Genomic DNA, 72089 nt, shown 5'->3' with positions numbered 1-72089 from the left:
AGTGCATACAAGAGCATGGTCCCCAAGTGACCACTATGGTCGAGCACATATCCTCTTCACCAAAGTCCCATGGGGGGAAAGGGGTAAACCTCAACATTTAACTCAGAGAACTATGCATTTAAAAGACAACACTACCTATTCAAATTGTCCTGCAGCACATTAAAATAATACAGTAATTGTATAAAGAAGAGACAATCCAACAGTCCACAAATAGGAAATAAAAATACCTAAGTGTTCCAGTGGCTATATCAAATATCGTATGCAAAAATATTGAGTTATTGTCAAGATAAAGAGAAGGAAGAGAACATTGTAGCCTACCTTACTTCACAAGCTCTGAGCAGCAGCGTACTTTGAGCCCCTTCTGGCTTACTGGAGCTGGCAGTCTCGGTATGTTGTATAATGAGGGAGAGGTTAAAGTGAGGGGAGAAAATAATGTATTTTTACAAGGGAGAGCGAGAGAGAGGGGGGAGGGGGACAACTAGGCAGCCACTCTTCCCCACTGCAACAACATTTCCACCCCTTTCCGACTCCACCCCCTCGATTTCCTTCCATGCACTGAACATTGTTTCCCACCTCAAGGTATATAAAAAACAGCCTGCTGTGGCCGAGAAACTGCTGACTGAGGCATTCTCAGGGAAACAACATTCTATAACAAAGCAATAGAAAGAATTGCTAAACATAATAAAGATACATTTTACACACATCAGGAATAACCCTTGTACTAAGAATCTTTATTTACACAAGCTGGTGAATTGGGTGTGTGTCTGTGTCTGTGTGTTTGTGTGGGCGTACAGTGTCAAAAATGCTTATTTAATTGAATCCCGGCCTTAGTTAACACAGGAGTTAATCATTGGACAAATGTTGAAATTGCAGAGCTGCATTTATGTCGAAGATGAATCCACAATAGCATGTCATCTCATGGATACTTAGGGATTTTGGCAACTCTACTTCCCCAGAGTCAGATGAACTCATGGATTCCATTTTTATGTCTCTGTGTCCAGCATGAAGGAAGTTAGAGAGAGTTTCACGAGCCAATGCTAACTAGCATTAGCGCAATGACTGGAAGTCTATATAGTATCCCTTTAAAGATTGGCTTGCACTCTCGACAGTCCTAGCTAAATTCTTGCTTGAGAAATTCCTCTTTGCTCAGAAGCCATTTTTGTTCCTTTTTGACCATTTTAAATGAAAACTATCACAGTAAGTTACTTAAGTGTTACCCAGAAATGATTTGATATTGAGTTAAGGGCTTCATTGAACCTTTAAGAATTTTAGTGAGGGCAATTGATTGAGCTTGAGTGCTTTTTCAGTGACACAAAACACAAGTGTTAAGTATTTTTCTCAACTCTGATCTGATTTAATCAACCAAAATTACAACATTTCACAAAGGACATACACAGACACACAAATGCACAGATCAGAGTTCAGAAAAATACTAACACACTTGTGTGTCACTGAAAACAATCTCTCAAGATCAATCAATAGGCCCCACTAAAGGGTGTTTTCACACATAGAGTGCATTCGAAAGTATTCAGACCCCTTGACTTTTTCCCCGTTTTGTTACATTACAGCCTTATTCTAAAATGTATTACATTTGTTTTTTTCTTCATCAACCTACACACAATACCCAATAATGACAAAGCAAAAATAGGTTTTTAGAAATGTTTGCAAATTGATATAAAAAAACAATAACTGAAATGTCACATTTACGTAAGTATCCAGACCCTTTACTCAGTACTTTGTTGAAGTACCTTTGGCAGTGATGACAGCCTCGAATATTCTTGGGTATGAAGCTATAAGCTTGGCACACCTGTATTTGGGGAGTTTCTCCCATTCTTCTCTGCAGATCCTCTCAAGCACTGTCAGGTTGGATGGGCAGTGTCGCAGCACAGCTATTTTCAGGTCTCTCCAGAGATGTTCAATCGGGTTCAAGTCCGGGCTCTAGCTGGGCCACTCAAGGACATTCAGAGACTTGTCTCGAAACCACTCTTGCATTGTCTTGGCTGTGTGCTTAGGGTCGTTTTCCTGTTGGAAGGTGAACCTTCACCCTAGTCGGAGGTCCTGAGCTCTCTGGAGCAGGTTTTCATCAAAGATCTCTCTGTACTTTGCTCCGTTCATCTTTCCCTCGATCCTGACTAGTCTCCTAGTCCCTGATGCTGAAAAACATCCCCACAACATGTTGCTGCCACCACCATGCTTCACCGTAGGGATGGTGACAGGTTTCCTCCAGACGTGACGCTTGGCATTCAGGCCAAAGAGTTCAATCTTGGTTTCATCAAACCAGAGAATCTTGTTTCTCACGGTCTGAGAGTCCTTTAGGTGCCTTTTGGTAAACTCCAAGCGGGCTGTCACGTGCCTTTTACTGAGGAGTGGCTTCCGTCTGGCCACTCTAACATAAAGGCCTGATTGGTGGATTGCTGCAGAGATGGTTGTCCTTCTGGAAGGTTCTCCCATCTCCACAGAGGAACTCTGGAGCTCTGTCAGAGTGATCATTGGGTTCTTGGTTACCTCCCTGACCAAGGCCCTTCTCCCCTGATTTCTCAGTTTGGCCGGGCAGCCAGCTCTAGGAAGAGTCTTGGTGGTTGCAAACTTCTTCCATTTAAGAATGATGGTGGCCGCTGTGTTCTTTGGGACCTTCAATGTTGCAGAAATGTTTTGGTACCCTTCCACAGATCTGTGTCTCGACTCAATCCTATCTCGGAGCTCTATGGACATTTCCTTCGACTCCATGGCTTGATTTTTGCTCTGACATGCACTGTCAACTGTGGGACCCTATATAGACAGGTGTGTGCCTTTCCAAATCATGTCCAATCAATTGAATTTACCACGTGGGCTCCAATCAAGTTTTAGAAACATCTCAAGGATGATCAATGGAAACAAGATGCACCTGATCTGAATTTCGAGTCTCATAGCAAAGGGTCTGAATACTTATGTAAACAAGGAATTTCAGTTTTTTATATTTAATACATTTGCCAAAATTTCTAAAAACCTGTTTTCGCCTTGAAATTATGGGGTATTGTGTGTAGACTGAGGGAAAAAATGTATTTAATCAATTTTAGAATAAGGCTGTAACGGAAGAAAATTGGGAAAAGGGAAGGGGTCTGAATAATTTCCGAATGCACTGTAGCTCTCATCAATAGTTTGAATCAGAGTTGTATTCTATTTTATTTGGCCCGCTTAGTTTCACAATGTCACACGAACTAAAATGCCTAAACAAAATCACATGTCCATGCAAGTAATTTGTTTATTGGAGAAACATTTTCGCGTTTAATCCATCTATGACTTTCATGATGTCACGAATCCCACCGAAGGTGGCTCCCTGCCTGCTCGGGCGGCGCTCGGCGGTCGTCGTTGCCGGCCTACTAGCCGCCGCTGATCCCTTTTTCCTTTTCGTTTGGTATGTCTTATTGTTTGCACCTGTTCCTTATTTGTGTCTCTTGATTTATGGTTCTGTAAGCCTGTTTAGCCCGCCCAGGTTTGTGCGGGATTATTTTCGTCAGAGTGCTTTTTTGTTGGATGTGCTGGCGATCTGCCTGTGTTATTTTCTGTGCGAACTGTGGACCGGTTGTATAGGGGTTGGGCACGTCGTTATTTACGCCGGTTGTGTTGGCGTCGACCGTTGTCGTACAATAAGGAATAAACACATTTTTTCTTACCTCTGCTCTCTGCGCCTGACTCCTACCACCACTCCTAGCAATCGCTGACACATAAAGCATCACTTGTTCCAAACTTTATTTTTGTTTCGTTTTGGTCTTCGAATAACATGCGGGAGGAAACAGATCAATAGCCGCTCTAACTGCAACGTGAAAAGCCTATATTCAGTAGGCTATTCTATATACCCAGAATAGCCCACATCTCCTTTAATCTGCATTGGATGCGCTCATAAATACGCTGCTACTCACATAATGTTTCAGAAATATGAAGTTATGGTACTGTGTGCATTTCATCAAATGCTCACCGTCAAACAACGAATAATATTGCGTGCCTCTGGTTCTTTTCCTGTGTTTGGTCTGGACTGCGTTCTCACCTGCATGAACCACACCACGGTTCGAATGGAATTGGACCAAGACCAGTCTTTTTGAGCGAACCGTGGTGCGTTGTTTAGTACGCTCCCGAGTGCCCATAGTGTTCACACCAGTCCAAACTAACTAGACTAAGGGGGAAATGTGCCAGACTTAAGAAAAATCACTGCAAGCCAATTTGGTGCGAAAGCCCTTTAACTCACGTGCATGCTTAAGTGTCTCATTATGTAATATTGTGTGTGAACACTCAGTAATCTTGGTTAATTAAATCAGAGTTGAAAAAAATACAAATACTTGTGTTGTGTGTCACTGAAAAAGCATTCAATATCAATCAATTGCCTTCACTAAAATGTTACCCAATTGTGCCCAGTGGGAAGGGGGAAATGAAAACTAGCTGTTATTGGCAGAGAAGTTTGGAACTCTTTCTTATTGGTCTTTTAACTAATTTACTGCCCTGTGATGTAACCAGGCAGGCCAAAACTCCATCCTACCAAAATAGGCTGAAATTTCAGGTGGCCTTTTTAATCAGCTCTTACACTAAAAGGGCATTATTAACATTTTTCATAATTTCACAGTATTATTTCAACCTCATAGTGTGAAGATATATACTGAGTGTACAAAACATTAGGAACACCTTCCTAATATTGAGTTGCACCCCCTTTTGCCATTAGAACAGCCTCAATTAATTTGGGCATGGACTCTACAAGGTGTCGAAATCGTTCCACAGGGATGCTGGCCCATGTTGACTCAGTTATGTCAAGTTGGCTGGATGGCCTTTGGGTGGTGGACCATTCTTGATACAGACGAGAAACTGTTGAGCGTGAAAAACCCAGAAGCGTTGCAGATCTTGACACTCAAACCGGTGCACCTGGCACCTACTACCATACCCCGTTCAAAGGCACTTAAATATTTTGTCTTGCCCATTCACCCTCTGAATGGCACACATATACAATCCATGTCTCAGTTATCTCAAGGCTTGAAAATCCTTATTCAACCTGTCTCCTCCCCTTCAACTACACTGATTGAAGTGGATTTAACAAGTGACATCAATAAGGGATCATAGCTTTCACCTGGATTTACCTGGTCAGTCTATGTCATGGAAAGAGCAGGTGTTCTTAATGTTTATATGTGTATATAAATCAGCAGAAAATCCTGTTTTTGACTGCACTGGACTTATAACTAACTCAAAAGTGCAAGCCAATGTTTAACCATGAGATAACATGCTATTGTGGATTTACCTTCAACAACAACGCAGCTCTGCAATGATGTCAACATTTGTCCAATGATTAACACCTGTGCTAACTAAGGCCTGTGATTCAGTTAAAGAAGCATTGTCGACATTGTACTTGATTTCTAAAGGTAATTTACGTTTGAGCCGACATACGTAGAGTTTACCATGAATGTGATCCAAGAACATCAGGGAAATTCCCTTTAAAGACCCATTGTCGACAATACTCCTTTGATTGAATCCTAGATGAAATCAACATAATCGAACTCGACAAAATATGAATAATATATTCCATTTAGCAGACTCACTTTAGTGAAGTGAGTGCATACAAACTTTTTTTCACTCTTCGCTGGTTCAGGTCTTCTCGTTAGTGCATAAGAGGCCAGGCGGCCAGACATCCTTCCTGTTTCAGTGAGATTCATGTGCCATTAATAAGGAAGCTGCTTTCGTGACACCCCCTCGCTCTCCTTGCATAAGTGTTAATAGTCAAACGCTTAGTCAACCCTGAATCCACCTCTAACCTCCCAGTCCCCAAGTATCACGAGTGTGTGACAGCATGAGACAGGGGTGGCGCATTGAGAACCTATAGCAGATACGTATGTCTCCTCTCTAGTTGTTTTTCTGTGTCTTTGCGGACAATTTCTGATCACGTTTCTCTGAAGCTGTAAGAAAGACCTTTGTATTGAAACGCATCAGCTTTGAATAACAGGGCACCATGAATTGGAAAGAATAAATCTCGTCGTAGTCCATTTTTTGGGTGTTACTATCTTTTAACAGCTCCAGCATGTTAACCAGAATGGCATATGTTCATGCTGTGGGTTTGGCCCTTCTAGCTCTGGCAGGCTGGTGGTCCCTGTGTGCTGCTGATGTGGGGGACTTTGCCCCATGTCTGAACAACTTCTACAGGTCGTGGCCCCCCAAGGGTCTGTTGGGGACCCCCATCTGTCAGCGCTATGGGAACCAGTACCATTTCGCCTCGCTGTACAGCCGCCCACAACGCTCGCCAAGGTTCTCTGCCTACATGTTCAGCCCACCAGAAGGGAAGAGGCCCCCAGCAAACTGGAAGTTTGAGCCACAGGTAACAAATTACTCAAGGGGAAAGATAAGTATTTTAAAACTTGATATTAGATGTTTCCTTACCCTGAAAGTAGTCTATCACCATTAAGTATGTCAAACCAAATAATTGAGCAGATATCATTTGATTTGGCCATGACATTTTGGAAAATACACGGTTGCTCCTATCACTCCTATTGATTTTTAGCTAGCAGTGCCAAAACTTAGCTGATATTTGTAGTGGCTGTTAAAAGTTAAAGGGATACTCTAGTATTTTGGCAATGAGGCCCTTTATTTATTTCCCCAGAGTCAGATAAAAACGTGAATACCATTTGTATGTCTCTGTGTCCAGTATGAAGGAAGTTAAGAGGTAGTTTCGCAAACCAATGCTAACTAGCGTTAGAGCAATGACTGGAAGTATATGGGCATCTGCTACCATATCTGACTTCCAGTCACTGGGCTAGTTAGCATTGGCTCGCAAAACTACCTCTAACTTCCTTCATACTGGACACAGATACATAAAATGGTATCCACAAGTTCATCTGACTCTAGCAAAGTACATAAATGGCCTCATTGCCAAAATCCCAAGTATCTCTTTAAATTGTAAAATTCTGAACTTCCCCTTTGAAGGGACATTACACCCCATAATCAAACTTTGTTAGAGGTTTTCAGACTACAAAGTATTCTATTGACAAGATGAATCCACGTCCCAAGCCATCTGTTTTGTAGATCCAGCTATACTCTATAATCTTAAATGAATTGAACAGGTAAAAACCATATCATTTCCAGATTTTCTCATATTTACATTAGACTACTTTGGAGTTATAAAAACATCTGACAAAATTTGATTTTTGAGTGTAATATCCCTTTAATGAAATTGGAATTCAGGGGGTGATTAAACAGCCATCACAATCTATTGGTTTACGCATGACACTGAATTTTTTTAAATAAGAAATTGTTATGCTGTTTGTAAATAACAAGCATGACTGGAGTGTTCTGTACTAGATTAAAAAGAGGAAATGCTCATTTTAAAAAAACGAGAACAGACACATTTGTGGTTGGCACAGAGCCTCATCATCTGCACACAATTATGTTTCTCAGTTCACTGAAGCCAAAATGTACTGTGCCATGGTTTGTCTTGTTGGGAAAGCCCCCACTTACTGCAACATTCAACACAAGATAGCTTCTTCAAAAACTCCCATTTTCTAACCCTTAACGCCCTAGTTGACCCTCAACATTTCCCCTTTCCAGTTAGCCAACGCCACAGCGGATGGCAACATGACCCCCTTCCCACTAGGTGAGCTAGACCCGGATGTGGTGAACAGCCAGGCCGTCCAGCTGGACTATACCAACTCCTCCTACACTCGGGGGCATCTCAACCCCAGCCTTCACCACCAGACCCAGGAGGAACGCTCGTCCACCTTCACCCTGACCAACGTGGTCCCTCAGAAGGTTGGCTCCAACAACGGGCCCTGGGAGACACTGGAGAACAAGGTCAACCACACTCTGGGCTCCTACTGCCTCGGTGTGGCCTACGTTGTGACGGGGGTTATTCCCTATCTGGACAACGAGCACTGGATCAATGGTCATCGAGTGGCAGTGCCGGAGTACATGTGGTCAGCCTACTGCTGCCCTAAGTACAACAAGAGTCTACTTAACAAGGTTAATCTTAGCAAGTTTTTCCCCACGTATGCTGCTATTGGGCGCAATGACCCAAACAGCACAGAAGAGATTGTGCCTATTGACAAAAGCAGTCACAAATGGTTCTGGGGTTACGATGTAAGGCGTATGCCACTTGATACGTTGGAGATGTACCTGAAGGAGCGATTTGGGACCGTCATCAATGTGTTTTATGAACAATGCTCTGGGTTACAATGACCATATCTACCATATATCTAAGGTAGATAGATATAAGGGGGTGTATTGTAATGGATCATGTGTGCATAGATAGCAAAATTACATTTGTTTCAATTCATTTGGCACTAACATCACAAGTAGTATGTCCTCAATTTTAGCACACGTGCTCTTCAAATTGTCTAGATTGCTCAACAGTCTAGGTTAGAAGTAAATCATGGACATCAAAAATACGGTAACACTTTATATATAACAGTGTCAAAATAATGTAATACGCATGAAATGTGTCCCAAATGTCATAATAAAATGTCACTGAATGTCAAACTACAAGAGACTCATTTTGAAGCATTGGAAACAGTTATGACATACACTCAGTTGCCAGTTAATTAGGTACACCCATCTAGTATCAGATTGGATGCCCATTTGCCTCCAGAACAGCCTGAATTCTTCAGGGCATGGATTCTACAAGGTGTGGCGTTCAAATATTGCTCAATTGGTATCAAGGAACTACGTGTGCCAGGAAAACATTCCCCACACCATTACACCACTGTCACAAGCCTGTACCGTTGACACCAGGCAGGATGGGGCGATGGACTCATGCTGCTTACGCCAAATCCTAACTCTGCCATGAGCATGACGCAACCGGAACCGGGATTCGTAGGACCAGGCAATATTTTTCCACACCTCAATTGTCCAGGGTTGGTGATCGCGTGCCCACTAGAGCCGCTTCTTCTTGATTTTAGCTGATAGGAGTGGAACCCGGTGTGGTCATAAGATGCAATAGCCTATCCACTGACAACGACCGACAAGTTGTGCGTTCCGAGATGCTGTTCTGCACACCACTGTTGTACTGCGCCGTAGTTTCCCTGTTTGTGGCCCGCCTGTTAGCATGCACGATTCTTGCCATTCTCCTTCGACCTCTCTCATCAACGAGCTGTTTTTGCCCAAAGCACTTTTCGCTGACTGGATGTTTTTTGTTTGTCGCACCATTCTCAGTAAACCCTAGACACTGTCATGCGTGAAAAGCCCAGGAGGCCGTCTGTTTCTGAGATACTGGAACCGGCGGGCCTGGGACCGACAATATACCACACTCAAAGTCGCTTAGGTCACTCATTTTACCCATTCTAACGTTCAATCCAACAGTAACTGAGGTTGTGTGTACACTTGTCACTTACATTCGACTTCTGCGATCAGAATACGAAGATCGCATTGAAAAGACGGGTCTAGATGCACAAAAGTCGCATTGTGGTCTGATTGCGTTCAGATCTGGCTGAACACTTCAGGTGGTGGTCAGGGATGTATTGTGTGCGGATTTCTTCTCAGTCTGGACACAATCAGGTTACCGAAAGCGCATACAGTGGGCGACGTCATCAGCACTTATTCCACAAATCTCCAGAAAACGTGTGTTTTGGGACCGAGAGGCACCTTATCATTATACAGTTGGATGAAATACGTTCCTAGCGTGTGAGGAAGGTGTTTGCTGGCCTCATAAATACTAGCCAGCTATCTAATATTTAGAAAAAAAATAGTTTTGTTTGGCTAGAGTTATGCTAACCCGTTTTCAATCTCTTTAGTGTTGCTTGCTATTCCACTGTTTGTAGAATATATACTGGCATTTGAATATAGCGCTCAGCATCCTTAAGTTATTGGGTGTCAGTCAGAGTTTGTTCAACAGTGTATTTAGTGAATGTGCAAACTAAGGATGTTGATATAAGTCATGATATTTGGTAAAGTGTTGATTTCCAACGAGTGTATTTGATGGGTTTCATTTCTGTAGCTAGCTTGGCTGGCTAGTCAATTCGGTAGATACTGGCTGGCTACCGAGCTGAGACCAAAGAGATAAGAGAAAGTTTATCTGAGGCGCATATCTTCTGACAGTGACACAGTGCCCCCTCGTGGAATGACGCTGAACTTTACTAGAACTAGATATTTAACCCTGTTTAGAATGGGCAGTGGTGAGTTGGTAGAACAGACAAAATAAAAATGTAACTTATAGGTCATTTCCATGTAGGCTATGGAACTATTTGTGGAAAAAACTGCCCATTACTAAATTGGTGAAATTATTTCATTGATCTTTTATTTGTATTACTCTTTTTATTCACTTAGCAACAATACTTACTTTTTCTTTTTGATGTTGCATTGTCGAGAGGTTACCCTGCAAGTAAGCATTTCATTGAGCTGTGTACTCCATGTATATCATGTGTATATGATAAACACAGAAGGTTGGTGGCACCTTAATTGGGGAGGACGGGCTCGTGGTAATGGCTGGAACGGAATTAGTGGAATGGTATCAAATATGGTTTCCAGGTGTTTGATGCCATTCCATTTGCTCCATTCCAGACATTATTATGAGCCGTCCTCCCCGCATTAGCCTCCACTTATGACAAATGAAAAAACTTGAACGTAGAAGGGAAGGGGGAGGAAAGCCAGTAAGAGAGGGGAAAAGATGACTAACTTTGCGGTTAGATTGTAGGTGAACAAAACTGACTTGCCAGATCATTTCATGTTAATTTCTATACCATAAGCTGCCTCCAATATCATTTTAGAGAATTTGGCAGTATGTCCAACTGGCCTCACAACCGTAGACCACATGTATCATCAATCTACACACAATACCCCATAATGACAAAGCAAAAAACATTTTTTTTTTTAATGTATGCAAATGTATAAATATCACATTTAAATAAGTATTCAGACAGTTTACACAGTACTTTGTTGAAGCACCTTTGGCAGCGATTACAGCCTCGAATCTTCTTGGGTATGACGCTACAAGCTTGGCGCACCTGTATTTGGGGAGTTTCTCCCATTCTTCTCTGCAGATCCTCTCAAGCTCTGTCAGATTGGATGGGGAGCGTCACTGCATAGCTATTTTCAGGTCTCTCCAGAGATGTTTGATCGGGTTCAAGTCCGGGCTTTGGCTGGGCCACTCAAGGACATTCGGAAAGTATTCAGACACCTTCACTTTCCCACATTTTGTTAAGTTACAGCCTTATTCTAAAATTGATTAAATAAAATATGTTCATCAATCTACACACAATACCTCATACTGATAAAGTTAAAACAGATTTTTAGAAATGTTTGCACGTTCATAAAAAAAACAACAGAAATACCTTATTTATATAAGTATTCAGACCTTTTGCTATGAGATTCGAAGTTGAGCTCAGGTGCATCTTGAGATGTTTCTACAACTTAATTGGAGTCCACCTGTGGTAAATTCAATTGATTGGACATGATTTGAAAAGGCACACACCGTCTATAAAAGGTCCCACAGTTCACAATGCATGTAAGAGCTAAAACCAAGCCTTGATGTTTAAGGAATTGTCCGAAGAGCTCCGAGACAGGATTGTGTCGAGGCACAGATCTGGGGAAGGGTATAAAAAGTTCCTGCAGCATTGAAGGTCCCAAAGAACACAGTGGCCTCCATCCATCCATCATCATTCCTGTTTTGCATATTATTTTGGCATTAATATGCATCACATATCAGTTTGCAAACAATGTAAAAAAATATAGAATAAAAAATCATTGAGTTAAAAAGCCGCATACAAACATGGTCTCTTTTTTGCTTTCTTGAGTAAGGCAGCTCCAATATGCAGTGTTTCAGCCTAGCTGTCACGACTTCCGCCGAAGTCGGTCCCTCTCCTTGTTCGTTCAGCGGTCGACGTCACTGGCTTTCTAGCCACCGCCGATCCACTTTTCATTTTCCATTTGTTCTGTCTTTGTCTCACACACCTGGCTTCACTCAACTAATTACTTGTTTATTATTTAACCCTCTGTTCCCCATGTTGTGTTTGTGAGTGATTGTGATTTTGTAATTCGGTCCGTCTTTGTGGGCTCGTGATGTTACTTTGTATATTTGTTATTTTTGAGTAAAGTACGTTGATTACTGAATTCTGCTGTCCTGCGCCTGACTCTCTACACCAGCTACATACAGGACCCTTACACTAGCTCAGTGCTTTCTGTGGTGGTGGGGGTAGCCAGCAGAAAATACAGAATGTAGGGGTTGGTAATGTTCTCTTGTTGCGCCGTGATTGGCTCAGTGTTCTGTCAATCATGGGGACACTACGTCACCACCCAATCTAAGGGTAGAGCTTGGAAATTGAAGCCGCTTGGGTGCTGCCATTGAGTTACAATAGAAGTGCCCATCCAAGAAGGCTCAAGGTCATTGGCCACAGATAAAATTACATCAAATCACGTTATATCTACAGTAGCTTTGATTGGACAGATCATGTCAACATCATACTTCAAAAGCTTAGCTAACAGTCATCATCATGAATCAAGTCAACAATCTTCTGGCAAATCCATTTTTAATCTTTGTCATATGAAGAGAAATAATGAAGAGAAATTATAGAGAAAACGTTTCAGTGCTCATCTGCCATTGGACATAAACATTACACAACAAGTTGTAAATCGCAAAGCAATCACTAGCAATCACTAGCCTGCTATTCAGTAGAGTGGCTGTGTGGTCCCAAGTATGGGTTTAAGGTTCTCTTTTCCAAGCTTAAAATTATAAACATTCAACATTGGCCATGCTGTCAATCCAGCATGATTTCTGCCGCGCTCAAAACAACTGGAAACTCGGAACTGAAAAATCTGACTTCAATGAGTTCAAGACAACTGGGAATTCGGGGAAAAACGAGCTCCAACTTGGAAAAATCGTTTTGAAAAAAACCCGTTTTGAATGGTCATTCAACTCGGAATTGTAGGTTGAGAACTTGGGCCTCTTTCTAGAGCTACGACCTGAAGATCACTGACGTCATCATGATTCAACCTTGTTTTTTTCCAAGTTCCCAGTTGTCTTGAAAGCACCATAAATCCAGAGAATGACAGACTTTGATTACAAAGTTTGACAATAAAATTTTCCCACGAAGGACCGCCACGCCACCTTCCTGTTCAAGTGACCACAGCACAACAAGGTGAGTCCAAAAATGTCTTGTATGCTGCTGCATAAATTATGTAAAATGCCAGGGAGATATGTCTACTACATCTAAGAAAGTAATACTAAGTGTATGTTGTGTAGTAAGCTGTTAGTAGCCCATCAGTGGAGGCTCATCAGAGGAGGAAGGGGAGGACCATCATCCTCAGTGATTTTGATAAAAATATAAATTGTAAAACATTTAAAAAGTTATCCTTTTTAGATAAAACTATACTAAATATAATCACGTCACCAAATAACTGATTAAAAGACACTGTTTGGCAAAGGTCTACAGTAGCCTCAACAGCACTCTGTAGGGTAGCACAATGTTGTAGCCAGAGGACAGCTAGCTTCCATCCTCCTCTGGGTACACTGACTTCAATACAAAACCTAGGAGGCTCATGGTTCTCATCCCCTTCCATAGACTTACACAGTAATTATGACAACTTCCAGAGGACATCCTCCACCCAATCAAAGCCACAGCTAGCTAGCACTGCAGTGCATAAAATGTGGTGAGTAGTTGACTCAAAGAGAGAGAAAGACAATAGTTGAACAGTTTTGAACAAATTAATTTCTTCCAAAATGAAGGAGAAGCAAGAGAGAAATAGAGAGAGATTGTCTTTTTTTCACTGTCACTTACTTAGCTAGCAAATTCAGCTAGCTAGTTTAGCCTACTGAAACACCCTGCTGAAACAGAGGGATGCTATGTTAGCTAGCTGACTATGACTTTCCAACACAACACTGGAACTCTTCCAAGTCAAGGTAAGCTTTTGGTATTACTAATTTATTGCCACCGGGGCCCGCCGGTGTAACTGCTAACTGACTGTACACTAATGTTACTGCATGATTGTTGCGGGTTTACTAGCGCATTAGTTCTATTAGCTATGTTGACTATGACGTTACTTTAGCTAATATGATGACAGCGATGTAGGCTGTTTGTAGAGGTTTGGCTTGGAACGTGTTTTCCACAAACTTCATATACAGCAGATTTGTTGTGCATTGAAGTCCACAAGCAAAGGGAAGAGAAGGAATACAACGTGGCTGTTATGAGAGTGAACTCTGTTAACGTGTGATCAGGGGTATATTCCTTTTGCCGACTCTGTTGAAAAACATTTTTTAAACGGAAGCAAACAGAACAAAACGGGGATAAACATACCTGAATTTGTCCAATAGAAACTCTCGGTATTGAATGTCACTGTCTGTCACCTCAAATTTGTCTCTTGACCTGTGTGCATCTACGTTGTAAACTTTCATTCATAGGCTAGGTTATAGCAACCTCATGATGGGTATAGGGAAAATTTGAGTATCATGTAGTAGCCTAAACCTTTCGCTGTAACATTGAACTGGGTGAATGGAATATGAATGAGAGTCATCCAATACGCTGTAATAGAAATAAGGCCATGCTCATGAAAAAAAATGGTCCTCCCTCATCTTAAACGGCACTGACCGCCACTGTAGCCCATGTGCCTCACCCTAATAATTTGGTCTATTTTCCCCTCTTAATTTCGCCTACTGTTCTGACTTGGTGGTGCACATGTAGCCTATAACCTGTTTTAGAGAAATGTAATCATTAAATATTGTAAGAGCTTTCATTGTCTGCTTATATGCCCCATTTATTTATCCTATGGTTCTGACTTGGTGTACACTGTAAGAACGACCCATGTACTGAATTCTGTCACTGTACATTTCAAAAGTGCTGAACAAATAGTTAAATTGACTACGTCTGTCCTAGCTCGCTCATTGTCTTAATCGAAATGATGGATTGCCTCTTATCCACTTGTCATCTTCTTATGCCATAGTTTGTACATCTCAATTGTCAGTAGAAACCACATTTGTTTAAGCAAGTCAGCCATATCAGCTATGTTTTTTTAAAGGCAATAAATGAGGCTGAATGAACTGTTTCGCTGCCAGACAAGGCTCCGCTGATAGCCAGGTGTAGCAGTGGTAAGGGCTTGGGACTGCTGTTGGGACTCTGCTGTTGGGACAGCTTTATGTAAGCCCTAACATGCTGACTAGACCGCACGCGCTTTGCACGTATGTTGATTTTGTTCATCCACACCAGACGCGATAAGGACAGCTAGGTTGAAATATCAAAACGAACTCTGAACCAACTATATTAATTTGAGGACAGGTTGAAAAGCAATAAACATTTATGGCAATTTAGCTTGCTAGCTTGCTGTTGCTAGCTAATTTGTCCTGGGATATAAACTATAAATATTGGGTTGTTATTTTACCTGAAATGCACAAGTTCCTCTACTCCAATAATTAATCAACAGATAAAAGGGTAATCCGAGTTAGTTTCTAGTAATCTCTCCTCCTTCAGGCTTCTTCTTCTTCTTTGGACTTTATATGACAGTTGGCAACCAACTTTAAGGTGCATTACCACCACCAACTGGACTGGAGTGTGGAGTTCAGTTCATCTTTCAATCACCCACATCGGTATATGCTCCTAAAAAACTATTTTGGAGATGCGAGAGGCGAGAGTTGCAGTGCCTCCTGCCGAAGAGGCTTACGTGTGCACACATTGCCTTATGCTCATGGAACGAAAGATGCTATTTATGATACCATGCTTCTGACTCAATCCAATTTCGAAATATTGTTGTCGCTTTAAAAAAACAGATGATTCGTTTTTCGTTTAATTTGATAAAACCAAACCTATTAGAAAGATTCACAATCCATGGGTTTATGTTGAGAATGTACATGGTTGGAATGCAATGCAATTTCGTCTGCTATTTCTGGAGAAGTGCAAATACGATATGTAAGATGGATCCATGATGTTTATAAAGCATTACATTTGGGAGCAGTATAATGATGAGTGAACATTCCCCCGTTCTCTTTATATTGGATCTTTGTACAGCTCCTGTGAAAATAAGTTGGCTTATCCTTGTTAGGCTATAAGCCCATGGGGATCAATTATGGTGCCTGTAACTGTATTTAGACATAGCCTATTTAAAACAAGTTGTTTCATTTTTAATAGAGTTTGATTCGAATTATACACTGTCTTTTTAGGCTTTATCAATAGCTTAGTGAATTGAATATTGCTTATTGACTACGTCTGGCAGGTCCATGTCCAGACTGCAATTTACAGTCTGCCGATAGCCCCTATATCAGTGCAAATGCTATAGCCTATGTTTAACCAATGTATTTCCATATTGAAGCAATGCAACTAGAACAATGTGTACTGCAAAGATATTCAGCATATTTAGCAAATATGGGGTGGGCTATTTAACGAATTAGGCTATAAAGGACTAACATTCATTTTGGAGTTGATGACAATGCAATAAATAAAAGACCATAAAAACACAACTTGAAGCTTCCACGTATTTGGCCATGGAGCACGTTCTGATTGGCCAGTGAGGTGTCAAGCCTCAACACAAAACCTAGCCCTTTCGCACCACTGCCTGCTACTGTGCCCAGTTGTGAAAATAGCAACAATGTTTCTACCCCCCTGCTGCATTAGGTTGTTAAAATATAGCCCACAATTTATTCAAGTAATCAAAAGTTTAGTATTTGGTTCCATATTCCTAGCACACAATAACTACATAAGCGTGTGACTCTGCAAACTCATTGGATACGTTTACAGTTTGTTTTGGTTGTGTTTTTCCCAATAGTAACGGAATGGTGAATGATGACTGGAGTAAGTTCTCTGACGACCTGTACAGATGAGGAAATGACACATAGGGTGTGTCTGCAACTGGCTCTTTAATATATTGTAACACATTTCTGCAATTTCTTTTTCTAAGCTTTATTATAAACTGGGTGGTTCGAGCACTGAATGCTGATTGGCTGACAGCCATGGTATATCAGACCATATACTACGGGTATGACAAAACATTTATTTTTACAGTTGGTACTGTAACCGGTTTATAATAGCAATAAGGCACCTCTGGGTTTGTGATATATGGCCAATATACCACGGCTAAGGGCTGTGTCCAGGCTCTCTGCGTTGCGTCATGCATAAGAATATTCCTTACCCGTGGTATATTGGCCATATACCACATCTCCTCGGGCCTTATTGCTTCAAATATATTACTTTGAATATACTCTAGGGATTTTTTTGCCAGTTTAACACACAAATTCCACTCACAAATGTTGCAAATGTTGTTTCATCAAACAATGACATAAAAGCAGTGAAGTAATATTGAAGTAATGAGGGAACTAGTGTTTTCCAGATAATTTCAGTTTTTTGCAGAAAATAATTTGTACATTGGTACATATGTATTGTGAATTATATTTTTTTGTCATTACTACACATTTCAAAAATAATATACCACAGAACTAATAGTAAAATACAAATAAATTCTTCAAATAACAAAACTGTATTAAATAACTAATTGTTTATCAATAAAATTCTTCTGAATGATTGGATAGAATCCTTTACATTCCTATTTCTATTTCTAAATGTATATGTTGTTAAACTCTTGTTTTATGTATCAGAAAACCCCCAATGCAAAATGCCATATACTCTACAGCCAACATAGTCAGATTCATCACAGGGAACATAAAGTACAATTAAGGTAAGTGGAAAAACAGCCCAAACAGCCAGTCACTGTTAGTGCATGAAGCAGGTTCAGTAGCTTAGGGTTGCCAGGTTTGGTCAGAAATCTAAAGGCTTTACAGACATACTTGGCTACCAATACTGTTTGTGCATAGCACAGGTTCTGTGGCTTCGGGTTGCCAGGTATGAAACCAGAAAGGCAACACATACTTGGCTGCCTGTTGTTTAAAGGTGCACTATGTAACTTTTTAGGTAACATGACTAAATTCACACAGAAATGTGAGTTATAGATCCGTCATTCTCATTGAAAGCAAGTCTAAGAAGCAGCAGAGCTGTTCTAGTTGCACTATTTCTATGCCTCCCATTCTTAAGTTTCATTTTTGTGCCTTTTACATTCGGTTTTGTATGCCAGCTTCAAAAAGCTACAAATACAATATGTCTGGTTATTCAAAAGATATTTCACAGCAGTTTAGATTGTACAATGATTCTCTACTCTATACATTGGTTGTTTTGTCACATAAACTGAAATTAGACAAACTATTAGAATTTTAGCAACCAGGAAATGGCGTAGCAATTTCTGCGTATTGGACCTTTAATAGAATGTGGTATCTGGCAAGTGTGAGTTGATAGTGCCATGCACTTCTAGGGCTGTGCTGTTAGACCTCTACCCCTGAGTCACTGTAGGTGGATTCAACTTCATGGACCAGTTACTATTAAAGGAGAATGCATCCATTGTCTTGTGCATGTGTCAACCTGTAGGCCTACTCTGTGGGCCTGTGAAACAGAGGATATATATTTATTTATTTATAAAAAGACACATAAATGATCTGTACTGGACATACATTATCTCTTGGGACACATTATGGTATCCACCTACTAGCAGACTCTAAGTAATGGCTGAAGTATTTTTATTTTGCAATACATATAATTCTTACCTAGGGAAAGATTGATTGACAAGGAGACATTTCATGTGTGCGTAGTCGTTCTATTTGCCTCTTCAGTCTGGATTAGCAGCTTGCTCTGTTTCCACACAGAATGAGCCCATTCAAGGTCTGAGGCATTATCACATTACGATACATCATTTTGTACATGATTATGCATCATTACCATTAAATGATCAATTGCATACCTAAAGGTGCCTCAGAAAAAGTCCAGCAGTTACCATTTTATGCAAGAAGGGGAAAAAACAATCTCATTAAATTTGTCCCATAGACAAAGCTATACCGCATGCTCATCGTGTTTAGCTAGGGCATCTTTTAAGGGGATGTCCTTCGCTCAGGGACTATGTTGTTCTTTGCCAATGGGAAAGAGGAATCCTCCTCTCTACTCCCCAACGTTTCTGAGGCTATACTGTCGGGGGGGGGGGGCATGACAGCATTATTGAGTCACCGTCCCATGGCTTTACTGTCTCGCTCTCTGTTGTGTCTCAAACACCCTCCGGTTGATGACACAATGCTCCTTGAGCCACAAAAAACATTTCCATATCCCCTGTGCTCGTATGAGATACATCTGTGGTTGGGTGAGAAACATTTTATCACAGTAGAACTGACATTGCAATTGAAGACAATGTTGCCAATGGTAGACGGAATAATTCTGTCTAATGCCCATTCCAAATCGATCCCTTGCCCTTATATACTTGGTGATGTGCCAATATTTTGGGGCAAAATAAATGGTCTAACGTATCAGAAGGCAAGATATCAAACCTAAGATATTGATGTCCTCTTTTTGTCCTTAAGTTATATGCATGTTTGTGAGCAGTGATGTTTGTTTCTCTTCCAGGAACCTAGGTCAGGTTTGGGCATTTCACCTTACGGGAGCCACTTTGGGTGCAAGCCTTTGCTCCAGCCAAGCAGTAACACACATTCATCTAGTATACTTTTGACCACTAGGGGGAGACGTTGTCTAATGTAGCAAGATATACAACTTGTTTGAGAGCACATTTTGCCGAATTTAAACGTCTATAAATGTAACCAAAACGTGACTGTAAGGAATTTAGTAAACTAGGTCATAACACCACCCTTTTCCTCCTTGACCTCTTTTGTATATAAGATACATTTGATCATGTAATATCTGTGCGACACAAAACGCCATCACAGTTTCCCCTGAACGTTTTGTAATTTACTCATTAATAACAACACACACACGTACGCACAGACACACACCATTGCAACATAATGTCATGTTCCAATAGGAAAAACAGGAATCCTCTTTGCTATGCCCCCACATTTATGAGGCTATACGTCGGAGGCTTTGACAGCATTATTGAGTAACTCTCCGCTGGCTTTGCTCTCTGACATCTCAAACACCCTCCAGCTGGAATTGCTTCAATGTCTAATTAGCCTATATAGGGAGAAATAAAATAATACTAAATAAAATAAAAATGCCCATGTTTTTTTTTTAAACTTTAGACTAAACATTTTACACGAAGGAGAGCGTGTTAATAATAAATGGCCAAGAAGCTAGACACGCTGTTTAAGATCTAGTATGGTAGTCAATTGTTCACATCCAATTTATTTCTTATCTAATGAACACCACACAAATCCTTCGTTTTAGTCAAACAATATACTTTTGCTCGTGGGTGTGTGGAGGTGTACCCCTTTCTGTTCAACAAAGTCGTTTCTGGAAATATTTCTATCAATTTACTCCTTTTGGCAAAATAGCACCCCTATACTCTACTAAGGCAAAAGTTAAAGATACAGTCCTACAGATGTTGATCTAAATTTGATCACTCTGTTGTTGCTGAGAATTTTTCCTGCGCCGAAGGGAAATGCAAATGAGCTTCATGATTGACATTAATACACTGAAAACCCACACTAACACACAGTTATATTAATAGTATTGCACTTTTCATGTAGCCTAATTTTGGCCAGCTAATAGCCTAACCACAGATCAAGACATGGTGGAGTGATTTCTGCATAGTGCATCTTTAATATTTACACAGCTGCACTTCCTACTGCCCCCCGAGATTATATGAGTTTTACAACCCAGTATCACAGGTTATTGTGAACTAGACACAAATTGCTTCTTGGAAATTTGTGACAGGCACACAAAAAAGTGTATTTCTTTGTGTGCAGTACACAATTTTGTATACAGTGCATTTCAATCACAGGTAAAGACAGTAGGTTACAGAAATGATAGAATGGTGGTTGGTCGTAGAGGATGGGTGGGCATAAAACAGGAAGTCTAGTAACCCAAAGGTTGCGTGTTCCAATCTCATCAAGGACAACTTTAGCATTATAACTAATTAGCAACTTTGCAACAACTTACTACTTTTCACTACTTTGCAACTACTTAGCATGTTAGCTAACACTTCTCTTAACCCTAACCTAACTTTAACCCTTTAACGTAACCTTAACCCCAACCCTCTAACTACTTAGCTTGCATGTTACCTAACCTTAACCCCTAACCCTAACCCCAACCCCTTAACCTAACTCCTAGCCCATAGACATAACCCTAACCTTCACCCCTAATCCTAACCCCTAAACCTAACCCTAACCTTAACCCCTAACCTTAGAATTAGCCACCTAGCTAGCCTAGCTAATGTTAGCCACAACAAATTGGAATTTGTGTAACATACACAAATGTGTTATGAAGAAAGAAAATAGTTTAATACACATTAAATGCTTTGTGATAAAAATCGTGTACCGTAAATTCCGGACTATAAGCCGCAACTTTTTTTCCACGCTTTGAACCTCGCGGCTTAAACAATGACGCGGCTAATATATGGATTTTTCCCGCTTTCAAATTTTTTTCTTCCAAAAAAACACATTCTGTGACATGCTCAGTTTTTTGGCGGCATAAAGCTTTCATTAGAACAATGAAATTGCCGAACGGGTTAAGGTCAAACAGTGACGAACGACAATGAAAACGATCCAATATCGGATGAAGCAATTCTGAGGCTATTCAACTCCGACGCCGAAGGAGATGACTTCAGTGGTTTCAGTGCACAGGAGGAGGAAGATAGTGACCAATGACTTTCTTGGTAGGCTACTGTTTACTGCTAATTTAAAAAAAATTGTTACAAGCCGTGTTTCGTTAAAGCCTATTTATTTTTGTTACAAGCCATGCTTCGTTAAAGCCTATTTATTTTTGTTACAAGCCGTGTTTCATTAAAGCCTGTGTAAAGTTCATTTGTTTCAATGTACCGGTAGGCACCTGCGGCTTATAGACATGTGCGGCTTATTTATGTTCAAAATAATATTTTTTTTTAAATTCAGTGAGTGTGGCTTATATTCAGGTGCGCTCAATAGTCCAGAAATTACGGTAATACAGGTGTGCTTGTCACAAATTATGATTTGTGTCTATTTCACAATAATCTGTGATAGTGTGTTATAGTTTATATTTCAATGAAGCACAGTGACCCCAAGATATGTACAGACAAATAGGTGTTTTGTTTGTTTGGAAGAAAAAATTGTGTCTGTGTTTTTCAATCCTCTCACCTCAGGGAAGCCCCCAAAGCTGCTCAGTAAATAAGATTCTCTCTCTCTCTCGCTCTCTGTCTTTCACCCGCAGAGCTACTCAGTAAAGTGACAGTTCAGCAACATAGAGGATTCTCATCTCTCTCTCTCTCTCGCTCTCTCTCTCCCAGGAACGAGGCCCCACCTCTTGTTTTCCCCCAACCCTGAGTCATATACATTTGAGTCAGCGGTGAGTGTGAGTGCATTTTGCTCCTTCTCTTCCTCTTGCTTCCTCTTCTTTTTATATCTGTCTTCCTCAGTCTCTCTTTCTCCATCCTTCTCTCTCTTCTCCCTCTGATTTTGATCTCCGTCTACCCCTTCCCACAAAATTGTTCAGTCTCGTCCTCCTCTTCTCCCTCTGCGCTCTCACTCACGCGCTGTCTTGCGTCTCTCCCGGGAATCCTAAGCGCATCCCTGGTCTCGCAGGTGGACGGCGGCCCACTACCCAGGAGCCACCATTCCCGCCCCGGAGAGCTCCACGCTGGCAGCGCAGCCCCTTCCGCGGCTCAGCATTGGGAGGAAGACCCTGGTGGCAGCCGCCGTGGGGGTCATGCTAGTCCTGGTGCTGGTGGTCCTCATCCCCGTGCTGGTCAGCTCAGTGAGCGCAGACGACGCCAGCCACTTTGAGATGCTAGGCACCTGCCGCATGGTGTGCGACCCCTATCTGGACTCAGGGGGCACAGGGAAAGCTACCTCCACCACGGGCCTCCAGGCGGAAGCAGAGGCTGAGGAGCTGATTGACCACAGCATCGGCCCGCCGCTGCCCACCTATGGTGGCCACGGTCCACAGGGAAAGCCCGGACGGCCCGGGAAACCCGGACCCCCGGGACCACCCGGAGAGCCCGGTCCGCCTGGGCCCAAAGGACCCCCAGGGGACAGAGGAGATGCTTTGAAGACGGGGATACTGGGTCTGGGGGGCCAAGGAGCCATCGCCACCTACAGCACCACGCCACGGGTGGCTTTCTCTGCGGGACTCCGGAACCCCCAGGAGGGTTACGAGGTCCTGAAGTTTGACGATGTGGTCACCAACCTGGGGGATAACTACGACGGCTCGCTTGGCAAGTTCACGTGCAAGATCCCCGGCACCTACTTCTTCATCTACAATGTGCTGATGAGGGGAGGGGATGGCACCAGCATGTGGGCGGACCTGCTGAAGAACGGTCTGGTGGGTGACACTGTCACACTTTTAACTCTTTTACTTTTAGGCCTACTCTTTTTTTTTACTTGCCTTTTCCCTCTTTTCTCTGAAAATACAGTGGCACACATGATTCTTCTGACAATTACGAAAGTCAGTCATCCATGAAAGAGGCAAAAAGGGCATCCATTTTCAATGACTTTTCAACAAACTGAAAAGGGCAAGCGATTTATTTAAGTATATGTTTTTCCACTTTTTAATGTTTTATTCAAATAACTTCCTTCATTGACTGACTTCTATTCAAATTGACCCTAACCTTGGTGTAGTGTGAAATCCAGAACCTGTTTTGCTAACATTCCATTCCCTGTACACAATATGTTTACCATGACAAGGAGTGACAAGGAGTGGAAGTATAACTCAAACAGACTGGTAGGTGTGAGGGTGTCAGACATTCGCTGTACTCCACGAGGGGCTGGTTACAGTAGGCACGATTAAAATGATGATTCATGTGGACATGCACATGAAATAATCACAAGTGTGCGCACACTCACACCCCATTTAAAACTTGCATTAAAAAAATGCGAGCTGTATGCGCATTTGTATTCGCATAACAAGAAACACATGTTAATGCGAGGTCTATATGCGCACAGTGCACGTGTTGAGAATGTAAACAGATTTGCCTAACCACCTCCAGAGGTGGATTAGCGCGCATTGTGTTCCAGCTCCACGTAAATGCAATCAACTCAGCCTGACCAAATTCAGTGAGAAACATTATCAGACCTCCTCCTAAAAATATTCCCGCGTTATTTAAACCGCTTCAGTGTTCCACAAATTAAATGTAAAAAAAAGAGCGAAGGCAGATTATCGTATTATCGCAATCAAATGGTGTCAGCGTTTAACCACTTGCTTTACAAAAATGTATAAATGGCGGATCATTATTTATAGTCTACAGGACAGATGGCATATAATTTTTTGTCTTAAAGTTCGTCTTCATCATCACTTCAGACTTTCTTCTTCATTTCATACATGGTGACTTCACGTTATCCGGTAGGCTACATGTTATTTGAGATAGGCTATTTTGCTATATCTTTTTTGAAAAAGTGGGCCTACATACGGTAGACGAGGCCTACTGCAGATAATCTAGTCGCAAGTAAAAAAAAACATCATCCGATTATCTGTGCGCTCTCCAGACTCTCCAAGTATCCGCCCTATCCAACAATGCAATGATGAATTGTATTTTTGTTTTCAAGTGAGTACAAAACTCTAGTCTGTAAACTGTGAATATGTCATTTGAATAACGGTGAGCCCTGCGTTTTGAAGGCAGTAGCGTGCGTGGGTAAAATCACGAGGGGAGCCAAACCAGGAAGCCGCAAGATTACAATAATGGGGAATACAACCGCAATGCACTTCAACTTTGACATATTGTAAGCTAAAAAAATAGGATAGAAGGCCCCATAATACTGATTTTAGCCTGATGTAACCATATACTATATAAAATAAAGCGAGTCCTACACTCTATCTATAACATATATGAGCGCCCAGTAATTTATAGTGTACAGTTTACGCTCCGTTAGCCAGCACCTCTACTAACCATTTTGGTTTGTGTGCGCCAGCTCATGCTTTTCACTAACCTGTGGTAACCCTTAAAACGGTGCCCACCAATATGGTTTCAGGACCACGAACTGTTAACGCGAGTCAGCGCAAAGAAAACAGCAGCAGAGCCTTGCTATTTCAGCACCACCAGCTGTCCACTGCGCCCAGCATATCAACTCGCCCATTCACACTCATCACAATATGCAACAAACCTGTGCAGAATTTATGCCAACAGTTGAGTCCACAATTGGTAAATAGTTATTGCAATCTTGCGGCTAAGATGGCAGAAAATATCAGCATGTTTTTTTCCAAAATAAGATGATGCATTGAATGTAATGTATTTGAATCAATGTGTTTGAATACTGACGGTCAAAAGGATGAAGGAAAACGCAAAACAATTCACTTAAAAAAAATGTATAGCGCTCCAATGACATGTAATGTAGCCTACAGGTCATTTTTTTTTACAAATCTCGAGAAAATACAGTTCATTTATTAAATAACTGTGAAGGTGATTCCAATTGTACCATACACAATTTAGGAACACCAGAACAATGTGTGGATACAGCGCTAAACTTGAAAAACGTGTGGTTCTCAAGGTGAAGTGAAATTATACCATGTATCAACTTGCGCAACAGTGAGCTCTGAAGAAGGAACAACGATACAATGTAGCCTAACAAAAGTGCTCGCACCTTTCATTATCCCTATCGGAACAGCCATGATAGGATTACATTCCGAACATGGGCCTCGCATTTACTTGCAATTTAATGGGAGTCTCAGTGCCTAATATGATGACTTGAGATACATGAGTGTCGTGATCATAGGCTGGCAGTGGCATGGTCCGTTAATCACTAGAAGACGGTGGGAAACCGCGGTGGGAAATTGTGTATCTACATGTACTGTAAAAACGGCGTATAAAGTCAAGTTGCCCCTAGACGCTGATCTTGGGTCAGTTGCATTTCTCCCATTAATGGTTAAAGGGGAGGGGGAGCTGATCCCAGATCAGCTGATCCTAAACTTCACCCCAGAGCTGTAGGAACATGATTATCGTCGAATGATGCTTCCTGAGACATGTCAACAGGATATAAATATCTCAGTTCCACACACACGCACACGCACAGACACAGACACAGACACAGACACAGACACAGACACAGACACACACACACACACACACACACACACACACACACACACACACACACACACACACACACACACACACACACACACACACACACACACACACACACACACACACAAAAATACAGCCCCTGGACATAGTTCAATGAAAACAGACCACAATCAATGATGCATTGCCAGTGTGCATAACTGTTATGTTGTCTATCAACGTGTAAGCTAGTAGTTATTGAATATTGGCTTTTAGATGAGTGTTTTGTATTTTATTATGGATCTGTTTCCTGGCATTCAGCAATATTAAGGCAATTTGCATACAATGAAATATTACACTTCACAACACATTATTACATACTATCGCAACATATCTACAACACAAAATCTATATGTGCGTGTGTGTAGTGCGTGTGTTAGCATGTGTTTGTGTATGTGTGTGTCTCTTCACAGTCCGCACTGTTCCACATGGTGTAGTTTTCAAATCTGATTTTACTGCTTGTATAAGTTACTTGATAATGTTTTTATTGCTCTGAGCGCAGACATATCACAGACATTGACATTGTAAATGTAACTGACACAGAGGGACACCTTGACAGTGCAGTCCACCATAAGCTTTAAAGGACACACTTTATATTATAGATTAGCATTACATTTGAGTAATTTAGCGGACGCTCATATCCAGAGCGATTTACAGGAAAACATGAGGGTTAAGTGCCTTGCTCAAGGGCACACATATATATATATATATATATATATATATATATATATAGCTAGGCCAATAGTTCTTATGTAATTGTCATACTTTTTTATTTAAACCTTTATTTAACTAGGCAAGTCAATTAAGAACAAATTCTTATTTACAATGACTGCCTACTCCAACCAAACCCAGACGACACAGGGCAAATTGTGCACCGCCCTATGGGACTCCCAATCACGGCCGGATGTAATACATCCTGGATTCGAACCAGGTACTTTAGTGACACCTCTTGCACTGAGATGCAGTGCCTTAGACCGCTGCGCCACTCGGGAGCCAAAATACAAAATTATTATAATATTTTTTTTATTATAGCTAGGCCAATAGTTCTTATGTAACTGTCATACTTTTACAATGTATCATTAATTGTGTAATTATGTGTTACTGCTGTTGCCAGAGTCCTTATGATTATTAATTATTGTGAAGAACATAAATACATCGTAGTGGACAGACAGTGCAATTCCCCTTGCAGATCACAAACCTTGGTCTCCCAGCCCATAGGCAAACTTGCTAACCACTACTCCAATAGGTTTACTTCCTTTGGAAAATATTGTAAGGAGCCTTTTATATTACACAAACCTTATCGTAATACAGTACTGTTTATCAGGGATCATCAACTAGATTTTTTTTCTTGAGCGTGTGGTCGGTGGGCCAGAGCATAATTACAAATAATTTGTAGACTGCAAATTGACCTCAAGAAGCCCAAACAGATATAATATTTGACTAAATTATAATCATTTCAAGCCTCACGTCACTATTATGTGTGTGAATACCTCGGAATAGATTTCCAAAATTAAAAGAAATTGGAGCTGATTTCTTAGTGTTTTTACAGTATTTTATGTCCAACCATATATCCTTGTTTGCTCAGGAAACTTGAGGGGCCAAAGAAAAACCACCCGCGGGACAAATTCGGCTCATGGGCCGCCAGTTGGGGAACCTTGCAGTAGATTATCTTGCCAAGTGTTTATATTCTTGATGACAGGGAGGGAAGGGTACAGCCATGTCATGTCACCAATCATCCATGCAATGACATCCGTCATCGTCCTGTCACTCTGACCAAGCCATCTCCCAGGAGCCTCCAGGGCTCATGATATTTTGCTTTTTACGTCCTCATTCAGCCAGCACTAATTACAACCCCATGCTTTTGTTTTGGTCCTCGCTCTGAAACAGGCAGCAAGACAGTCGCCCCCGGAGGGTTAGTTGGATTAGACAGTGCAAAACAGTCCAGAGAAGTTATCTTGCCTAGGCTACAGTGTGGCAGATATTATCGCAACACCAACTCTCAGTTAAAAAACTATTTGTATGTTCTTCAGTGTTGGAAAAGCGCCTTGAAGTCACACAGTGTCACTTTTATTCCGACGTCGACTCAAAATGTGTGTTGATAAATGGTGTTTGAATTACACGCACGTCACTGTTATTCGTTTTTGGCAATGGATACCTTTTTTTTTTTACTCCTGTAAAGTACAGCAAACCTAAATACACCCGGGACTTCTTTTGTGCAATTGAATGTGATCTGTTTTAGTGTCACTGTTAAAATCTTGCTTTCTCTCTCCCCTACTCTCTCACTCTCTCTCCTGCACTCTCTTTTCCCCCTCTCTCTCCTACTCTCTCCTTCCTTCACTCACTCCCTCTCTTTCTTTCCCCCTCTCTTACACACGCGCTGTATCTTTTTCAGGTTAGGGCCAGTGCCATAGCCCAAGACCAGGACCAGAGTTATGACTACGCCAGCAACAGTGTCATCCTTCATTTGGATGCCGGGGATGAGGTCTTCATCAAACTGGACGGGGGCAAGGCCCACGGGGGCAACAGCAACAAATACAGCACCTTCTCAGGGTTCATCCTCTATGCTGACTGATTAGGGGGTCGTAGGTCATGGTTTACAGGGCATTCACTTCCTGTCTTTCACTCCTCGCTCTCATTCATTCTCCATATATAGCTACATTTTTTTTTAAATGGGGTGCCTATTATCATTGTGAAGATGCAGGGAGGTCTATCAACAATAGTGGTTCACTTATGGTTGTTCTTTCAGTTATGACGCTGATGTAAGGGTGGCATTTTGACATTGCAGAAAAGCAGCGCTGTTGTCAACCTAAACCTGCATCACTTCAAATGTATGTCTGGAATTCAATGGTTACGTGACTGTATTGCGTATCAATAATCTCCATCGTTCAGACTTGGGTTCAAATAGTACTGTTTTCCTTCAAAAACGTGAGCTCCCCAGGGCACAGTGGAATGAATTGAATAATCTTAAAAGTGCATCTGTCACTAAAGACAGTCTCAATCAAATGCTCAAAGTTTTTCAGAAGATACTAATAGTAATTAAACCCTGGTCTGGTATTGTTACATGGTAAACACACATTAAAGGGATAGTTCAACCAAATGACAAAATACATCTGTTTTTCCTTTCCCTGTAAGCAGTCTTTGGAGACAGCAATCCATGCTTTGGTTTTGTTTACCAGGCTGCGGTCACCAATTGCTACCTTTTTAGTATTTTTGTCCAAAAACCATGTCAAATTAATGTCACGTCAATATCTGCCAAATTAGCATGTTTTACACTTCATACCCAAATCATCCAAATCAACGACTGTTTACAGGGTAAGGAAGTCACGTTTATATTTTGGGCGAATTATGCTACTAGCTTACAAGTATTGGTAAAAACAAATAGTGTTTTTTGACACTAACATTGCTTTTTCACGTTGTCAAAAATTGAGGTCCATTGTGTCTTTTTATGTTAGAGCGATTTTGGAATTAAGACACGTGTCATTAAACTGACCGAGTTCTTTTAACCCAGTGTTGTCTGATGAATAAGAGATCTTGTACTATTGCCCAGTACATTTTTAAATATTATTCATTTATTTCTATGTAAATAAATATCAGTGTGCAAACACCATTGGAGCCAGGGTTCGGGTCAATTCAAATTGAAGGCATTCAAAACAGAAACTAAACTGAAATTCCCATTCAATAATTGAAAAAAGGGCCTCTATTTTTACTGAATTCTCAATAAACTAAAAAGTAGAAGCTATTTATTCCATAAGTGGTTAAGTTTTAGAATTGTTTTATCAAATCACTTCCTGAATTGAGTGCCTTCAATTCGAATTGACTCCAACACTGATTGGAGCAGTGCCTGTACTGCAATTATAACCCTGTGTGTATATAAATGAAATTATAGTGTACATAGATAGACCAGGTGAATCCAGGTGAAAGTTCTGATCCCTTATTGATGTCACCTGTTTAAATCCACTTCAGTCAATGTAGATGAAAGAGAGGAGACAGGTTAAAGAAGGATTTTTAAGTCTTGAGAGCATTGAGACATGGATTGTGTATATGTGCCATTCATAGGGTGAATGGGCAAGACAAAATATTTAAGTGCCTTTGAACGAGGTATGGTAGTAGTTTCCAGAATCACTGGTTTGAGTGTCAAGAACTGCAACGCTGCTGGGTTTTTCACGCTCAACAGTTTCTCATGTGTATCAAGAATGGTCCACCATCCAAAGGACATCCAGCCAACTTGATACAACTGTGGAAAGCATTGGAGTCAACATTGGCCAGCATCCCTGTAGAACGCATTCGACACCTTGTAAATCCATGCCCCAATGAACTGAGGCTGTTCTGAGGGCAAAAGGGGGTGCAACTCAATATTAGGAAGGTGTTCCTAATGGTTTGTACACTCAGTGCATGCAATATACACTGGGGTCCATAATTATTGACACCCTTGATAAAAATTAGCAAAAAGGACTGTATAAAATAAATAATACAAATACTGAGTTATATTGTATGCCAAAAAAAGAGGACAATTACATTATTTTATACTTATACAATTGCTCAGAGAACGAGATTTTGTTTAACAAGTAATCTAAAAAACATCTCTAAAAGATAGGTGTAACATTTCTTTGACGCGCCTGTTTTCAATACTCTTCAATAATCAATATACTTGTGAGGATAACGACACTGAGCCTTTTTCTGAAATGTCTGGAGACTGAGATGGCAAATGCAAAATGTTGATTTTGTGTACATTTTAATGATTTATTTTGTGGAATTTGATTAGTGCTTCAGTTTATTGTCTTGCTGGAAGATCCACTTGCGGCCTAGTGTCAGCCTCCTGGCAGATGCAAACAGGGTTTTGACTAAAATGTCCTGGTACTTGGTAAAGTCAAAGATTGCTTTTACATTGACAAAATATTCTAGTGACCGCTCAAACAATGGAAATACATGTCCTCAAAGATGGAAGGCAGGCAGTAGGAGGCGTGCTCAGGTGGGACCATTCTAGCCAATGACAGGGCAGATATGAGTGTGAATAACAGACCATTGAGTTAGATAGAGGAGTCATCTTTGTATCTGTGCCATTATAGCATCTGTGACAGCAGAAGCTTTCTTCTTCATTGGCCGCTTGCTCACTCATAGGAATCCCCACCCAGTTGACTACTTTAAAATGGTGAAAGCCCTCAATGGCAATGTTCATGCTAGAATAGTTTATATCCATGATGAGTCCTCTATCTATATGACAACAGGCACAACTTCGATTTTAAAGTCGTATTTGGGTAAGTTGCCGAAATGCCACGTCCACTTATATTTTGTGCATTCGTAAATAACCTAACCATTACTTAATTTCTATTCGATCAAATAAGCCTCACTTAGCAAATTAGCAATTCAATGTTTGTTGACCAAATTTGACACTCTCTCATTGACCTTCGTCTCTGGTAAAGTTCATGGTGCCTTTGACCTTAACAAGGGCCTGAGGAACAGTAAAAGCTAACTAGCCCCATAAAATCAAAGATCCACCACCATATTTTACAGTAGTAGGAATGAGGTACTTTTCTGCATATGCTTCTGTTTGTAAACACCAAACCCACCACTTGTGTGCGTGGCCAAAGAGCTCTTTTTAAGCAAAATCTCTGAGCAATTGTATTAGTATAAAATAATATTATTGTCCTTTTTTTTGCACACAATATAGCTCAGTAGTTGTATTATTTACTTTACCCTGTCTTTTTTCCCATATTTTATCAAGGGTGTCAATAATTATGGACCCCACTGTGTTTGACATACACTGAGTGTACAAAACATTAGGTACACCTTCCTAATATTTTGTCACAACCCCTTTTGCTCTCAGAATAGCTTCAATTCGTCGGGGCATGGACTTTACGTGGCGTCAAGGGTTCCACAGGGATGCTGGCCCATGTTGACTCCAATGCTTCCCACAGTTGTGTCAAGTTGGCTGGATGTTCCTTGGGTGTTGAAACATTCTACCATTCTTGATACACACAGCAAATTGTTGAGTGTGAAAAACCCAGCAGTGTTGCAGTTCTTGACACACTCAAACTGGTGCACCTGCCGCCTACTACCATACCCCCGTTCAAAGGCACTTAAATCTGTCTTGCCCATTCACCCTCTGAATGGCATACATACACAATCCATCTCTCAATTGTCTCAAGGCTTAAAAATTCTTCTTTAAACTGTCTCCTCCCATTCATCTACACTGATTGAAGTAGATTTAACAAGCGATATCAATAAGGGAACATAGCTTTCACCAGTCTATGTCGTGGAAATGTAATGTTTTGTACACTCAGTGTATATAAATATCCTTATTACATGATTTGCCTGTTCCCAGATCTGTTTGTGGTATCATGCCAACTCCTTGTTTGGCATGAAAAGGAGTGACAAGGAGAGGCATGATAGTACAAATAGACTGGTACCCAGGCTAATAAATGATACAGCCATTTAGGATATTGATGTAAAATGTCACAAGTGAGTGGTACTTGCATTTTGATGTTCACCACATCCATCTACCAAAAGTCCTTGATTCTGATAGTGCATGCATATTTTGTTTCCTAGTCAATGTTATCCGTTTCAAACCAATGAAAGTTAGCTAAGATGTCTGCCAATGACAATGCAATTGATGGCAGGGAGTGGAAGGGATTTTTGTGTGCTTTTTCTATTTCATGCTTTAATCGTTCATGACTTTTGGTAATAAATGGGATTTTTTTGCTTCTCCTCTCACGTCCCTTGGTTAATGTCACTCCTTTTATTCACGCTCTCCTACAGAAATTGGTCCGTCCGATCAGCTTTCCACTTCCAAGGACCCATGCAGACCTCGGCTGTTGGCATTCTCACACTCTAGAAGGTGAAGGATGAGATTGAGTCATATCAAAACAGCACAGCGAGAGTCTGATCAAAAGAGAGATAAAGAGAGAGAGAAAGCGAGGGGAGCTTACAGCTGTGTTAAATGCCAAACAACTAAAGACATAATTGCCTATCACAATCAAAGGGAAGCTATCGTTCCTTTCCTAATGGGTGAGGAAGATACGTGTTGAGTTGCCGGGAGGCACAGTGGGGAAGAAGAGGGAGGGACGGGTGTTGTTTGAACAAAAATCTTGGTCGAGATCAGATCAGGCCTGGTGGAGTGGGAAATTAGGTTCCGCAATAATAAAACCAGGCGCATACAAATGGCTTATTTATATATGCCATTTAGTGGACGCTTTTATGAAAAACAACTTACAGTAGTGCGTGTAAAGATTTTCGCATGCTTGGCCCCAGCGGGATTCGAACCTGTCTCTGATGTTGCAAGCGCCATGCACAACCAACTAAGCCACACAGGACCATACGGTATGTTGTTAAGACAACATACCTGTTAACTGGACAAATCCTTTGCGTGAGAAGTTTGCTTTGGTGTAATATTTTTATGTTTGAAATATGATTATCTTGCTGGTGACTACCAAAACACAACAATGAATAACATTAATCCTGCATGAATCATAATACAGTCAATTAAATAAAACTGACCTAATGTAATTTTATATAAAGATTTAGAATTCAAATGTCAAATTGAAAAACTGTTCAAGCAGCATCGTTCATGATAGATATGAAAGTGATAGATATTAAATTACATTTAGCTTGAAAATGTATAAATTCAAGAATTGTTGTGAAAAGCACACATATATCTACATTCAAATTCAACCTCATTATTCACTATTCTTGGAAAGCGGGTGGCCCACTAGCATACCATGCTTGTGCTCCAGCTCTCTCCATGTCTATCCGACTGCAGTACGCTCAGAAATTCCGAGAGCTTAGAGTCCTCCAGGTTCAAAGCTTCAGCTTCTCTTTTGAGTCTCAGAGACAGCAGAAATCCTCTGGACACAATTAGAACTGAGGGTCCTTTTCCAAGGCAGAGGTCACTTATCCCGGGGGCGAGGGGGGGGGGGGCGAGGGGCATATGAGCACATCGTCAAATTAGTGACTTCATGTCACCATGTCAAAGGCAAAAGCCCCTCCGTCTTCTGAGAGAACTAGCTTCTGTTCTACAGAACACGCTGAACTGAACATCAGTGGCAAGTGGCAACATCTGTACTTTTTAAAACTCGTTTAACTTTCACAACTTCCACTGCGCTCAATTGTGAGCCGTGATTAGAAAGTCGGAAGTCCGGCTAGGCTTGGAAGCCAATCTTGTCAAGATTTAACGTTGAGTTGTCTTTACGCTGTAAAAATGCCCGCAGAACAAAGCTCGTACAATGTCGCATTTTACCTTATGATGTTGTGCAGACATTGCTTCAGCGAACATAGCTTTATTGCTATGGCTAATAGACAACAGCCGGACTCCTTGAAATACTGACCATACAGTGGCTTACTAGGAGGCAGTCAATAGCACAACGATATCCCCCGAGGATCACACCATGGTCCATCATTTAACCATCAGACTGCAGTGGCAATGTATATCCAACTCATTAGCAAAGTCACGAATAACCCTAGTTAGCAATGCAATGCTAACTGCTATCTTCTCGCTCCCATGACTTAGGCTTAGAACGCTCATACCCCCCTTCCCAAGTCTGACTAATGTTCTGTCTAGAGGCATATGAAGAGAAGGCAGACAATTTTATCTCTCTTGTCGGGCACCATCTTTAATTCCAGACTCCGGTGATTGTGTTTGAGTGCACAGGGGAGAAACAGCTTCCTCTTAGCTATGTTGGGTTTTGACAGTGGCTAAACCTACCCAGCACGAAGATATTCGGCTAAATGTTCAAGGGATCCATTCTCAAACTCCTGAACTGTTAAAATATAGGAAATCCCCTTGTAGGGGATAAATGGAAATCATAATTTGCACACTCACTCCTTGCCTGTGTGTGGAACTGCATAGGGCTAACATTTGCAGCTACCAAATGTTGAGGCTTAGGTCTTATCAGGATAGCACTGTGATCACAAATCACAGTTATATGTTTTGACTGTCTCTTACTTTTAAATCACATGCTCACTCTCTCTCTTAGTCACACACACACACACACACACACACACACACACACACACACACACACACACACACACACACACACACACACACACACACACACACACACACACACACACACACACACACACACACACACACACACACACACACACACACACACACACACACACAGAGCGTACCCCATCCCTTTTTCTCTCACACTCTCTCTCTAGCCTACTTTCCACCTGATCAATGCACTCATTTCGTTTTCGAGTCAGTGAATATAACATACCTCTGACATGCATGATTTCTCCGGGGTGGTCAGTGTGTCAGTGACTCAACCCTAACAGGCTTTTCCCACAGCCCTGACCCATCCCGGGCTAATGAGCAAGGACAGTTTGAGTCATTGGGTGGGACAGGCTGCCATGTTGGCTGGCTCCTCACCCCTGCAACAGTCATGTGTTGTGTCTATGGGCTGTCAAAGGACTTCTGAGCAATATTCGTTCGCCCCTGCAAACCCATTGTCCTCGGGCTGACATTAGAACCTTTGAACGCATACAGACACATGGGGTTTCATTTGTTACCATGGTGAATTTACTATCTGTGAAAACAGTACAAAAAACCTGGAGTAAAGAGAAACTATTTACACTAGTACGCTAGTTTATTGTAGTATAATGAGCATGGATTGGGATTGAAATCTCTATGAATTTCAAGAGGTTTGGGGTGAATGTGTTGGTAATGTTTAATGAACAGACCATTATCAGCGCCTATATGTGACCCTCTAGGTGCCAGACAGTAAATCAAATCACATTTTATTGGTCACATACATGTTTAGCAGATGTTATTGTGAGTGTAGCTAAATGCTAGTTCTGACAGTGCAGCAATATCTAACAAGTCATCTATCAATTCCACAACAACTACCTAATACACACTAATCTAAGTAAAGGAATGGAACAATAATATATACATATAAATATATGGATGAGCAATGACCGAGCAGCATAGGCAAGATGCAATAGATGGTATAAAATGAGTGTATATACAGATGAAGTCAGAAGTTTACATACACTTAGGTTGCAGTCATTAAAACTCGTTTTTCAACCAGTCCACACATTTCTTGTTAACAAACTATAGTTTTGGCAAGTCGGTTAGGACATCTACTTTGTGCATGACAGAAGTAATTTTTCCAACAATTGTTTACAGACAGATTATTTCACTTATAATTCACTGTATCACAATTCCAGTGGGTCAGAATTTTACATACACTAAGTTGACTGTGCCTTTAAACAGCTTGGAAAATTCCAGAAAATGATGTCATGGCTTTAGAAGCTTCTGATAGGCTAATTGATATCATTTGAGTCAATTGGAGGTGTACCTGTGGATATATTTCAAGGCCTACCTACAAACTCAGTGCCTCTTTGCTTGACATCGTGGGAAAATCAAAAGAAATAAGCCAAGACCTCAGAACAATAATTGTAGACCTCCATAAGTTCGGTTCATCCTTGGGAGCAATTTCCAAATGCCTGAAGGTACCACGTTCATCTGTACAAACAATAGTACACAAGTATAAACAGCATGGGACCACGCAGCCGTCGTACAGCTCAGGAAGGAGCCATCATACCGCTCAGGAAGATGCATTCTGTCTCCTAGAAATGAACGTACTTTGGTGCGAAAACTGCAAATCAATCCCAGAACAACAGCAACGGACCTTGTGAAGATGCTGAAGGAAACAGGTACAAAAGTATCTATATATCCACAGTAAAACGAGTCCTATATCAACCTAACCTAAAAGGCCGCTCAGCAAGGAAGAAGCCACTGCTCCAAAACCGCCATAAAAAAGCCAGACTACGCTTTGCAACTGCACATGGGGACAAAGATCGTACTTTTTGGAGAAATGTCCTCTGGTCTGATGAAACAAAAATAGAACTGTTTGGCCATAAAGACCATTGCTATGTTTGGAGGAAAAAGGGGGAGGCTTGCAAGCCGAAGAACACCATCCCAACCGTGAAGCACGGGGGTGGCAGCATCATGTTGTGGAGGTGCTTTGCTCTAGGAGGGACTGGTGCACTTCACAAAATAGATGGCATCATGAGGACGGAAAATTATGTGGATATATTGAAGCAACATCTGAAGACATCAGTCAGCAAGTTAAAGCTTGGTCGCAAATGGGTTTTCCAAATCAATAATGAGCCCAAGCATAATTCCAAAGTTGCGGCAAAATAGCTTAAGGACCACAAAGTCAAGGTTCTTGGAGTGGCCATCACAAAGCCCTGACCTCAATCCCATAGAAAATGTGTGGGCAGAACAGTAAAAATGTGTGCGAGCAAGGAGGCCTACAAACCTGACTCAGTTACACCAGCTCTGTCAGGAGGAATGGGCCAAAATTCCCCCAACTTATTGTGGAAGCTTGTGGAAGGCTACCCGAAATGTTTGACCCAAGTTAAACAATTTAAAGGCAGTGCTACCAAATACTAATTGAGTGTATGTAAACTTCTGACCCACTGGGAATGTGATGAAAGAAATAAAAGCTGAAATAAATCATTCTCTCTACTATTATTCTGACCTTTCACATTCTTAAAATAAAGTGGTGATCCTAACTGACCTAAGACAGGGAATTTTTACTAGGATTAAATGTCAGGAATTGTGAAAAACTGAGTATAAATGTATTTGGCTAAGGTGTATGTAAACTTCCGACTTCAACTGTACATATGAGATGATTAATGCAAGATATGTAAACATCATGAAAGTGCCATTATTAAAGTGACTAGTGATCTATTTATTAAAGTGGCCATTGATTTCAAGTCTGTATGAAGGCAGCAGCCTCACTGTGATAGTGATGGCTGTTTAACAGTCTGATGGCCTTGAGCCAGAAAAATAGCTTCTGACTCTTGGTCCCAGCTTTGACGCACCTGTACTGACCTCGCCTCCTGGATGGTAGCAGGGTGAACAGGCAGTGGCTCGGGTGGTTGTTGTCCTTGATGATCTTTTTGGCCTTCCTGTGACATCGGGTGCTGTAGGTGTCCTGGAGGACAGGTAGTTTGCCCCCGGTGATGCGTTGTGCAGCCCGCACCACCCTCTGGAAAGCCCTGTGGTTATGGGCGGTGCAGTTGCCGTATCAGGCGGTGATACAACCCAACAGGATGCTCTCAATTGTGCATCTGTAAAAGTTTGTGAGGGTTTTAGGTGACAAGCCAAATTTCTTCAGCCTCCTGAGGTTGAAGAGTCGCTGTTGCGCCTTCTTCACCACACTGTCTGTGTGGGTGGACCATTTCATTTTGTCTGTGATGTTTATGCCGAGGAACTTAAAACTTTCCACCTTCTCCACTGCTGTCCCGTTGATGTGGATAGGGGGTGCTCCCTCTGCTGTTTCCTGAAGTCCCCGATCATCTCCTTTGTTTTGTTGACATTGAGTGAGAGGTTGTTTTCCTGACGCCACACTCCGAGTTTGTTTGTATAGGTGCATACTAAATACCCCATATGAAATACAAGAAACATAGTATGGTTGGTGCTTGAGATGAATTGTAGTATTTGTAACAAATAAAAACAAAGTACTATATTGCAGTCAAAGTGTTAGTATTTCTCTCTCTTTGACTTCCTCTGACAACAGTGGGTGGCAGAGACAGATAGGAAATCACTCGGACAAGAGATTCCAAAATGTCGCCACACTTTGGTAGAGCCTGAGGCTAATCTCTAAATGAAAACAACAAGACACCGTAAACTCTCCATCCCCTGCCAAGAAACAATTATCCGCTATCTTCCCCTCTATAATTCACACAAAAAAGTGTATGTGAATTGTGTGTGTACATGCGTGCAGTTGTGTGTGCGTACGTGTGCATGTTCTGCACATGTATACATTGTTTGTGTGTGTGCACGGTATGTAGGCGCACATATATGCACTATGCATGGGTTCTAGTCAAATAAACTTGTTACTTGGTGGGAAAGTTACTGAATTTGAATTTTAAAAGGGAGCTCAATTCCACCCTGCTCTGCCTGAGGAGTTGATACTTTGGCGTCCAGATTCCCGATGTAGAGACCTCATCTCGAAAACCCCATTAGTTCTACATCAGGTCCTTGTCTGTCTTTCAGAGGACTGACAAAGGGACACTTGTAATCTCCCCTAAACAGCTGGCTGACCAGACCAGTAAGTACAGTGGCCTGTGGACTGACAGCTGAAAACCCCTATTAAAAATAGACTGTGCTTCATTCCTCTACTGTGGCCGATGGACCGGACAGCTCAGAGGTGATTTATGGTACAGCCTGTGTGTGTATGTGTATGCGTTCGTGTCTGCGTATGAATGAGTGTGTGTCTGATTGTCAGTACCAAGTGTGTGTGTGCTTGTCTGCATGTGTGTGTGTGTATCTGCGCGTGCATATATGTGCGTGTCTGCATAATTTGTTTGTTTGTGTGTGTGTGTGTGGGTCCGCCGTGGCTCACTGCCCTTTAGCCCCTTCACTTTGCATTAATCTGCAGTCACTTGATAAAAGAGGAGCGTCGGCCAGCAGCGATGTACGAAGGAATCCAAGTAGCCAGTACACTCAGGCCACCCCAAGTCCCCTGATACAGAGGAGAGACCCAGTGCACTGCAAGGGTGACACACATACTCACACAATTGCTACCCACTACACACACATGTACTTGGTATACGCACACAAAATTGTTACCCACCACACACATTACCCACAAGACACAGAACCAGACACATGTGGATGATGTCATTCCCTGCCGCCCTCCCACTAGCCTGACTGCTGCCAACACACAAACAGACAAGGCCCAGCCAGGCAGCAAGATCAGACCAATGGAGGTCTCCCCTCTCAAGGCTGTGAACAATAAATGTCGGCAAGTTAGTCATCCTCATTGAATCCCAAATGAAATAATTAGGTATTTTAAAGTGAATCGGTCAAAGAAAGACTTTGTGTTTACTCGGCCCACCAAATAACTGCAACGTTAACTTTATTATAACTATCTTTACGGGACTATTGTTATAGTATGACAGAATGTAGTATGCCTCTATAAAAATGTTAGTATCTTAAGAGTATGAGAATGCAATATTACAAAAGGATGCAAAAACACAATGTAGGGAGGGACGTTGTACACTGCTCAAAAAAATAAAGGGAACACTTAAACAACACATCCTAGATCTGAATGAAATAAATAACCTTATTAAATACTTTTTTCTTTACATAGTTGAATGTGCTGACAACAAAATCACACAAAAATAATCAATGGAAATCCAATTTATCAACCCATGGAGGTCTGGATTTGGAGTCACACTCAAAATTAAAGTGGAAAACCACACTACAGGCTGATCCAACTTTGATGTAATGTCCTTAAAACAAGTCAAAATGAGGCTCAGTAGTGTGTGTGGCCTCCACGTGCCTGTATGACCTCCCTACAACGCCTGGGCATGCTCCTGATGAGGTGGCGGATCGTCTCCTGAGGGATCTCCTCCCAGACCTGGACTAAAGCATCCGCCAACTCTTGGACAGTCTGTGGTGCAACGTGGCGTTGGTGGATGGAGTGAGACATGATGTCCCAGATGTGCTCAATTGGATTCAGGTCTGGGGAACGGGCGGGCCAGTCCATAGCATCAATGCCTTCCTCTTGCAGGAACTGCTGACACACTCCAGCCACATGAGGTCTAGCATTGTCTTGCATTAGGAGGAACCCAGGGCCAACCGCACCAGCATATGGTCTCACAAGGGGTCTGAGGATCTCATCTCGGTACCTAATGGCAGTCAGGCTACCTCTGGCAAGCACATGGAGGGCTGTGCGGCCCCCCAAAGAAATTCCACCCCACACCATGACTGACCCACCGCCAAACCGGTCATGCTGGAGGATGTTGCAGGCAGCAGAACGTTCTCCACGGCGTCTCCAGACTCTGTCACGTCTGTCACGTGCTCAGTGTGAACCTGCTTTCATCTGTGAAGAGCACAGGGCGCCAGTGGCGAATTTGCCAATCTTGGTGTTCTCTGGCAAATGCCAAACGTCCTGCACGGTGTTGGGCTGTAAGCACAACCCCCACCTGTGGACGTCGGGCCCTCATACCACCCTCATGGAGTCTGTTTCTGACCGTTTGAGCAGATACATGCACATTTGTGGCCTGCTGGAGGTCATTTTGCAGGGCTCTGGCAGTGCTCCTCCTGCTCCTCCTTGCACAAAGGCGGAGGTAGCGGTCCTGCTGCTGGGTTGTTGCCCTCCTACGGCCTCCTCCACGTCTCCTGATATACTGGCCTGTCTCCTGGTAGCGCCTCCATGCTCTGGACACTACGCTGACAGACACAGCAAACCTTCTTGCCACAGCTCGCATTGATGTGCCATCCTGGATGAGCTGCACTACCTGAGCCACTTGTGTGGGTTGTAGACTCCGTCTCATGCTACCACTAGAGTGAAAGCACCGCCAGCATTCAAAAGTGACCAAAACATCAGCCAGGAAGTATAGGAACTGAGAAGTGGTCTGTGGTCTCCACCTGCAGAACCACTCCTTTATTGGGGGTGTCTTGCTTATTGCCTATAATTTCCACCTGTTGTCTATTCCATTTGCACAACAGCATGTGGAATTTGTCAATCAGTGTTGCTTCCTAAGTTTGATTTCACAGAAGTGTGATTGACTTGGAGTTACATTGTGTTGTTTAAGTGTTCCCTTTATTTTTTTGAGCAGTGTATGTAGTTCCATGTTTATTTTCAAACAGGAGTAATAGTATGACAGTATGTAGTATACCTACATAAGAAGGTGAGTATGTTAAAGGGATACTTCAGGATAATGGCAATGAGGCCCTTTCTTTACTTCGAGTCAGATGAACTCCTGGTTAAATAAAAGTTAAATAAAAAAATGTAAACTTGTGGATACCATTTTTATGTCTCTGTGTCCAGTATGAAGGAAGTTAGAGGTAGTTTTGTGAGCCAATGCAAATTAGCGTTAGCGCAATGACTGGAAGTATATGGTTATCTGATCCCAGGTCATTGCGCTAACGCTAGTTAGCAACTTCCTTCAAATGGCAAGCAGAGAAATAAAAAATGTTATCCACAAGTTCATCCGACTCTGGAGAAGTAGATAAAGGGCCTCATCGCCAAAATCCCAAAGTATCCCTTTAAGAGTATGAGAATGCAATATTATGAAAGGATGCAAAAACACAATGTAGGATGGGACATTGTAGTATATAGTTCTGTGTTTATTTTCAGACATGGATAAGAGATCATTGACATTCTTCTTTGACTTTTTTTATAGCAGCTGATAAAACAGATAAAATCTTTTAGTTCCTCATGTGTGCGGATGTAAAAAAAAAAAACTAGAGTTGACTGAAAAAGTACAGAAGATACTGTAGCTTCAAGTGTTAGAAAAGACACAGTGGCATCAAGGAAGTCTTCAACTTCATTCCTTCGACCGTTTAGAAAACTCTTTCGTTTGAAAAGTGGATTGTCGAATAGATCACCTATGTCTTCATTCTAGCGACATCACAGAGTCAATCAAATATTTTAAAAACGGATTACTTTACCCATATTACATAGTTACCCCATCCTTAAAATTATATTTATCCTAAATTACAAATGCACCTAATTTTATTGATAAACAGGAAGTAATCTATGGAACCTGGGAGTTTACTTTCTCACATATTAGCATTAGCATTGTTGCATGCAAAACAATAAGACTTACAGGAACCATGGTAGCATGATCGAAGCATTCCCAAATCAACTCAGTCACTTCATTCCAATTCCCTACCATTCCCATTGCTTTGTGTTGTTAGGCTCTAATTCTCAGAGTAAAACACATTATGAAAGCCCAGAGGGCCAATACAGCTGCATTCAGACAAAACATGTTTCCACCAACACAAGTATATAAACTCCAATTTAGGCAATCCTCCTTCTCTCAAATCCTTACATATTTTATGGTTCAACAGGAAGACTAAGTAATAGGGTAATAAACCATCATTTCTCCCTTAAGGGTATCTGACCTGACCTCAACCCCTCATTTGCCTAATCCACAGATGTCCATCCGTATCCTCTAAAGCACTCCTGTGACTTCCTCCCGTCCATCCAACACATTCCAAAGCCATCTGGCTCCTACAGATGACCATTAACTTCTGATGTAAAAACCAGTCTCTTTCACTCCTTAGATACTATACTTCTGAGTATAACAATGTTCCAAGTTTAACCCAGAATCTAAACAGTATCCAACACCGTTAACACTAAGTAAACAACTTTCAAGATCGCGCCAACAGACATGGTCGCCCTGCTTCTAGCTCCTAGACAACTTTGCAGTATTTTAGTTTTTGTTGTATTATTTCTTACATTATTTTCTCTATTACCTACAGGCGAAAATCACTTTTGGATATTAGATTGGTGGTCACTCACCATAAATTCAACTTCCTGGACCCTTTGTTTAAACTGCCCGAGGCAACTCCATTTATCCCGGGTGATACTCCAAAACAACCGCCGAAGGAGGAGAAGTGGGGACTTACACTCAGGAAACAGGCATACCACCCATTGCTTCAGAGTATATTACACTCAATCCCTGGACAATAAAATAGATGAGCTCAGGGCAAGGCTCTTCCAGACAGAGACATATTCTGCTTTACAGAATCGTGGCTCTCTCCGGATACATTGTCCCCGTCCATAGAATCAGCGTGGTCCTCCGTTCATTGTGTGGGCAGGAATAAAGAACTATCCGGTAAACACAAAGGTAAGGAGCATGTCTCATGACAAACAACTCATGGTGTTATCGGGTAATGTACAGGAACTCAAGTCCTTTGGTTTTCCCGATCTGGAATACCTCCATCAAATGCCGACCACATTACCTCCCAAGATAATTGTCTTCGGTTATAGTCACTGCCATGTACATTCCCTCACAAGCCGACACTGCGACGGCGCTCAAGAAACCGCATATACTGAAGGCACATTTATTGTAGCTGGGGACTTTAATAAAGGAAATCTGAGGAAAACACTACCAAAATGCTATGAACATCTTTGCAACTCATGGTGCGAAAATTCTTGTTCATTGCCACTCTCCCTTCCGGGATGGCTACAAGGCCCTGACCTCCCTTCGTGAAATCTGACCATACCTCTTCCTCAACGTCAACAAAAGCTGATCGTGGACAGGAGCTGATCGTGGACTACAGGAGACAGCAGAGAGAGCACACCCCCATGCAAATTGACTGAGACCTGAAATTATCCCTTCACACCAACAATGTGGTGAAGAAGGCACAACACCGCCTCATCAACCCCTAAATCCCTCACAAACGTCTACAGATGCACCCTTGAGAGCATCCTGTCAGGCAGTATTACCGCCTGGATGGCAATTGTACCGTCCGCAACAGCAGGGCACTCTAGAGGGTGGTATGGTCAGCCCAACGCACCATCGGGGGCACACTGCCTGCCCTCCAGCATATCTACAGCACCCGGTGTCACAGGAAGGCCAAGATCATCATCAAGGACCTCAGCCACCCGAGTCACGGCCTGTTCACCCCGCTACCATCTAGAAGGCAGAGACAGTACATCAAAGCTGGGACCGAGAGACTGATAAAAAGCTTATATCCCCAGGCCATCAGACTTAAATAGCCACCACTAGCCGGCCTCCACCCAGCACTGTGCCATCTGCCCACTACCCTACTTTGCCCCCTCAGTCACTATCACTAGCTGGTCACCACCGGGTACTCTAGCCTGCACCTTAGGGACTACTACATAATCAATGACCACTGGTCACTTTAATAATATTTACATACTATTTATACATCCACTGCTGTACTACATAAAACATTAAAAAAATACATTTGCGATTATTGTGTGCTTGTTGAAATTTACTGCACTGATCGATAGGAACATAAGCATCTCGCTGCACCCACTATAGCACTTGTTAAACTGTGTTCGTAACCAATAACATTTCATTTTAAGAAATCAAAATCTTCGGTCGCTGACTCTCCAGGTCCATAGACCACTCACTAAAGGTAAATATGCAATTTTAGTGAACTATCCCTTTAAAATGTAAAACACATAGGCACAATGAGCTAAAAACATTCTTACATCACCAGCATTGCTTCTCAGCCCATGCTGAACTATTCTGTCCAGATATCTCATACAGAAACGATATTTGCGTAAAAAAAAAAAGCAGTCTAGTGACTCCAAAAATATTTTCCCAAATAACTTCTTGGCTTTTAAAATGCAAAGCAAGGAAACCTAGGAGTTCACTGTTTCCTGTAGCATTCAAAGGGCAACAAGGAATTTACATAAGAAAACATCTCACATTACTTGACCACTTTCTAAGTACAAATTGCTTGCGAACTTTCAACTCAAGCCATAACACAAAAACTGACCATTGGACCTCTCACCACACATGCTGGGCCCAGTGGTCGGTTATGTGCTATGGCTTAAGTTCAAAGTGCCGCAGTCTCAATCACAATTCAACACTGCATTGCCATAGGAAGACGACTCTCGTCAAACTCTCTCTCCATTCGCTAAGACGCCAGCAATTTGGCGGCGTATAGAAGTAGTCCGCCCAGGCCGGCAGCGGTCGCTATGGCGATGGCCCTGGCCAGCAGGAACTCCATAGAGTCCTCGAGCTTGGTGTGCAGCCGCAGCACCTGGCGCTGGGTGTCCTCGCGGCTGCCCGAGTTTTCCACCACGTGACTGGCCAATCCCCGCTTCTCATTTAGGGGCATCTGGGCGGCCACACGCTGCTCCGCCTGCTCCTGGGTCAGCCCGTCCCGGTTCATGAGGCGCGACAGCTGCGTGGCCGGGTCACTGGATCAGGAAAAGAGAACATGCTTAACCCTTTACACTGGCAGATTTGGACAATGATAAGCGCCTAAATTGGAATGCAGTGGCTGTACAGTAACATGATATACATGACATCAGAGGGTTTTGACTGACAGCCGTTCTAAACTTGAGCACTGCATGAGAATAAGTTGCACCCATCCCTCCAGCTAATTGGGCAACTTTTGCTATTTCTTTGTTGTCTGGGTGAGGGAAATGCTGTAAATTACAAAAATGAGACTTGAGGAATATAATAAATACTGATTTGATGTCATACAATGCACTCATGACTCCGTTCTATGGCCACCAAAATTACGATCTGCTTCTGTGAATTGCCTTGTGAAAGCCTAACACTAATATAGTATTTCATTATTTAGCTAGTAATGTTAGCGATAGAACAAGCTTTACAAGTATGCCCACCTGACCCAGATTACGATTTATAATGGACCGTTGTTGGAAACAACACCTCCACTTCGCTGATATTCAACACAGGGGCCCCAAGCGTGCGTGCTCAGACCCCTCCTGTACTCCCTGTTCACCAATGACTGCGTGGCCACACAAGCCTCCAATTCAATCAAGGTTGCAGACAACAACAGTAGTAGACCTGATTACCAACAATGACGAGACAGCCTACAGGGAGGTGTTGAGGGCCCTGGCGGAGTGGTGAAAGGGAAAAAAAACGCTCCCTCAACGTCAACAAAACGAAGGAGCTGATGGACTACAGGAGACAGTAGAGGGAGCATGCCTCTATCCACATCGATGGAACCGCAGTGGAGAAGGAGGAGAGGTTCAGGTTTCTTGGCATACACATCACTGACAATCTGAAAATGTCCACCCACAGACAATGTGGTGATGAAGGCGCAACAGTACCTCTTCAACCTCAGGAGGCTGAATAAATTTGGCTTGGCCCCTAAAACCCTCACAAACTTTTACAGATGCACAATTGAGAGCATCCTGTCGGGCTGTATCACCGCCTGGTACGACAACTGAACCGCCTGCAACCTTAGGGCTCTCCAGAGGGGGCACACTGCCTGCCGTCCAGGACACCAACAGCACCCGATGTCACAGGAAGGCCAAATAGATCATCAAGGACATCAACCACCCGAGCTACGGCCTGTTCACACCGCTACCATCCAGAAGGCGAAGTCAGTACAGGTGCATCAAAGCTGGGACTGAGAGACAAAATAGCTTCTATCTCAAGGCCATCAGACTTTCAAAAAGCCATAACTAGCCGGCTACTACCCTTTACTCAACCCTGCACCTTAGATGCTGCTGCCCCATATACATAGAATCACTGGTCACTTTAATAATGGAACACTAGTCACTTTAATAATGTTTACATACTGCTTTACTCATTTCATTAGTATATACTGTATTCTATTCTACTGTATTTTAGTCAATGCCACTCCCAACATTGTTCATCTTAATATTTATATATTTCTTCATTCCATTCTTTTACTTTTAGATTTGTGTGTATTGTTGTGAATTGTTAGATACTACTGCACTGTACTGTTGGAGTTAGGAACACAATCATTTTGATACATCCGGAATAGCATCTCCTAAATATGTGACCAATAAAATGATGCATATGCTTTCCATATTTCTTCTGTAAGAAACATTTCAATTTGACCCTATCCAAATAGGCCAATTCCCACGAGTGTAAGGGATGGGGAAATCGATACTGTTACATATCATGGTATTAATTTTGACAATGTCGCAATATTACTTTTGCTCTAGTTGGCTGTACCTGCACCAAAAGTGCAGTATTATTCCATCATAGCTTTTTCCTCCATCTTCTTTTTTAAAAAGGGAGCCCATTTGTTTTCAGCACTTTTATTTCCATTTCCATCTGCAGCAGACATATGGTGAGCAATATCAAATCGCAATACATCGTATCGGCACCAAAGTAACGTGATTATATCGTGAGGTGTGTGTGTGTGGGGGGGGGGGGGGGGGGGGGGGGGGGGGGTGGGTGGCCCGCAGGACACAACTGAGATTAGATTTGGGCCAAACAAGCCCATAAATTGGGGCACCCCTGATGCGAGTTCAACAAGGATTCAGTTTGCGGCAAACATGTTACTTAGTAACAACTTCATTTGAATGCAAATTCAAAAATGTTACGGCGAAACATCAAAACAGCAATTCTTGGTAAGGATTACTGTGGCATTTACTCAGCAATAATCAAACTGCAAATGACTACATCTAGTAGAACGCCTACATGGCCACATTATTATTTCTAGTTTCCCAACTAACAATTCTAGCGACAGAGATAACGTTTTTGTAATGTTACCCAGTACAGTGCCCTCAAAGCTCATCACTAAGCTAAGGACCCTGCGACTAAACACCTCCCTCTGCAACTGGATCCTGGACTTCCTGAAAGGCCGCCCACAGGTGGTAAAGGTAACAACACATCTGCCACGCTGAACCTCAACAAGGGGGCTTCCTCAGGGGTGTTTGTGCTTAGTCCCCTCCTGTACACCCACGACTGTGTGGCCAAGCACGACTCCAACACCATCAATAACTTTGCAGACGACACAACGGTGGTAGGCCTGATCACTGACAACGATGAGACAGCCTATAAGGAGGAGGTCAGAGACCTGGCAGTGTGGTGCCAGGACAACAACCTCTCCCTCAACATCAGGACAAAAGAGCTGATCGAGGACTACAGGAAAAGGAGGGCCAAGCACAAATCGACGGGGCTGTAGTGGAGCGGGGCGAGAGCTTCAAGTTCCTTGGTGTCCACATCACCAGCAAACTATCACGGTCCAAACACACCAAGACAGTTTTGAAGAGGGCACGACAACGCCTATTCCCCCTCAGGAGACTGAAAAGAGTCGAAATGGGTCCCCAGATCCTCAAAAGGTTCTACAGCTGCACCATCGAGAGCATCCTGACTGGTTGCATCACCGCCTGGTATGGAAACTGCTCGGCATCCGACCACAAGGTGCTACAGAGGGTAGTGCGTATGGCCCAGTAACCCGTACGGCCCAGTAAGCCGTACATTGACTCGGTACTGGTAACCCCTGTATATAGCCTCATTATTGTTATTTTACTTTAGTTTATTTAGAAAATATTTTCTCACTCTGCACTGTTTGTTAAGTAAGCATTTCAAGGTCTACACCTGTTGTATTAGGCAGATGTGACAAATAACATTTTATTTGACCCATAATGTTCCCCAGATGTTTGAGTGTCCAGTTTTCAGTTAGTTAGGGGAACATTCTAAGTATGTTAGCAAAAACCTCCTGAAACCTATTTAGCAAGTTCTGGCATTAGAGTTAGGAGAATATTCCCTAAATATTAAACAGAACTTACCCAGAACGTGGTCACCATGACCTCAGAATATTCAATATTAATGTTCTAGACACGTTTCATTGGAACGCTGCAAGAACTGTATCCATGGAATATTCTTTGACGGAATATTCTCATAACCCTCGGAAAACTGGACACAGAAAGGTTCTTGCAACGTTCTCACGAAACGTGTCTAGAACATTAATATTGAATATTCTGAGGTCATGGTGACCACGTTCTGGGTAAGTTCTGTTTGACAATGGTCTCTTTGGAAATGGTCTCTTGGAAACAGTACTTGCCCTTGTTGAACTTATCTCTGGTTTAGGTTTAGGAAAGCTAAAAGGCGCCGGTTGGTCGTGTGCAGCGCGAGGTCAGCATTCAATTTACCTGAATTCTGAGCGCAACGCACTACCCCAAATCGCTGTGCAGCAATAGTTGTCATGATACTCAGTATCACGAAACTCAAAGTATCATGGGAAGGAAAGTCAACATGAAGCAGAACACATTTCTTGAGGAAAACAGTCCTAAGGTAGGAAGAAAACAGATATTGTCACGTTTATTTTCCAAGCTAGAGTACATCATAGTTTAGGTTGAAATCTTAAATCAGGTTCAAACTTTTCGAAATGAAAGGTCGGAGAGACATAGTTGGTCTTACCAGTACACCACCACAGTGTGGTTGAGGAAACGGGTTAGACGCCGCGTCTCGAAGAGCAGGGGCACATCTAGCACCACGTAGCGATAACCTGGAGGGGAAAGAGCAGCAGCACTACAATAGAGCCCTCACACCAGAGCCGTGGACTGCTCTACTGTACTGTGGCTCCTACCAATCCACCCTCTATGGAAAGTCAATGTTAGGTATTCCATGGTTTATTCTCCATATGTCCCATGAAGAATTCCTTACACTTTTTCATATGATTATTATGACATATGTGATTCAGTGGATTTACAATATATGATACATTTACTGTAGACGGGAAGACCACCCCAGGAAAAAAAAAAAAAGAAAAAAAACGTACTGTTGTAATTGTATTTTTTTACACTTAGTTAGCTAACCTCGGAGGAAGAAAAGGACGATCTGTTTGAGCATTGCCTTGTGGATCTCGGGGTGGGTGATGGAGTTAAGCAGGCGCCGCTTGTCCTCGCTGGCGAAGATGAGCTGACCCAGCTTCTGCCGGTCGATCTCCCCATTTTCCAGCAGGATCTCGGGGCCAAAGTGCTTCACGATCCGGCAGTAGGCCGGACTGTGGGGCTCCACCACTGGCAAAGACACAGGACACGGTTAGGTTAACCTGATTAAAAGACATGCTTCATGTTCATTAAGGCATGCAACAAAATGTGTTCTCAAACATTTGCGTCGGCAAACAAAATTGAGCATTTCTTAATTGACAAGTCCATGTAGTACCTCTCTGTTTCAGTCACATTCTTTCCCCTATTTGGTGCCTAATGAATACGACGACTCTTGTCGCGGCTTTCTCACAACCATCCGATATAAAGACGCCTGTGTTGTCTAGGGTTGAATAGTTTCCCGCTATTTTACAAAATGTTCCATCCCAAGATTTAACCATTTTTCTCCAGGTAACCCAGTATTTCCCGCCAAAACAGGAAGTATCAATTTAAAGCATGCTTTTAACCGCAAGAAAATTCAAGCCTGATGATACCTGAGCCTGATGAACCATACATTACGGATATTTTATGAGCCCATGCCTAAAAAAGCCCAAACGATTTTGCCGTTAACCAATGATTTACATGATAAATAGATTACCGCACATTATGCACGACAGAAGAACATAAAAGCCCATAGACGTAGTTATGCTCTCTTGGGTAAATTAATGAAACAAGCTCCAGTAAGCTAATCTATTTTAGTGTGGACTGTATTATGCTGTATTACATGGACTGGAATTACACACCGCGTTCAAACCATGTGAGGCTGGTGCAGGACATGCAGCCTACAAAGGCTAGCGGATTTGATTTAAATTGTGAAATATAATAGAGCTTATTTTAAGCATATACAGTTGAAGTCGGAAGTTTACATACACCTTAGCCAAATATATTTAAACTCCGTTTCACAGTTCCTGACATTTAATCCTAGTAAAAATGCTCTGTCTTATGTCAGTTAGGATCACCACTTTATTTTAAGAATGTGAAATGTCAGAATAATAGTTGAGAGAATGATTTATTTCAGCTTTTATTTCTTTCATCACATTCCCAGTGGGTCAGAAGTTTACATACACTCAATTAGTATTTGGTAGCATTGCCTTTAAATGATTTAACTTGGGTCAAACATTTCGGGTAGCCTTCCACAAGCTTCCCACAATAAGTTGGGTGAATTCTGGCCCATTCCTCCTGGCAGAGCTGGAGTAACTGAGTCAGGTTTGTATGCCTCCTTGCTCACACACGCTTTTCAGTTCTGCCCACAAATTTTCTATAGGATTGAGATCAGGGCTTTGTGATGGCCACTCCAATACCTTGACTTTGTTGTCCTTAAGCCATTTTGCCACAACTTTGGAAATATGTTTGGGGTCATTGTCCATTTGGATGACCCATTTGCGACCAAGCTTTAACTTTCTGACTGATGTCTTGAGATGTTGCTTCAATATATCCACATAATTATCCTACCTTATGATGCCATCTATTTTGTGAAGTGCACCAGTCCCTCCTGCAACAAAGCACCCCCACAACATGATGCTGCAACCCCCGTGCTTCACGGTTGGGATGGTGATCTTCGGCTTGCAAGCCTCCCCCTTTTTCCTCCAAACATAACGATGGTCATTATGGCCAAACAGTTCTATTTTTGTTTCATCAGACCAAAGGACATTTCTCCAAAAAGTACGATCTTTGACCCCATGTGTAGTTGCAAAGCGTAGTCTGGCTTTTTTATGGCGGTTTTGGAGCAGTGGCTTCTTCCTTGCTGAGCGGCCTTTCAGGTTATGTCGATATAGGACTCGTTTTACTGTGGATATAGATACTTTTGTACCCGTTTCCTCCAGCATCTTCACAAGGTCCGTCGCACTAAAGTACGTTCATCTCTAGGAGACAGAACGCGTCTCCTTCCTGAGCGGAATGACGGCTGCATGATCCGATGGCGTTTACTTGCGTACTATTGTTTGTACAGATGAACATGGTACCTTCAGGCGTTTGGAAATTGCTCTCAAGGATGAACCAGACTTGTGGAGGTCTACAATTTCTTTTCTGAGGTCTTGGCTGATTTCTTTTGATTTTCCCATGATGTCAAGCAAAGAGGCACTGAATTTGAAGGTAGGTCTTGAAATACATCCACAGGTACACCTTCAATTGACTCAAATGATGTCAATTAGCCTATCAGAAGCTTCTAAAGCCATGACATCATTTTCTGGAATTTTCCAAGCTGTTTAAAGGCACAGTCAACTTAGTGTATGTAAACTTCTGACCCACTAGAATTGTGACACAGTGAATTACAAGTGAAATAATCTGTCTATAAACAATTGCTGGAAAAATGACTTGTGTCATGCACAAAGTAGATGTCCTAACTGACTTACCAAAACTATAGTTTGTTAACAAGAAATTTGTGGAGTGGTTGATAAATGACTTTTACTGTATAGGCTACCTTTCATAATAATCCTACCTCTTTCTCTCTCCATTGTTGCTTCATTCCTTCCTCGCTTTCAACAGCTAAAGACGTTGTACTTATCTTCCTAATTGTAATGACATAATGAATAATTTAGGACTAGAATAAGATGCAGACGGCTTTCAATTATTTTCACGAAGATTGAGTGGTTATGGTCTGAATAAATAGGCCTAACTTCAGTAGCCTACCACCATTGCGTGTGTTCCCTCTTCTTTCAAAACTCCCCGTGGCATCTGTGGCATTGTATTGTGTGACAAAACTGCACATTTTAGAGTGGCCTTTTATTGTCCCTAGCGCAAGGTGCACCTGTGTAATGATCATGCTATTTAATCAGCTTCTTGATATACCACACCTGTCAGATGGATGGATTCTTTTGGCAAAGGAGAAATGCTCACTAACAGGAATGTAAACAAATTTGTGCATAACATTTTAGAGAAATACACTTTTTGTACATATGGAACATTTCGGGGATATTTTATTTCAGCTCGTGAAACATGGGACCAACACTTTATATGTTGCGTTTGTTTTTGTTCAGTGTAATATACCAGTTTCTCACAGTTACTTATCCCGGGAAAAGGGAGTGGGTTTGGGCCGTAAATCTCAGTAATTCTCGGTAACCCGTTTCCCGCTATTCAACACTAGTGTTCTCAAAACAGACGGAATCCCTTTAAATATGTCAACAGGACAGTTCTTTCAAAATGAGTCTGGATTGAATACGACCGGATTCATGATGACATATCAGAAAAGGCTGGTGGGAGGAGCTACAGCGGGTATAGAAAGTCACCACCCCTTTCAAAAATTTTCACCTTTTGTTGCCTTACAGCCTGAAATGAAAACATAACATCCAGCTTTATTTAGACACAGTAACCCACAATATCCAAGTAAAAAAAAAATGTAACTCTGAAAATGAATTAAAAGTAAAACAGTAAAATACCCTACTTGGATAAGTGAACACCCCCCTTAGAATTGCAATTGCAAACTTGCTGAGGTATAACCAACCACCTTTCAGATCACAAATCAAGCTAATTGGCTTCCATCTGTGATCAATTGTAGTGACTTTGATTAGTTCAGAATAAAAGCAGTTGTTGATAGAGGACTCCACTGCTTAGTAGTGCAATTCAAAGCAAAGGATCCACTATGGGCGGAAAGGTAATTTCAAAAGATCTAAGAGAAAGTTGTTGAAAGGCACAAGTCAGGGGATGGATATAAAATATTTCAAAGGCTTTGTCTATCCCTCGGAGCACAGTTAAGACCATTAATAAGAAGTGTAAGGCGAATGGCACCCCCCAGACCCTGCATAGATCAAGCCATCCCTCCAAACTGGATGACCGGGCAAGGAGGAAACTGATCAGAGGGGCAAGAAGAAAAAAGAAGAAAAAAAAAACCACATCAAGTCTCGTTTGAGCTTTGCCAAAAAGCACATTGTAGATTCCGAGGCCAAGTGGCAAAAGGTGCTGTGGTCAGATGAGACCAGAATTAAACTTTTTGGGCTGAATGTAAAAAGATATGTCTGGCGAAAACCCAATACATCTTTCCACCCAAAGAACACCATGTCTACAGTAAAGTATGGCCATGGCAGCATCCTGTTGTGGGGGTGTTTCTCTTCAGCAGGGACAGGAGCACTTGTCATGAAAGAAGGGAAAATGGACAGTGCAAAACACTGACAGATTCTTGAGGGGAACCTGCAGCCCTCTGCCAGGAAGTTGAAAATGGTTCACGTTTCAACATGACAACAACCTAAAGCACACCGCCAATGCAACCGTACACCATAGTACCCTCCAAACTCGTCATTAAGCTCGAGACTCTGGGTCTCGACCCTGCCCTGTGCAACTGGGTCCTGGACTTCCTGACGGGCCGCCCCCCAGGTGGTGAGGGTAGGTAACAACATCTCCACCCCGCTGATCCTCAACACTGGGGCCCCACAAGGGTGCGTTCTCAGCCCTCTCCTGTACTCCCTGTTCACCCATGACTGCGTGGCCATGCCCGCCTCCAACTCAATCATCAAGTTTGCAGACGACACAACAGTAGTGGGCTTGATTACCAACAATGACGAGACGGCCTACAGGGAGGAGGTGAGGGCCTTCGGAGTGTGGTGTCAGGAAAATAACCTCTCACTCAATGTCAACAAAACAAAGGAGATGATCGTGGATCAGGAAACAGCAGAGGGAGCAGCCCCCTATCCACATTGACGGGACAGTAGTGGAGAGGGTGGAAAGTTTTAAGTTCATCGGCGTACACATCACGGACAAACTGAAATGGTCCACCCACACATATAGCGTGGTGAAGAAGGCACGGCAGCGCCTCTTCAACCTCAGGAGGCTGAAGAAATGTGACTTGTCACCAAAAACACTCACAAACTTAGACAGATGCACAATCGAGAGCATCCTGTAAGGCTCTCCAGAGGGTAGTGAGGTCTGCACAATGCATCACCGGGGGCAAACTACCTGCCCTCCAGGACACCTACAGCACCTAATGTCACAGGAAGGCCAAAAAGATCATCAAGGACCACAACCACCTGAGCCACTGCCTGTTCACCCCGCTATCATCCAGAAGGCAAGGTCAGTACAGGTGCATCAAAGCGGGGACCGAGAGACTGAAAAACAGCTTCTATCTCAAAGCCATCAGACTGTTAAACAGCCATCACTAACATTGAGTGGCTGCTGCCAACATACTGACTCATCTCTAGCCACTTTAATAATGAAAAATGGATGTAATAAATGTATCACTAGCCACTTTAAGCAATGCCACTTTGTATAATGTTTACATACCCTACATTACTCATCTCATATGTATATACTGTACTCTATACCATCTACTGCATCTTGCCTATGTCGTTCGGCCATCGCTCATTCATATATTTTTATGTACATATTCTTATTCATTCCTTTACACTTGTGTGTATAAGGTAGTTGTTGTGAAATTGTTAGGTTAGATTACTTGTTAGATATTACTGCATGTTCGGAACTAGAAGCACAAGCATTTCGCTACACTCGCATTAACATCTGCATGTGACAAATAAAATGTGATTTAACAGTGGTTGAAGGACAAGAAGGTGAATGTCCTTGAGTGGCCTAGTCAGAGCCCCGACCTAAATCCCATCGAGAATCTGTGGAATGACTTGAAGAGTGCAGTCCATGAGCGGTCACCATGCAATTTGACTGACCTTGAACAATTTCGCAAGGAAGAACGGGCAAATATTGCACAGTCTAGATGTACAAAGTTAGTAGAGACGTATTCAAAGAGACTCATGGCTGTAATTCAAGCAAACGGCAGTTCCACCAAGTATTAACTCAGGGTGGTGTTCACTTATCCAAATAGGGTATTTTACGGTTTGAATTCATTTTCAGATTTTTTTTGTATTAAAACAATTCACTTGGATATTGTGGGTTACTGTGTGTAAATAAAGTCAGATTTTATGTGTTTTCATTTCAGGCTGTAAGGCAACAAAAGGTGAACATTCTGAAAGGGGGTGGTGACTTTCTATACCCACTGTAGAGAAAGAATGGCTGGAATGGCATTCATGGAACAGAGCCAAATATGTGGTTTCCATGTTTGATACCGTCCCATTGATTCCATTCGAGTCTTTACAATGAACCCATACTCATATCTCCTCCCATCAACCTCCTCTGCATGGCATAGTGATCAATACAAATAATTGGGGCAGCTCAAGTACATTTTGCAATGACTTTAAACTGCACAATGGTTTTAAAATGAATGCAAATACAAGAGTGTGGAATGTGAAAATGGACTCAACATTGTATGTGTGTGTGTGTGTGTGTGTGTGTGTGTGCGAGAGAGGGAAAAAAATCCCGTTCAGTCCCATAGCCTGTACCTTTTCTAGCCACCACATCGGCATCGATAATGGGGCAGCCAAGCTCTCGCAGCAGAGAGGACACAGTGCTCTTCCCTGAGGCGATTCCTCCAGTCAACCCCACCAAAAACATCCTACAAAAACAAGGAAGATAGGTCAGAGTAGGTATTTGGATTTATTATGGATCCCCATTAGCTGCTGCCAAGGCATCAGCTACTCTTCCTGGGGTCCAGCAAAGTTGAGGAAAGTTATAAAATTTTAAAAACCTTACAATACATTCACAACAGATTTCACAACACACTAAGTGTGCCCTCAGGCCGCTACTCTACTACCACATGTCTACAACACAAAATCCATGTGTACGTGTCTGTTTGGTATGTATGTTATCGTGTGTATGCATGCGTCTGTGTGTGTCTCTTCACAGTCCCCTCTGTTCTATAAGGTGCATTTTTATCTGTTTTTGTTATCTGATTCTACTGCTTGGATCAGCATAGAGTTCCATGTGGTCATGGCTCTATGTAGTACTGTGCGCCTCCCATAGTCTGTTCTGGACTTGGGGACTGTGAAGAGACCTCTGGTGGCATGTCTTGTGGGGGATGCACGGGTGTCTGAGCTGTGTGGCAGTAGTTCAAACAGACACCTCGGTGCATTCAACATGGCAATAACTCTCACAAATACAAGTAGTTAGGCCTAAGGTTTGCAGTGTGGTTAGGTTTAAAAATCACACTTTAAGATCAATAGTAGACATAGGCGGGGTTTATTACTTTGTGGCAACTTGTGACAACCCTGATGAATCAGTAAACATATTTTTTATGAACTTACTTTTGACCTCAGGAGTCCTTTCTTTCAATTAAAAATGATGCAGGGGTAACGTTAGAGCAATCAGGTCCAAGAGACTGCACTGCAGCTATAACGTTAGCTCGCTAGCTGACGTCAGTTGTTGACAAGTCTTGTTCTTGTTGGATAACACGTTTTCAAAACCATACCTATATGCTCCAATAAGTCTGCACAGTCACTGCCGTCTCGTTACGCATACCGTTGTCGACGATTTCAGCGCAATACAAGCCCAGCCTGACGAAAGTTGACAGTGTTCGGTTACGTTAGGTCAAAGATTTGTATAACTAACCCACGATAGACCACATCAGATCACTGTCTCGTCAGCAACACTTACAAAAAAAAAGTACGTCCGGGTCACAGAATTTAGAAAATGTTCAAAATAAAAGTCCCCCAAGTAATAGTAGAAAAGTGTCAATCGCCTGTATGTATTCATGATGTATGAAAAATAAACGTCTAAACATTAACAATGATTCATATTTGTTCATATTTAAGTGACATTTGAATTTAATGTGGGTTTTTAAACATGTTCCAAGGTCAAATAAATGCCCCCAATGCAAATCACTATATATGTATACGGAATACATATTAGTTTATAGAGCAAAAACTATTCTAGGTGCCGCAGTAAAAGTATTGTAGGAAATACTCAGTAGGGTCTGTAGAATGTATATGGTGTCATTTCATGAGGCTCTGAATAATATGGAGTGCTGCTGGCTTTTTACTCCACCCATTCCATTGGCCACAATCCACTGTATATGGAATACATATTGGCTTATAGAGCAAACACTATTCTAGTAGGCAGTACTCAGTAGGGGCTATAGAATGTATACATGCTGTCATTTCATGGGGCTCTGAATAATACAGAGTGTTTCCTTATTTTCTCAGCACTGTCCAGATCAAATTACATTTTTAAATTCAGCACAATGATCCTATTGTTGTCTCTAACTTCTTGACCTTTGTGCTGTTGACTGTGCCCAATAATGTTTGTACCATGTTGTGTTGCTACCATGTTGTTGTTATGTTGTGTTGCTACAATGCTGTGTTGTCATGTGTTGCTGCCTTGCTATGTTGTTGTCTTAGGTCTCTCTTTTGTGGTGTTGTGTTGTTGTGATGTGTGTTTTGTCCTATATTTATATTGTATTTATTTATTTAAATCCCAGGCCCCGTCCCCGCAAGAGGCCTTTGCCTTTTGGTAGGCCGCCATTGTAAATAAGAATTTATTCTTAACTGACTTGCCTAGTTAAATAAAGGTTAAATAAAATAAAATAAAAATGAAGGATTTCACGATGGGATGGAGGCAAGGTTGTCCAGATCTCCAGGGCCCCCACTTCTAGAGGACACCCATTAGCACCCCTGATGGCCCACATGCTCCTACTCCTGTTGCTTCTCCATCAGTTCAGCCATGTGGATGCAAGATTTGTTTGTGCAGCAGTGGCGTGCAAATAAGTACTTTCAGGACATCTATAGGGTGTTATTTACTGTTGTTATATGCTGAGATTTCATCCACATTTTTTTAAGTACATGTGTTAAAAAGTATTATCACTGCAAAACCTAATCATTGCAAAAATGCTGATCCTCAAAGGTGGACATTCTGTGCTTCACAAAGTCCTACAGAGTTCAGAAGGAACCTCAGAGAGAGAGACCCAACCCAGGGAATGGTCAGGGGGAGAAGGGGCAGGCAGCAGGGTAAGATCAGGGAGTGGTCAGGGGGAAGGCAGCAGGGTAAGATCAGGGAGTGGTCAGGGGGAAGGCAGCAGGGTAAGATCAGGGAGTGGTCAGGGGGAAGGCAGCAGGGTAAGATCAGGGAGTGGTCAGGGGGAAGGCAGCAGGGTAAGATCAGGGCGTGGTCAGGGGAGAAGGGGCAGGCAGCAGGGTAAGATCAGGGAGTGGTCGGGGGGGGAAGGGGCAGGCAGCAGGGTAAGATCAGGGAGTGGTCAGGGGGAGAAGGGGGCAGGCAGCAGGGTAAGATCAGGGGGAAGGCAGCAGGGTAAGATCAGGGAGTGGTCAGGGGGAAGGCAGCAGAGTAAGATCAGGGAGTGGTCAGGGGGAGAAGGGGAAGGCAGCAGGGTAAGATCAGGGAGTGGTCAGGGGGAAGGCAGCAGGGTAAGATCAGGGAGTGGTCAGGGGGAAGGCAGCAGGGTAAGATCAGGGAGTGGTCAGGGGGAGAAGGGGAAGGCAGCAGGGTAAGATCAGGGAGTGGTCAGGGGGAAGGCAGCAGGGTAAGATCAGGGAGTGGTCAGGGGGAAGGCAGCAGGGTAAGATCAGGGCGTGGTCAGGGGAGAAGGGGCAGGCAGCAGGGTAAGATCAGGGAGTGGTCGGGGGGGGAAGGGGCAGGCAGCAGGGTAAGATCAGGGAGTGGTCAGGGGGAGAAGGGGAAGGCAGCAGGGTAAGATCAGGGAGTGGTCAGGGGGAGAAGGGGCAGGCAGCAGGGTAAGATCAGGGAGTGGTCAGGGGGAGAAGGGGGCAGGCAGCAGGGTAAGATCAGGGGGAAGGCAGCAGGGTAAGATCAGGGAGTGGTCAGGGGGAGAAGGGGCAGGCAGCAGGGTACGATCAGGGAGTGGTCAGGGGGAAGGCAGCAGGGTAAGATCAGGGAGTGGTCAGGGGGCAGGCAGCAGGGTAAGATCAGGGAGTGGTCAGGGGGCAGGCAGCAGGGTAAGATGAGGGAGTGGTCAGGGGGCAGGCAGCAGGGTAAGATCAGGGAGTGGTCAGGGAGAGAAGGGGGCAGGCAGCAGGTCTGGGCATGCTCAGACACTGAAAGAGAGGACACAGAAACCTATGGATAATCCTGCTATTTCATTTGCAATTCATTCTGTTCTGCAGCACAATGAAAACATTGATAATGCATTTTGGAAGGTTTCCCAAATTCTGCAATGGCCAACTGCTACAAAAAACACAGAAACGATTAGTGTCAGGTAGCTTAAGCGGGGTCTGGCTCAGGAAATTCCACCCGCAAATGATCTGCTCTAAATTCATAGTCTAAACACTTCCAGTAAGTGTGATACCCAGGCAGTGTATGGCCAGACTACAAAACTGATAGAACCCAGGGATATTTCTGCAGCAAGAAATACCTTGTTGGTTTGAATCAACAGAGAAGAGCGTGCAATACATCTAAGAATTCAAAAGGCTCTCAACAATCAAGCTTTTATGTAACCCATGCCCCACAGACTTTGCTTGTAAAAATGGACATGGCTAGAATCAAATTACCTAGTAGCTTTCCTCTACCTTGCATATTTAGCAAACATACATAGAATTTTTCCAGTAGTCACATTTTCAGACGAATACCCATTTGTGAAATCGTATACATGTCACGACCATCTTTGGCACATAAACTGCACTGAGACATAAGTCATCAGTGGGCTATAGATTTGAATCACTCAACAATAGCTGCACAAAGACACATTGTCTCGATGCAATTTACATTTTAATAATGTAGCACAGACGCTTTTAACCAGAGCGACTTAGAGTAGTGAGTGCATACATTTTCCTTCGTCCTAGTCCTCCGTGGGATTCAAACCCACAACCCTGGCATTGCAAATGCCATGCTCTACAAACTGAGCCACAAGGGACCACATAAGTAGTGTAGAGGTTCTCCACTTTGGTCTGAAAGAAGTCATTCACTTATGCACTGTCAACTGCAAGGAATGTGATTCTTTAACATAAAAGGCATTCAAGTCCCATGCGCCGAATACAACAGGTGTACACCTTACCGTGAAATGCTTACTTACAAGCCCTTAGCTCAATTTCTTGAACTGCATTGTTGGTTAAGAAAATATTTACTAATTAAAAAATAAAATGTAACAATAAAATAACATTAACGAGGCTATATACAGGGGGAAACGGTACCCATATACCACCCACCACTGCGACCTATATGCTCTAGTTGGCTGGCCCTCGCTGCACATTTGTCGCCAGACCCACTGGCTCCAGGTCATCTACAAGTCTATGCTAGGTAAAGCTCCACCTTACCTCAGCTCACGATAACAACACCCACCCGTAGCACGCGCTCCAGATGGTATATCTCACTGGTCATCCCCAAAGCCAACACCTCCTTTGGCCACCTTTCATTCCAGTTTTCTGCTGCCAAAGACTGGAACGAACTGCAAAAACTTTTTTAAATGTTTACATTTTTTATAAATAAAATTACAAATAAAATCGCTGAAGCTGGAGACTTATATTTCCCTCACTAACTTTAAACATCAGCTATCAGAGCAGCTAACCGATCGCTGCAGCAGGAACATAGCCCATCTGTAAATAGACCATCCAATCTACCTACCTCATCCCCATATTGTTTTTATTTACTTTTCTGCTCTTTTGCACACCAGTATTTCTACTTGCACATCATCATCTGCTCATCTATCACTTGTTCATTTGCTAAATTGTAATTACTTCGCTACTATGGCCTATTTATTGCCTTACCTCCTTTTTTTCTATTGTGTTATTGACTGTACGCTTGTTTATTCCATGCGTTTCATCCTTTCGGATGAATCTCAAATTGATTTATTCCAGAGAATAACAAATAAACCTACAATTGTTTCTCCATTCCATAAAAAATATTCTAAAAGTAAAATAACAGCATTAAGAATTCAGTCAATATTATATGATACGTCCGATTTCTCTAGCAGGTGTCAATCTTGTGGTTTCTGATTGGCCCCGGGGTCAGAAGGACGGCGACACATCGGGGAGGACAGACGAAATGGAGGTATTGTGCGAGTGCTTCGACTTTTTGCCCTTGTGTACCGTTTCGCCACCATTTTCCCCTTCTTCTCGTTCAAGCCTGCCTCTTTTCACAAAGTGTTCTATCCTGGACTCCAGGCTCTCGCAGAGTGGACGCTCAAGCAAGGGCCGATAGGTCCGCTGTTTGGTACCTTCCATCAGCCAGCAATGGGGAGAGGAGGTCCCACCTGTGGGGGAAAATGGGTTGTTCCATTACACATCCCCATACAAAATCCCAATGTAACCCGAGTATAACACAACTAGCACTTGATCATACAGATCATACACTTGATCATACATAGCACTTGATCAAACTGCCAAAATAATGGTAAGTCTTGAGGAAACGAGAGATACAAGACATATTGAAAGCGGGAGCTTCCACACAGGTATGGTTCCTGAGTTAATTAACATTCCATCATGATTAGGGTCATGTATAAAAATCACAGGAGGTTGGTGGCACCTTAATTTGGGAATACGCGTTTGTGGTATTGACTGGAGCGGAATCAGTGGAATGGCATCAAATACATCAGAACACACCGTGTTCCAGGTGTTTGATGCCATTCCATTTGCTCCGTTCCGGCCATTATTATGAGCCTCCACTGATAAAAAGTGCTGGGCAGGCCATTATTTTGGATACCATGGCTATGCCCCCGTCCACAGGGCATGAATGGTCCCGGAATGGTTTGATGAGCATGAAAACGATGCAAACCATATGCCATGGGAGTCTCATTCACCAGATCTCAATCCAATTGAAGACTTAAGGAGGATTTAGAAGCGGCGCCTGAGACAGCGTTCTCCACCACTGGAATTTCCCATTGACGAATGGTTAAGCATCCCTCCAATAGAGTTCCAGACACTTGTAGAATCTATGACAAGATGCATTGAAGCCGTTCTGGCTCGTGGTGGCCCAACGCCCAATTAAAGACACTATGTTGGCGTTACCTTTATTTTGTCAGTTACCTGTAGCCTTTATACTGCTTGACCACACAGTCTCCCTCTATGCAGTGGTAGACAATAGGATAGGGATAAATAAAGTTGGATTTGATTTCAATGAAGGATTGACAGACCTGTGCTCGCTAGGCCTTGGATCATGCCGTGGATGACCTGGGTCTTAACTGCTGTCTGGGTCCAGTGTTGCTGCAGCGTGGCCAGGGCGTGTTCCACCTCCTCAGCCTCCCTGCGCCAGCTCAACCCCTCAAAATGGCAGTCGAACAGCACCAGGGGAAAGTCCACCGCCATGCTGAATGAAAAATAGAAAGACCACTCACTTTTGTACTGGGTTGTGTTCATTAGGGCACACTAAGGCAAAAATGTTTTACAATGGATAAATGACAAGTTTTGGACATGTTCAGATATTACCTCCCTGTTTGAATGTTTTCTTCCGTTTGGTGCCTAATGAACACGACAAAGCACTATGGCGGACATGTTTTCTAATGACTTGTCTTGTTGTCCAAAATAGATGTGTTATTTGATTTTCTAATGAGTGTTTTTTGTTAGAGTCTCTGGATAGCAATGCCTTGACCAACTCACCTGTATTGGGGTTTCCTGGGATTCTTCTTCACATCCAGGAGTTGATCCACTATCTCTGGGGGCTCCAGCTTCTGGCCAATCAGCAGCAGCACCGCCATGATGCACCGCACCTGGTGGGAAGAACAGACAACATAGCATGGAGGTAGTACTGGGTGATATAATAATACATTTTATTTGTAACGCGCTGTTCAAAAACCCAAAGTGCAAAAACAAGTGACAAAACATCCATATGCAATAAGCCACAGATGAAAACATATGTCCAATGAGTCAGGGAGCATTCTCTGACCTGGTGATAGAGGAAGGCCAGTCCTTTGATCTCAAATATGAAGAGGTCGTATGGGTCTGTGGTAGTGGGTGTAGTAGGGGAGGTTTGATGGACAGGCTGGACCGTGGCAGACAGGATGGTCCTCTGGAACTGCAGCACTCCGTTGCCCACGTCCATCTTGCAGAGGTTGCGGAAGTCGTGAGTGCCCTCATAGCTGTAGACCAATGAGTAAGGAGAAGACGCGGGGCATTCAGTTCAGCTTCTAAAATGACTATTTTGATTTCAAACTGTGGTGGTGAGAACATAATGGAAGTGTTTCCCCTGCTTTTTAATCTAGCAAGGCGGGTTGTCCCAGCCTACCCCTGCCAACCTGACTACATAATTTAGCTTCAGTCAGTATCATTTGACATTTTTAGATTCAATAGCCAATATTGTTTAGAAGGCCTAAGCTTCGCAACTTGCCCTAGAAAGAATCTAGGGTAAACAAGACAATATGGCTCATTGTTTATTTGACTGGTCTTCAAATTACATGCCGGATAATTTGGCACCACCCACCGTTTGGCAGCCTCTGCCATCAACGGTACGTCCAGAGCCCCGCGTGGGAAGTAGTACCGGTAGGTTCTAGACTGACAGTCGAAGCGCGCACTGAAGCCCTGTGGAGCAGGTGACCAGTCGAGGATCCTGATGTCCTGGGGCAGGACTCTGTTCAGCATCTTCACATAAGGTAGCTCCGCCACGTCCACTTCGTTCTTGACACCAGCGTCGACATTGGACGGGAGAGTCACTCCTAGGCCTCCACAAAACTGAGTGGAGCGCAAGTCTATGGATACGACCTATGTCAAGAAAAAATAAATGTACTGTTAAGGCTACATAAGGGCAAAAACCAAATGGGAGTTGGGAATTTGTTACAATATACATGTTTATGTCCATGCATGGACAGCTAGCAACCATATGGCCTTGCCAGCTTAACCTAAGGCATAACAAACTTGTCCATATTATTTGAAGTAACATAGTTGGGTTGGGAGAGGTTGCCCGCTATTGCTCCAATGTCTTCAAGAACTATTAGCATTTTATTGTTAGAGGTGTAGTAGGCCAAGTTATCTGACCTGGGAAAAGGCACTGACTCCTTTGTCAGTGCGGCCACAACGGTGATAGTTAGAACTCTGGCGATCCTGGATCAGTCGAGTCTTCAGAAGAGCCTCGAAGAGCCGGGCTTCCACAGTGTTGTCTGTGTTCTCCTGGACAGCAAAGCCCTGATAGGCCCAGCCCAGGTAGGCTAAGCGGAGCGCAACATGGCGCCGAGGATGGGCAGAGAAATCAAACGGTCGGTCCCGACTTCCTTTTTTGCCCTTTTTCCTTCCACCAGCATCAGGCTTGCTGGTACCCTTCTTTCCATCAGAGTTGGTTGACACCGCCATCTCATCCCCAGTTCCTTCCTTGATCTTCTCTCTCAGCTGTGTTTTCAGTCTCCCCACCTCTCCTTCCAGGTCTCTCACTCTCTGTAGTAATTCCTCAGACATGTTGCTTTGCAAACGGCAAAATAACTTATCTGGAAAGTAAGTTAGAATGACAAAAAGTTAGTTAGTAGCTACATTCAAACACAGTCTAAGACATTCCTTTTTAGAGTATTTCTGATTTAGTTAGTCACCAGACAGTGACAAATCTAACATACAAACTTAACCTACACAATTGTCTGCTGCAGGACAGCTTGCTAGCTGTGTAAAGATAAATTTGATTAGTCTAGTCAGTAATTCAGATCTAGTTAGCATGTTAGCTAGCTAGCTACCCCATTCATAAACGCTAACTGCTTTAGCGCCTATTGACGATAGTATCTTCTGACCGGAGGAGTTTTGTTAAGAGCCCTGACGCTTGCTCTAAACATTAACACGGATTACTTGCAGTACATGTGGCGGAAGAATCAGAATTAGTTAGGTAACATAGATAATTAAGATGTCTAAACTGCATAATATGCTTATATAATTGAACGGTTGAAGTCATTATTAGAATGTGTCCCTTCGGACTCTGGTGTTGGCAGTTGCACTTCCTCCCTCAGCTGGTCCTCAGTCACATGGGGCCCAGAGGGGAGAAGTAGGAGATAGGAGTGTCTGGAGTTGACAATTGGATTTACACCATAGAATGAGTTGGTGTTTGTGTTATGAAGTAACAGGGACGAGATCAGAGCCTCGTCTTAGGGACCAAACTCTGAACAATAAGAACAGTCTTCATAGCAAATGCTATCTGGCTCCGGGATACTCCTTTCTTATATATCAAGTTTCACCTTGTGACCCATTCCATACATCTGTTGTTTTTCATGTAGACTAAAAGGGCGTATCTTTTTTATAAAATATATTTGTATTGTTTGTACATCAGAGTTGCTCGCCACAACACTTGGGAGTGTTGAGACGACCAGCCTCATTATTATAGAAGCAATTAATTACTCTATTCAAAACGTATTAATAAGGAAAGCATAAAGTCATATCCCGATTGGTGATTGACCTTGTCTCTCCTCATTATTGGATTAGAATTTCCACGACATGTTTTTGGAAACATAAGGAAGACATCTTTCATATCTGCAAGAAATGATCAAATAAAATACATTTAAAAAGGTTAAATTACTACACACCTTTATATGGTTAGGTTTACTGTTCCCACACTGCCATATCTCCATGTTACATCGCTTGTTTACTTTAGACAGATGGAAGACATAGGCAGCCACATGTGCTAATTCGTTATCTAACTGCTCTGAACACCTGTGTGTAAGCATAACTTGGTAGGTAATGTAGCTCGTCAACTGGAAGAACACAAGGCTTGAGTATCTGTTCAAAACTGCTACAGTAACTATTTTTATTTGAAATATTTTCTCGCCGACATGAGGCATATCAGCATATGTTCAAACCGAAAACCGGTTTGAAAGCGAAGATTTACTTTTCTAAACGTAAAAACACAGCGTCGGAATTGTAGTTTATGTGGAGCCAAATGCAGGCGAGTGTAAAGGCTGAAAACCCTAGCTTCTCAGTGGAGGCTGCTGAGGGGAGGACGGCCCATAATAATGGCTGGAATGGCATCAAACACATGGAAACCAATGGCTTTCGAGTGCTATCTAACTAGCTAGTTAGCTAGCTTTATTCTGAGAATGACGCACCAGTGAAAATAGTTTCAGCTTGCATCAGCACAAACGACACAATAATATCAACATATTTTACCTTTACTTTGACGTGTAGCTTTGATGAGTAAGGTTATCATTCCTTATCAAGAAACTTTCGTAAAACGTTACAATGCATGCTTCAACTCGTGCCTCAACCTCGGAATTAACGCTTCAGTTCGTTCTGAATCAGACGCTAATTCTAGACGGACTTATTTCCTGTAAGGGTTTCTGGGAGTTGCAGTTTATTTCTGACACTCATTGGTCAGTATTTTAGGCAGCTTCAACTAATATTTTTTATGTTTATGTTGTTGGCTGTAAATAAACAAAAATAAAGCATGACATCATCAAATAAACTTTATTCCCAACAAAGAATACATTTCAAGCTAAAAAAGTTTCCAATGACAAGGGTAAAATATATGTGGCCAGAAAGCACACCAAGCAAACACAGTATCAGCATCTTACTAACAGTAGCAGGTGTGTGGAATATGCCATGATAGTATCATTTTTAAGTACATTTTTTAGTAGCTTCTTCGTCTCAAGTCTTGAAATAGACACATTCCAAGCAAGGCTCCAAAGACCTAAAGGACACAACAAATGAGTCAGTTAGCTGTGAATGTATTGACACACAAGTTCTACATATGCCTCTTGTTTGTGTGAATGTGGCACAATAATGCATGTCTTATACTGTCAAAAATAGAACATGATGGACAGATTTCCATTTGTTTACCTCCACAACCCCCAGACCAATACTGGCAGCAGCCACCCATACCAGGTTCTTCCCCGGGTATTGTCTGATGGTTTGGACACAACCCTAAGGATCATACAGTCACTATCATCAATCAATATGATGACACTATGATGTTTCTCTCGTTCTCTGTGTGTGTGTGTGTGTGTGTGTGTGTGTGTGTGTGTGTGTGTGTGTGTGTGTGTGTGTGTGTGTGTGTGTGTGTGTGTGTGTGTGTGTGTGTGCGTGTGTGTGTGCGTGTGTGTGTGTTCTGCACGTGTGTAGTCTGTCTATTTGTAAAGGGGCATGCATTTGTGTGTGTGTGTGTGTGTGTGTGTGTGTGTGTGTGTGTGTGTGTGTGTGTGTGTGTGTGTGTGTGTGTGTGCGCGCGTTTGTTTGCTGACCTTCAGTTATACAGTGGTTTTACTGATAAAGTGGCCACACAAATCATACTCCACCAGGCAGCGTGAGTCTGGGACTGAGGTTCTGTTGCCCCAGCCCTTACTGCGGAACCAGTCGGCATAGTTCTCTGCACCACAGCAGTGGAACTGCAACAGAGCAACATACAGGGCAACATATGAAGTACACACACACACACGTGCAAAACAGACACACACACACACACACACACACACACACACACACACACACACACACACACGTCCAACCAATGTCAGACTATATTACACCAGTTAGGTGTAATATACAACTTCCAATGGATGGATTTCCTTTTTCATAATGCATCACAGCAAGTTACTGACGGATACAACAGGTGATCATTGTTCTTGTCAATAGTGATTGGCCAATAGTTGAATAAAGCTGTGGTAACTGTGTCACCTCATCCTGAATATCATCTATGACAGGTCTGTTCTTCACGCTGTACTCTGAGATCACAGAGCGGGTTTTCTTTTTGATTGTCTCATCCACCTGCAGAGGGCAGTATAGGACATAATTAATTACATTTGCAATTATACAGCACAGTCACCAAAACAGCTCATCGGTTCCCCCACTATTTCATCCAAGGCGCCGCACAGAGGCTTTAGATGTAACAATTGCAGCAGCAACCTCAAACCTTTCCCATTGAAACTACTGTGGGATTTGAAGTAGGGGGCAACAGAGCTAGGCAGAGGGGCGTAGCTTTCTGCCCAACAAAATGCATGGGAACTCGAGAAGCACTGCTGTTTATTATGAAATATTTATCTTCAATACTGAAAAGCATTTCCAAAATGCAACACACAATTGACATGTCTCACCTTACTTCAAAGGACATTCAGGGAAATCCCTGCTAAAATCTCCATAGTCAGGATCATGACAAGGATCTCAGTGAAATGCATTATTAAATGGCAGAGCAAATAAAATGTGTTATTGCAAAGTATTTATAAGTATTGCAAGCTCATGGGGATTTCTTTAATTCTGGTCCAGGTAACCGCAAGGTGTGAAGGCGTTTATTCCAACCTGATTCAGCCTGCACTCATGGCATCCAAAAGAATAAGCTTTAACGGTCCAATGCAGCCTTTTTTAAAATCTCAATATCTAATTATTTCTGGGTAACACCTAAGTACCATACTGTGATTGCTTTCAATTAAAATAGTCAACAACAAAAAAATTGCTTCTTAGCAAAAAGCTATTTCCCAAGCAAGAATTTTGCTAGGACTGTCTGGGATGGGTTTGAGTGGGGAGGGGAAACTGAACATTTGCTGTTATGGGTAGAGAGGTTTGGAACTTTTTTTCTTATTGGTCAATTAACTAATTTACCGCATGGTGATGTCATTGTGAAAGGCCAAAACTCCCACCAAAACAGGCTGAAATTTTAGGAGGTATTTTCTAACAGCTCTTACACTAAAACGACATTATCATCATTTTTACAATTCAAAAGTATTAATCCAACCTCATTGCGTGGAAATGTATATAAAACACAGGAAAATCAAGTTTGACTGCACTGGACCTTTATGGGGCTATAATGCTAACTTGGGTTACAGGGCAAAAAAATGCAGTAGCTCTAATGAATTGGATGTTACTCACTGAGGCCAGAAGGGAGCGACTGTCGATCCACGCCCCGAAGCACCCAAGGAAGGAGATGACCGAGACGGAGATGCCCACTACGATGATGCCCTCTGCAATAAGTAACATGGAGGTGCGGGACAGCGCACTACCCGTAAAAGTCGCTATCGCTGTGTATGTCGTGAGCGACATTGACCCAATGGCAATGAGGGCAATGCCAGACACCTAGAAATAAAGCTGTGAGTATTACTGCAAATAGATGTTGTATTAAAACATTTAAAAGTGGTTTGAGACACAAGTCTAAGTATAGTTGAGTGTAGGCCTATATTAGTATTTTGACCCTCAAAAAAAGAAAAATGTGATGAAAGTCAATACATTTCGTTCCAGTTCTAGTAAGACAATATTGAAGAAATATCATCATATCAAAATATCCTGTCAAAGTGTTTGGAACTTTTTTATTTTTAAATAGAGTATCATAAAAAGTATAGGCTACATTTTGCTACAATGAATGAGCAATTACCTTGGCATAATAATCTGCCATTTAGCCCTTGCAATGTGCTCTGTAAAATGATATATCCTTCATGCCATAACACATAGGCTTACATATATATTCAGTAAATGGATTATTTCAACAACAACAACAAAAATTGGTGTTATTAGAACATTTTCACCAGCTTTATTAAAATTAATGGTAAAGACTAATGGTAGGGTATATATACAATTCTTCTGATATACAGACTGTAAAATCAAATATACTTTTCTACTTACCCAGAACAACATATTGAAGAAAATGAAAAGGAACTTAATGCAGCCTATTCTTATAATTTTGGTGACACAATTCTGATCAAGAACTGAAATGTAAAAATTAATAACCTATTGAAAGCGTCTCATTTCAGGCAGTCTTACCCCGTAGGCTAAATTATTATTCCAAATGTAAGGGCATAAGCGGCCAACAAAGGATGGAAATGGTGATGTCTCCACTGAAAATATAGAATTATCCTATTCCCATTTTCTGAAATTGTGAGCCAGACCTAAACAAATTACGCACCTGATGAATGGTATTGAACAAGGTTTATGCAAAGGTCTCTGAGATACTTGTTCTACAGCGATGAAGTGTTATAGCCTAGTTAAAAAAATATATATATAAAAAATTACTTTTGCCATGACAGGACAATGAACCTACATTAGATACAGTATTATGCTTTTGTAACACTTTTTGTTGTTGTTGAGGAAATATATGTTCAAGATAAAACCGCAGGTGCGAGACAGAGTAATTGGGATTTCTGCAACTTTGTCGAATAAATAAGAAACGTCACTGATGCGTACGTCATAGGTAACCCATGACACTTGTGTCCCCAAAATTAGTGCAAATGAAATGGCTGTGAGAACCTGAGTCCCTTCGATCGTTTCTATAAGAGGTGCTTTGGGAACTGATGTTGGAAACAATTCCTTTTACTCTCAACGTGAGAACATAAAATGGGCAATTCTGATCGTTAACTTTAGAAGGCCTATAAGTAACCAATGTGATAATTTCAGCGTTTTCATTTTAGATGGTACGCTTATTTTGAACGTATTTAGAATTAGGATCAAGAATACGTCATTTAATAGGACCTCTATGATGTAGGGTTGTGACGTCATGGTTTTGATATAATTTTAAACTCCCATCACTGCACTAAAACTCTCCAATTGTCCTTCCTGCAGGGTCAACACCCTATGTGAGCTTATCTGAGAAGCATGGACCATCCCATACCTGTCACAATGAGAGAAACCCCAGCAGGCAGGATGAAGGTTAGGCTAGTAACATACATTTCCCACTATTTAGCCTTTTTATTATATTGGTGAAAAAGTAATAAGTAAGACAACGATAGGCTATTGATATAATAAGACAAACATATTCTACTAGGGAAAAAAACAAACAGGTTATTGATATAATAATAACTACAACATTTTTCATAAAAAAACGTTTCCTAAATAATTCACCTATCACTTGTATTTCTAGGGCACCCAAAACCCTGTGGGTCAGGGCAGCAGAGACATAGACCCCAACAGGATAACCTCAGACTTGAAGGAAGTCCTAGATTCTCTGTGAGTACGCGTTGTTTTCTTCTTCAGATTTTTGATCAGAACAACATGAATCAGACAAGCATTATATGCTACTTGGCCTACCCCTCCAATGGATCGTACAAAACATTAAGCACACCTGCTCTTTTCATGACAGACTGACCAGGTGAATCCAGGTGAGAATCTATGATTCCTTATCAATGTCAATCCTCTTCAATCAGTGTAGATGAAGTGGAGGAGACATGTTAAAGAAGGATTTTTAAGCCTTGAGATATGGATTGTGTATGTGTGCCATTCAGAGGGTGAATGGGCAAGACAAAATATTTAAGTGCCTTTGAACAGGGTGTGGTAGTAGGTGCCAGGCACGCCGGTTTGTGTGAAGAACTGCAACTCTGCTGGGGTTTTCACACTTAACAGTTTCCTGTGTGTATCAAGAATGGTCCACTACCCAAAGGACATCCAGCCAACTTGACACAACTGTGGGAAGCAGTGGAGTCAACATGGGCCAGCATCAATGTTC

The 72089-nt window shown here is 42.3% G+C and overlaps 4 protein-coding genes and 1 pseudogene across 4 annotated transcripts; 2 read left to right on the top strand and 3 right to left on the bottom strand.

Moving 5' to 3' along the window:
* LOC115161402 (UDP-glucuronosyltransferase 2B31 pseudogene) overlaps positions 1-472 on the bottom strand; it is a 3496-nt pseudogene extending 3024 nt beyond the window's left edge.
* Positions 473-5765: 5293 nt separating this feature from the next.
* On the top strand, positions 5766-8481 carry LOC115161396 (endonuclease domain-containing 1 protein). Its single transcript, XM_029712353.1, has 2 exons — positions 5766-6325; positions 7552-8481. The coding sequence occupies exons 1-2, from the start codon at positions 6032-6034 to the stop codon at positions 8176-8178; spliced, it is 921 nt and encodes a 306-aa protein (XP_029568213.1). The 5' UTR covers positions 5766-6031; the 3' UTR covers positions 8179-8481.
* A 13963-nt stretch (positions 8482-22444) lies between these two features.
* c1ql1l (complement component 1, q subcomponent-like 1-like) lies at positions 22445-28953 on the top strand. Its single transcript, XM_029712340.1, has 2 exons — positions 22445-23186; positions 28310-28953. The coding sequence occupies exons 1-2, from the start codon at positions 22572-22574 to the stop codon at positions 28487-28489; spliced, it is 795 nt and encodes a 264-aa protein (XP_029568200.1). The 5' UTR covers positions 22445-22571; the 3' UTR covers positions 28490-28953.
* Positions 28954-41989: 13036 nt separating this feature from the next.
* dcakd (dephospho-CoA kinase domain containing) lies at positions 41990-57478 on the bottom strand. Its single transcript, XM_029712328.1, has 5 exons — positions 57119-57478; positions 56318-56430; positions 49935-50138; positions 49537-49624; positions 41990-45581 (listed from the first exon to the last, which is right to left on the bottom strand). The coding sequence occupies exons 2-5, from the start codon at positions 56427-56429 to the stop codon at positions 45296-45298; spliced, it is 690 nt and encodes a 229-aa protein (XP_029568188.1). The 5' UTR covers position 56430; positions 57119-57478; the 3' UTR covers positions 41990-45295.
* Positions 57479-61568: 4090 nt separating this feature from the next.
* pus3 (pseudouridylate synthase 3) lies at positions 61569-66986 on the bottom strand. Its single transcript, XM_029712317.1, has 7 exons — positions 66842-66986; positions 64745-65187; positions 64194-64471; positions 63660-63852; positions 63374-63483; positions 62911-63083; positions 61569-62031 (listed from the first exon to the last, which is right to left on the bottom strand). Exons 1-7 carry the CDS (start codon positions 66879-66881, stop codon positions 61787-61789), a joined length of 1482 nt encoding a protein of 493 aa, XP_029568177.1. The 5' UTR covers positions 66882-66986; the 3' UTR covers positions 61569-61786.
* Between the last annotated feature and the right edge of the window lie 5103 nt (positions 66987-72089).

This window comes from Salmo trutta, chromosome 2, assembly GCF_901001165.1.
Source record: "Salmo trutta chromosome 2, fSalTru1.1, whole genome shotgun sequence".
Lineage (NCBI taxonomy): Eukaryota > Metazoa > Chordata > Actinopteri > Salmoniformes > Salmonidae > Salmo > Salmo trutta.
The sequence above is the reverse complement of the archived record's forward strand: the minus strand, read 5'-3'. Positions and strand labels throughout refer to the sequence as shown.

Coding starts and splice junctions, on each gene's coding strand:
- LOC115161396 (XM_029712353.1), top strand. CDS start 6,032: ATGTTAACCAGAATGGCATATGTTCATGCTGTGGGTTTGGCCCTTCTA. Junction 6,326..7,551: donor ACTGGAAGTTTGAGCCACAG/GTAACAAATTAC, acceptor TCCCCTTTCCAG/TTAGCCAACGCCACAGCGGA.
- pus3 (XM_029712317.1), bottom strand. CDS start 66,881: ATGATAACCTTACTCATCAAAGCTACACGTCAAAGTAAAG. Junction 63,484..63,659: donor TGGCCTTCCTCTATCACCAG/GTCAGAGAATGC, acceptor TCTTCCCACCAG/GTGCGGTGCATCATGGCGGT. Junction 62,032..62,910: donor CCAAGGCCTAGCGAGCACAG/GTCTGTCAATCC, acceptor TTTCCCCCACAG/GTGGGACCTCCTCTCCCCAT.
- c1ql1l (XM_029712340.1), top strand. CDS start 22,572: ATGCTAGTCCTGGTGCTGGTGGTCCTCATCCCCGTGCTGGTCAGCTCA. Junction 23,187..28,309: donor ACCTGCTGAAGAACGGTCTG/GTGGGTGACACT, acceptor TATCTTTTTCAG/GTTAGGGCCAGTGCCATAGC.
- dcakd (XM_029712328.1), bottom strand. CDS start 56,429: ATGTTTTTGGTGGGGTTGACTGGAGGAATCGCCTCAGGGAAGAGCACT. Junction 49,625..49,934: donor CGTCCTTTTCTTCCTCCGAG/GTTAGCTAACTA, acceptor TTTCCCCTCCAG/GTTATCGCTACGTGGTGCTA. Junction 45,582..49,536: donor CACACTGTGGTGGTGTACTG/GTAAGACCAACT, acceptor TTCCTGATCCAG/TGACCCGGCCACGCAGCTGT.